This window comes from Zingiber officinale, chromosome 11A (genome assembly GCF_018446385.1).
Source record: "Zingiber officinale cultivar Zhangliang chromosome 11A, Zo_v1.1, whole genome shotgun sequence".
Taxonomy (NCBI): domain Eukaryota; kingdom Viridiplantae; phylum Streptophyta; class Magnoliopsida; order Zingiberales; family Zingiberaceae; genus Zingiber; species Zingiber officinale.
This window is the reverse complement of record NC_056006.1, coordinates 81,728,872-81,800,960: the sequence shown is the minus strand read 5'-3', so window position 1 is coordinate 81,800,960 and position 72,089 is coordinate 81,728,872. Positions and strand designations below refer to the sequence as shown.

The 72,089-nt window shown below is 39.3% G+C and overlaps 3 protein-coding genes across 3 annotated transcripts in view; 2 read left to right on the top strand and 1 right to left on the bottom strand.

Moving 5' to 3' along the window:
- Positions 1-287, top strand: part of LOC122031805 (DELLA protein DWARF8-like) — a 2,165-nt gene extending 1,878 nt beyond the window's left edge. Inside the window, exon 1 of the mRNA XM_042590955.1 lies at positions 1-287. This exon is cut by the window's left edge and continues 1,878 nt beyond it. Within this exon, the coding sequence (XP_042446889.1) occupies positions 1-92 (92 nt within the window). The 3' untranslated portion in view covers positions 93-287.
- Positions 288-24,821: 24,534 nt separating this feature from the next.
- On the bottom strand, positions 24,822-26,933 carry LOC122030827 (transcription factor bHLH30-like). Its single transcript, XM_042589870.1, has 2 exons — positions 26,007-26,933; positions 24,822-25,536 (listed from the first exon to the last, which is right to left on the bottom strand). The coding sequence occupies exons 1-2, from the start codon at positions 26,598-26,600 to the stop codon at positions 25,051-25,053; spliced, it is 1,080 nt and encodes a 359-aa protein (XP_042445804.1). The 5' UTR covers positions 26,601-26,933; the 3' UTR covers positions 24,822-25,050.
- An 11,063-nt stretch (positions 26,934-37,996) lies between these two features.
- Positions 37,997-44,634, top strand: LOC122031510 (WAS/WASL-interacting protein family member 3-like). Its single transcript, XM_042590619.1, has 2 exons — positions 37,997-38,305; positions 44,128-44,634. The coding sequence occupies exons 1-2, from the start codon at positions 37,997-37,999 to the stop codon at positions 44,632-44,634; spliced, it is 816 nt and encodes a 271-aa protein (XP_042446553.1).
- The last annotated feature ends 27,455 nt before the right edge of the window (positions 44,635-72,089 follow it).

Sequence of the window (72,089 nt, the reverse complement as noted above, 5' to 3'; positions counted from 1 at the left end):
CGGAAGGCTGCCTCACCCTCGGCTGGCACACCCGACCGCTAATCGCGACCTCCGCCTGGCGCGTCGGCCCCGCCGCCGACTTCGCTCTTTGACCAAGGTCACTGTCGCTGTCTCTGTCGCGCAAGCATCTCCGGTCCTATTCGTGCGGCGCCACCGCGTCGGGTGGGTCCACACTGTCCTTGTAGTTATTGGCGGAGTATGGCAATGGTTGGTGGCGTGTCTGTTCCGCCTTCCGTGCCTTTTTTTTTTTTTTCTCAAAACAATAAAAAAAATCAAAATTGCTTTGCCGTTCGGAGTGCTGGTAAACCTCAACCTGGAATTGTAATCGTGTACATTACGGCAAGACGAGAAAAAAAAAAGTGTGTTTTTTTTAAATATACTCTCGGGATTATTTAGATTTGGAAAATTTTTAAATCACGCATCATTTGAAATTTTTTGGATGGGCTTTCACTTCTATTCTTTTCATCGATGTTAATTTTTTGCAGGTTGATTTTCAATTCATCCCAATTGCATTTGAAATTTTAAAATAATTTTGATGATACTAATGCATGCAATTTATCTTTTTAATCGTGGAAAGTAAATTTGTTTCTCCGTTTTTTACAACCGCCGATTTATATAATTTAACTTTTTTTAATTTAACTACTAAAGTCAAAATCCAGATTTGAACTCCATTCTTTTACATTATTATAAATTCTTTGACAATTTACCAAAAGAACGCATTTATATTTTTTAAATTTATTTAAAGAGGTATTTTCTTTTACTATATTTACTAAAGGGTGTATTTTTTTCATGTACCATTTATATTTTATCTTCCTGATAATCTAATTTTTTTTTCTATCATTTTACTATATCTTCTATTTTTTATAGGCATGTAGAACATATGAATAATATTACATAAGATTTAGTCAATTTTTTAATAACATTTTAATACATTTAAAGAAGTCAAAATAAACAATGGATAGTGATACGGTGCATAATGGTAGGGTCTGGTCAAGGGGATGTGGAGGTCAGAAGTTAAGGGTACGTGGCAGTTAGAAGTCAAGGGGGCATGACAATCAAAGATTAAGGAGACGTGGTATTCAAAAGTCAAGGGGATGTGGAGGTTAGAAGTCAAAGGTACGTGACAGTCAGAAGTCAAGGGGATGTGGCAGTCAAAGGTTAAGGAGATGTGGCAGTCAAAAGTCAAGGTCATGTGACGGTCAGAAGTTAAGGGTAGTAGTAGTCAGAAGTCCAGGGGACGTGGCAGGTAGAGGTCGAAGGGGCATATCACTCAACAGAAGGGTTGTACCTGTTAGAAGCTGATAACCAGTTAATGTTCGGTCGGGAGGATCAGATTGGGAATTCAGATCAATTGCTCGGTCGGGAGGACCATATTGGGAATTTAGATCGATGGCTTGGTCGAGATGATTAGATTGGGAACTCAGACTGATGGCATAAGCAACAGGGAAGGAAGAGCGGGAACTATCTCTACCGGTCTAGTTTTCTCAAGAAGACCCACATATAAGAACCTATCACACCCGGCCAGGATACGGCGGACTACTCAGATATATCCAGGTCAAGCTCATCGACTGTTGGTTGTTAAGAGATCTTTTGCCTATGCCCGATCAGCAAAAATGACAACTGAGTCAGAGAATCGTAATCACCTGTCAGAGAATAACTGCTGTGTGTCAGGGAATATTCTAGCGGTCTGTAACTCGCTGCTAATAGAACATTCCTTCAACCTATAAGAGGGGGCCACGCATCACCCACCGCTAGACAAAGTCTGACATCCGACATTCCCTGACACTTGTCAGACGTCAGAAATACACACTGCCATATAAAAAGAGGGGGTCCTTTTCCTTATGCAGGTACGCTCACTCACTTTTTCACATCTGTCTTCTACTTTCTGCGTTTTACTATTTTTCTGGGGAAAAAAAGACCTGACTTGAGCGTCGGAGGGCCTGCTCTGGGGTCTTTTTCCCTGGTTCTTGGCTCCTAACATGCGAGGTGGTTGTCTGAGTGTGCTCATGACTCGTGTACCACCCTCTTCGTCATAATCCTTCGTCAGCCATCCTCAGCAGTACTCTCGGAGAAGCTCGGTCACCCCTCGTCAACATCACTGACAGATCGTCCGACCTCCGTTTGACTCAGATTCTGGATGGGATCAAATAGCATATTTAAACTCTTTGCAATCTCAGAAATCCACTATAACTGAAATGAGTATAATCGGAGCTCTCTACATTTATGTGGATTTCAGTCAAAATTCATTGATGGACCTAGAGAACTCCGATTGCTCCCATTTCAGTTCCTATGGATTTCTAAGGTTTCAAGAAATTTAAATATGACATCCATTAGTTATTTCGATTTTTCAGAGTTGTCAACATGTAAAAAGGATGAATTATCAAAAAGGCCCACGTTAGGCCTGATATGAAATCATATCAGACCCAACGTGGGCCTGATATCATTCCATATCAATCAGACCCACGTTGGCCCTGATATGATTCCATATCAGGCCTAACATGAGTCTTTTTGATGATTCTTCCTTGTTACATGTTAACAACTCTGAAAAGATGAAATAACTAATGGATACCATATTTAAACTCCTTGAAACCTCAGAAATCCATGGGAACTGAAATGGGTGCAATAGGAGTTCTCTAGGTTCATTAATGGATTTTAATCGAAACCCACTGATGGACATAGAGATCTCCGATTATACTCATTTCAGTTCCACTGGATCTTTGAGATTGCAAGGAATTCAAATATGTCATCTATTGTTTATTTTGACATCTTCAAATGTATTGAAATATTATTAAAAAATTGACTAAATCTTATGTAATGTTATTCATATATTATGCATATCTATAAAAAAGATAAGAGAGAGAAGAGAGAGAAAAATGGTAAAGAAAAGAAAAACGGTAAAAAAAGTCAGATTGTAAGGAGTGTAAAATGAGAATTGCACTTGAAAAGGTACACCTTTTGGTAAATAGTAAAGTAACATACGCCTTTTAATAAATTTAAAAATTAAAATGTGTTGTTTGATAAATTGTTGTAATTTTGTAGACATTGAAGTAATTTAGATAAATCAGTAGATTTTGATTAAATCTCAATGGACTTTAAGAACTTTGATTATTTGGATTTTAAGTTTTATAAGTTTAATATTTTTAATATACAATCAATGTCACATTAAAAATAAAAAAATTATTATTCTTTCCACGATAAAAAAAATTCTATAAATTTTTTTTATAAATCTTACATTATAAATTACATATTTTTATTTATTATTTTTTCATTTAATATCTCTATATAATTTTTACTTAATATTTTAAATAATTTTGATCTTTTATTCAATTTAATTTATTTATAATTACTAAATTAATTAATTTATAATTTATAATTTATAATTTAATTTAATTTATAATTTTTATTTAATATTTAATTAATTTATGAATTTAAATTTAATTATAGTCATTTGAATTTTTTTAACTTATCAAATATATTTATTTTTAAAAGGAAAAAAATATAATTTTAACCCATCATGAAATGAAATATTATAATTAAAATGCTTCATTAAAAAAATAATTTATAATTTTCATTTAATATTTAATTAATTTATGAATTTAAATTTAATTATAGTCATTTGAATTTTTTTAACTTATCAAATATATTTATTTTTAAAAGGAAAAAATATAATTTTAACCCATCATGAAATGAAATATTATAATTAAATGCTTCATAAAATTATTTTTTTAATTATTTAAAAAAGTTAAATATGTAATATTATTTTTTTAATGATTAATGGCTCCATTTCCAAGAGAGAAAAAAGTAGGTTTGAAAAATCAAATATACTATTAAACTAAAAACCCTAAACCTCACCTCCACACTCATTGAAACTTTTTTGTTGAGCTTTTTTAATTTTATAAATCTTTTAAAAATCTTGCATTAGAGATGCTCTTAAATGTGTCATCTTTATTATTTTCGGACTTCCCTACTAGTGTTAAAGAGGAAAAAGTTTTCAGCTAGAACGTTTGGGTCTGATCTCCTAGATATTAGGACCATGTTTAACTTGATCTGAGAGCAAACGAGTATTAAGTTGGGCCTGATATGGGGAGGCTAGACCCAACTTGATCTTGGTATGTGATGTGCGTAGATTATATACACTTTTATACATATTTTGGCGCACATCGACTTGTATTTTATGAGCATAATTTATGTTTATTGCACTTTATTTTATTATAATGTATATTTCCACTTCTTTGGTTTGTTGATCTACTTTTTACTTGTTTTCATTAATAGGACGTAATTTGGAGCGAAAATGGAGCAAAAGACGCACATTAAAGTAACTTGTGAAAATCAAGCTTAGGTCGTGTGAAACCACATGATTGTGTGTTCTTGCCCATTGTAAAGCAAGCTCAGGCCATGTGAAACTACACGACCGTGCCCCCCACAAGAGGCAAATCAAGCTCAGGTGAAACCACACAGTCGTATTCCTTCTCCTTTGGCTAGGCAGCACACGGTCGCGCCAAAAGGCACAACCGTGCCATTCTTCCAGAGCTGAGAAAGACCTTGGCCGTGTGATTTCACACGGTTGTGTATTTTATCCAGAGAAGAAGCAGAGTCAGGCTATGTGAATCCACACGGCCGTGTGAGATTTCTAGAAACCAAACAGTCTTGGCAGTGTGGATCCACACGGTTGTGGCACGGGTCGTGCCCAACCCGTGCCAAGTGCTATAAAAGGGGGTTTTCTCCCCTTTTTGAGAAATCTTGGAATCTTGGATCCATCTTGGATCTTGGGGAAGGGTTCTCCCTCTTGGGGGAGCTCTAGGCTTCATCCTCGCCGATCTTCACCGATCCATCCACCTCTGGAGCAAGGGAATGCCTCTAAGGACGCAAGGCTTCAAGGATACACATTCTCTTCTCTCTCAGTCTATGTTTTGAGTTGTAGATACTATATTTATTGTCTCTTAGTTGTGTCTCCCTTGTAATGGAGTAGATTTCTAGATCTAGGATGTAAGAAATAGTTATGATGTGATGTGATTTATGAACTATGTTTGTGGATATTTTTCTATGCAATGATGTGTTTACTACTTGATCTACGTGTTATGCCTTTTATGTGTTTGACAAAATGTGCAAATGGTGTAAATATATAGATGTGAGAGGTTTGTCTCTATGTTAAGGTTGCTATTAGACTAGATAACCGGGGGATCCTTTGTGACTGATGATATCCATTCAACTGGACATATTATGCCCTTAGTGACAGAGGGCATCGATACTTACTTACTTTCTAGAGTCAAAAGATCTTAACATAGGTACTAATTCTTGTTAAGATATTCTAATTGGAGTAGATACTCTATTGCTACTATTAGAAAGTGATTGTGTAATTTAGAAACATATGATCGGGGGTCCTAGTGACAGGAATTTCCTCTTAACTAGACTTCCTAGGTTACCTCTCTACTTAATGGTGTTAGAACTTGGGTAAACTCTCCGGTGCAACCTATGCGGGGGTTGCGTTGGGCTTTAGTTAGAATCCCTAAACGAGTGTAAGCATGGAGTTAGGTAGATGAACAATGCATAGGGACATTAAGTAGCATTATAACGAAACTGAAATACTAGCATCTATCATCCATCCACTTCCAAGATCATCTCTTATTTCTTCTCTCTCTCTCATTTTCTTTAATATTTTTCTTACTCTCTCTTTTCCAACCAACTTTTTGTTTGTCTAGGAAATTCGCTATACGAAGTTAACTAGTACTTAATCAATAGTCCCTATGAGATTGATATTTTTATTGCTGACGGCGTAGCCATGCACTTGTGATTCGTTATAAGTTTTTAGTATCATTACTAGGGACTGTTTACATTAACATTAGTTGATTAGCATATGAGTTACTCTAGATATTTTTCTTTTTCTTTTACTTTTTACATTTTCTTTCTTTTTTTAATTATGCATTTTATTTCTTATCTTTAAATTATGTATTTATTTATTTATTTATTTTAAAAAATTAAAATAAAAATTATTTGAGTGACTTGATTATTTTATATCTCCTATATCCATATGTTATGTGATGATTACTCACTATGTCTTGTGAGTTCAGTGTTATTGTTTCAGGTGAGACTAAATTTTTTTTTTAACCATGGATAAGTACCTTTCTTGGCAACCTAGAGGCTTAAATGCAAAGTATAATTTTGATGATGAGCAAATGTCGAACATCTGTAGTGTATGTGATAGTCAAACCCATTCGAGTTCCATATACCACCTTTTCCCAAATGAAGCTGGCCCTTCCATAGAACCAATTGATGATATCTGCATACTTTGTGATAACTCATCCCATCCAGCTGCTATATATCACTTCTTCCAAACCTTTTCCAAAATAAAGCTAGCCCTTCCATGAAACCAATTGATGATATTTGGACGGTTTGTGGCAACTCATCCCATCCAGCTACTATATGTCACTTCTTCCAAAAGGCTACTATATGTCACATCTTTCTCAGAATTTCAGAATCTATTCCGACCTTTACATCATGACATGTATGATTTAGTTTCTAGTATTTCTAGTTATAATTGGAGAGATCATCAAACTTAGAACTTTCAATCCTAGCACACTTATGAGGAGAATGAGCAGTTATAATCACAGCAGCATATCCCTGACTCACCTTAACACTTCAATCAACATTAGATGGATTATCAAAATTTTGATTATAATTGTATTCCAAATTTTGAGCAGTCTTCTCAAGCAAATCAGAGTTCATCAGAATTTCAAGATGATTCACTATTAGATGGATCAAAGTAGTTGCAACATTATGAGTTGACTGACTAGGAGAACTCCCAAGACTCAGATATTCCTGCTCCTAGTCAGATGAACACCAAAATACAAGAATTAGAAGAACTCATGATGCAAGAGGGGATCTTATTTCTTCGATCCCTACAGAAAGTTGATGAGTCAAGTATCTGGAGCTTTAGTTGAATGATGTTTTAGAGGGGATGGATTGTGAAGCTGATAGCATCCCTGCTTATGATTCATAGTTGTACAGGACTCCTCTACTACTTTGCATGAATATAGTATTTCTGATGATACTCTGGAAGTTGGTAGGACTTTTGATGCTTGTTCAACCAATCTTGCTGTTGTTCTTGCTGCAACTTCTGATAGAACATGCTTTAGTGATGATGGGATTATAGAGGAAGTAGATGTTAATATTTGTATGCAGCCCTCTGGGTGGGAAGTGGTGGAAAGTCGGAGACTCCAAGGTTGGCACTCTCACCTTTGCCTATACTTCACTTTCATCAGAACAAGACCTCAACATCAACTTTGATCACTGTGCTCTTGGTATGGGTACGCTAAGTGAACCTTTTCCAACCATCAAGAAGAATCTTTAAGGAGAATAAGAAGGAGAGAGCAATTCCTCTAGATGTGATTCCCACAATGAAAGCTTTATCCACATTTTAGGCTATAAGTCAGAAAGTCTAAAGGTATCTAACTCTGACAAGATCATGATTTAGATGAGCCTAATAAGGGGTCGAGCTAAGGACGTTCAACAAACACTTCTTGAGAGGCAATCCAAGTTCAATCTTGTTTACATTTTAGTTTTAGTTTCCTTTTAGTTTCTTTTATTTCTTCACAATAACCCTAATCCCTCTACTTGATTTTTCATATCTATTTCTTTTTGTAGGATTCTAAGTTGTGCAGGAGTGTAAATCACATATAAGGAAGAATCTTTAGAACATGAATGTCTCAACCATTTGAAGCTCATCACTTGATAACTTCTCTAACTTCAAAAATCTCCTTCATATTTCATTTCTAGTTTTTATTAGGATAATGAAAAGTTTATGTTTAGGAGGATGTGTTAGGTTGTAGTTTAGATTTTGCACATTTCTTTTTACATAATAAAATTTTACTAGTTGCATTATTCATCACATTATGATTGTTTGTTCCTTAATATAAAATACTAGTACACTTGTTCTAGATTTCATGTGACTTATTGGTTACTCATGATGCTAGTATGTTTAGTGATCTATTTTTTCCTATCTATGTTACCATGAAGTGATAAATGGTTTTACTGTAGAAGTTTGAGTATTGACCTTATTTTATGATCTCTATACACTTTGCCTAGTCTTAATGGTAGATAACTCTTGAAATAGTCATAATTCATAGAACTTGATTATTACTAGTGTTTCTATGGTGATTTCTCAAACTATATTTTAGTTACTAGATGAGGCTCGAATCATGTCAGCTCATTTGGAAAAATCAAAATATCCCAATCATTTGAAAAAAAAAATGAATGAATAAGAGATATAAAAAATAGTTATCGTGAGTGGAGATTAGCAAATTACCCCTTTGACATCGAGTTAGGTTACTGGGGAAATAACTGCTATGTTTCTCTTGATATCGAACATGCCTTTGAGACCATGGGTAGATTGAGGAGGATGAACCAAGCGTGTGGCAGGTAAGTGCATATCGTTAGAAGCATAAGGAATACAATTTTATGACAACTTGACTAGAATTTGGAATTTAAACTTGAAAAACTTAAGTCACTATTATACTGAGTATATAGAACTATTTCTTAGGCTATACTCAAACAACTTTTGTGTCTTACTCATCAATGAAATTATTTGATAGGATTAGATTGACTTGGTAGAGATTATGATGCACTATTTAATCACATAAGTTTAGATATAATTTTTACTTGAGTACAAGCAAAGGTTTAAGTGTAGGGATGTATTCTGCATATATTATATATACTTTTATATATGTTTTGACGCATATCTACTTGTATTTCATTAGCATAATTTATAATTATTGCACTCTATTTCATTATAATATTCTATTTCCACGCCTTTGGTTTGAAGATATACTTTTTGCTTATTTTCATTGATAATACACAATTTAGAGTGAAAACGGAGCAAAAAACACACATTGGAGTAACTTGTGAAAATCAAGTACAGACTGTTGGTGCGGTTAGCACTAACGGTTTAACCCAGGTTTTGATGAATGACAAAATAGGTTAAGTTAGTTTTGTTGTTGACCGAGTGTGCAGGCGAAGTCCAGACACGTCGACGGGCTGACTGGATGTCTGGCACGAAGCCCAGCTAGGTCGATGGGTCGACCGGATAGCTGGCACGAAGTCCAAGCGGGTCGACGGGCTGACCGGACGCTTGGCACAAAGTCCAGCTAGGTCGACGGACTGACCGAATAGTTGGCACGAAGTCCAGCTAGGTCGACGGGCTGACCGGATAGCTGACACGAAGTCCAGACGAGTCGAAGGGTTGACCGGACGTCTGGTAGGTAAGTAAAGGTAAGTCACTTGGGGGGAGTGACTGTGAGGACGCATTCCCGGGAAGGGAACTTAGGCGTCGATCCGACTTAGAACTATTTCAGAACTCTAAGTCGAGATCTTGACTAGATTCTGGTATCGGAGAGACGGAATCTAATTCATACTCCTTATGATTCAAACTATAAACTGTGCTAACAATTTGTTTTATAGGATATACATTGCCTCGGACTAACTTTGTATTGCAGGAGAAGGAGTCTCTGGAGAAAGGTGGTCAGGGCGCCCGAAAGGGATTCGGGTGCCCGGAGGCAAGTTTTATCTAGTTCACGGCGTTGACACGTGGAGCTCGCTGGTTGGGCCTGCTATGTCACACCAGGGCGCCCCGAGCCTCCTATATAAGGAGGGTCAAAGGCGGAGCTCAATATATAACTCAGAACTGACAATCTGCTTCATTGTGCTCCTGCGACGCTGTGATCTCCGATAAGCTTTCCTTTTTTGTTCTAATTCTTTTTATTGTCGGTAATCTTTTTATTAGCAATCTTGTACTTAATTTATAATCTATATTTGAATTGCTAGTGAATTGCCCAACGAAAGCACTCGACGAGTGCGGACCTTAGAGTAGGAGTCGACACAGGCTCCGAATCAAGTAAAAAGAACCTGTATTAGCCATGTTTTTTTTGCTTATATTTTCCACTGCGCTTAACTCTTTTCGACGTTTTTTTTGTTATCGATATTCACCCCCCTCTATCGATTCTTCACGGTCCAACACAAACCGTGTGAAACCATACGACTGTAAGTTCTTGCCCATGGTAAAGCAAGCTCAGGCCGTGTGAAACCACACAATCGTGCCCCCCACCAGAGGTAAATCAAGCTCAAGTCATGTGAAACCACATAGCTATGTCCCTTCTCCCGTGGCCAGGCAGCACATGATCATACCAAAAGGCACGGCGATGCCACTCTTCTAGAGCCGAGAAGACCCTGACCGTGTGATTTCACATGGCTGTGTCTTTTATCTAGAGAAGAAACAAAGTCAGGCCATGTGAATTCACACGGCCATGTGAGATTTCCAGAAACCAAACAGACCTTGGCCATGCGGATCCACACGGCCGTGGCACGGGCCATGCCTAGCCCATGTCAAGTGCTACAAAAGGGGGGTTTTCTCCCCTTTTTGAGAAATCTTGGAATCTTGATCTATCTTTGATCTTGGGGAAGAGTTCTCCCCCTCGGGGGAGCCCTATGCTTCATCCTCACCGATCTTCACTGATTCGTCCACCTTTGGAGCAAGGGAAAGCCTCTAAGACCGTCACGCTTCAAGGATAAACATTCTTTTTTCTCTCGATCCATGTTTTGAATTGTAGATGCTATATTTATCATCTCTTGATTGTATCTTCCTTGTAATGGAGTAGATCTCTAGATCTAAGATGTAGGAAGTAGTTATGATATGATGTGATGTATGAACTATATTTGTAGACATTTTCCTATGCAATGATGTGTTTTCTACTTTATCTGTGTGTTATGCCTTTTATGTGCTTGACAAAATGTGTGAATGATGTAAACATATAGACGTGAGAGGTTTATCTCTATGTTAAGATTGCTACTAGACTAGATAACTAGAGGATACTATTCAACCGGACATATTATGCCCTTAGTGATAGAGGATTATTTACCCACTTTCTAGAGTCATATGATCTTAAAACGAACTAATTCTTATTAGGGCATTCTAATTAGAGTGGATGCTCCAATGCTGCTATTCGAAAGTGACCGTGTAATTTAGAAACGTATGACTGGGGGTCCTAGTGATAGGGATTCCCTCTTAACATGACTTCCAAGGTTACCTCTCTACTTAATGATGTTAGAACTTGGGCAAACTCTCAGGTGCAACCTATGCGGGGGTTGCGTTGGGCTTTAGTTAGAATCCTTAAACGAGTGTAAGCATGAAGTTAGGTAGATGAATAATGCATAGGGACATTAACTAGCATTATAACGAAATCGAAATCCTAGCATTTATCATTCATCCCCTTTCAAGATCATCTCTTATTCTTTCTCTCTCTCATTTTCTTTAATATTTCTCTTACTCTCTCTTTTTCAACCAACCTTTCGTTTGTCTAGGAAATTCGCTGTGTGAAGTCAACTAGTGCTTAATCAACGGTCCCTTTGTGATCGATATTTTTATTACTGACGACGTAACCGTGCACTTGCGGTTCATAACAGTATGTTCTCATATCAGGGCCAATGTGGTATTGACAAGGTTTTGAGCTAAAAGTTCACATAATACTGGAGCACCTATGGAAAATCTAAAATAAATAATGGAGGACACTTTTGAACTACTTATAATTTTAGAAACTCACATGACATAAAGGACTATAATTTGAGTTCTTTAGACTTATCAGTAGATTTTAACTGAAACCTATTAATAGACATAAGTTATTTGAATTTCTATAAATTTGTACCTATCTAATAGCATTGAGTAAGAGGAATATAAATATAATATCTAAAGAAATAATGTGTATCTAATATCGAGAGATCACTCATCTTGGTCCGATCTACACCTAGACATCAGGATCATGTTAAACCTCATATGAGAGCAAATCAGATCAACTTCAGCTTAGCGGACCTAGTGTGGGAAGACAAGTCAACTGTTCCTTATCCGAATCACACCAGATTTATATTCGTCACTCAATCCACTGGCAGGAGGGGTACAGAATTGAAAGTGACTCGAATATTTTAAAAATAGGAATTGAAATTTACGATTGGTAGGAGGGATACGACGGAAAAATCACCTACATTAATATGCTTTGGTATTCTCAAAGTACAGTTCTCAAATCTGCTGCAGTCCTTTGTTAGATTCCCGTTCCTTATATCACTACAGCTTTCAAAGTCAAAAGAAAAAAATGTCAACGAATCAGTGACCCACCGGCGACGAAATGAAAGGATAAACATCAGGAGCAAACTCAGGCGCAGGACATGCAAAGAGGTACAACGACCGGATGATAAACTTGTTACTTCCACAGACACATCACCGAAGAAAGCTCGACGTGCCAGATCGTCCCTGCCACGGTATCGATTATACTGGTCTTCCATGTGTGAACGGAGCATGCGATCTACCTAACGATCCGCCCCCGCCTGGTGTGGACTTTCAGCTAAACAACGTGCCGTTTTCTTCCTAGCTGAAAGTGACGGAGAGATGAGGCGCAGCGAGCGATCCACTCGTGCAGGAAATGCATGCATATCCACACACTTCCAATTTCCGCCGAAAACGACAGCTTGCCATTGCCAGTCCTGGCCTCAGAAGCTAAAGTCGACCAATAAGGATCGATGTTGTTCTTCGACCATCTTCGACGCTGAATTTTTAATAATGCTCCATCGGTTATTATCCCTGTGTCGTTATCATCGACAGCGTCCCGGCGCCGGATCAGGATAGGCCCAAGAGGGCGGCCTCCTCCTCGGGTCTTCCTATATAGAAGAACTAAAAAAAAAAAATATATCCAATTATATGGGGAATGAAAAAAAAACTCTTAAATTATAAATTGTAAATGATGTGGAGGTTTCTTTCAGCATTTACTTATCCCATAGGTCAATATTTGGTCTTAATTTTTTAGCTCGCACAATGATAGCATTTTAATTGACGTGGAGATGATATAAGCATCCACTGAGGTAACGACACGGACTTCTTCCAACTTCTAGCTAGCTCCACTAGGTACTATCCTCCTCATTTGTTTTACTTAGATACCGTTCGAATAAATCTTAACTTGACTATCAGAGTGACCTCGGGATCCATCCTACGACCGATCTAATTCTCAGTTCAAGTGTATTTTAGGTCTCCTCACTTCCTTGGCGATCCTCGATGAGTGAGTGCATCAGTATGTTTGTTGACTGATGGTTTGATTGTTCATGGTATTTGACCAGAACAAATTAACGTAACGCTGTTTGTGAAAAATCTAAACAAAGATACTACAATGGTTAACACCAAAAGAATTGCTAATAACTGTGACTCAGACGAGGGAAGAAGTCATGATGGAGCGATGGTTATAATACAACAGAACATCAATGAAATGATATCCAAGGCCTTGCAAGGTATCCTACAACAAAACCAATTCCTGCAACCGTGATTGGTTGGACTCCCTCCTCTAGGTAGCTCCTCCATATACTGGGCATAAGAAGCACCAAGAGAAGAAGGCTCAAGAATGGTATGCCCTAGGTCCTTGAACCATTTTAAATCTTTAGCTAATTTTTCAGACCTTTCCAAGCTAGTACTCTTGAACTCAAACATGGTTATGTATATACTGAACTATGTTCCAAATATATAACACTAGTACATTGTCACAATTTGCCTGCTCCTATAAATAAAATCAAACGTTCTTTAAAATATCACAAATAGTAGTTTGTCATATTGTTTGGTCATTAGATCCAAAAAGCAACGACATGCAAGCATAAGCGTGTCACTTCAGCTACTGATAATAGAAACTAATAAAACCAGGCTAACAGATAGAAAACAACAAATACCAAATTTTATTCCAATTTCTTATCCTTAATTTGCAACCTCTTGTAGAACATCAACTACTAAATTTTAACATAGTATAATTTACAGGTGATGCAACAATAAGCAACCAAATGTTTGAAGAATCGAAAAGCACTGGGGATGAATAATGCTCGTGACTATTTCATTCGTTTCGTAAAACTTTAAGTAAATACATAGCGGAAAAGTAAAAAGACATAACACAAACACCAAGATTTTACTTAATTCGGAGCTTGTGGTGACTCATACTCTAAGGCCCGCACGTAAGAGTGCTTTCGGTGGACAATCATTATAAATTCGTATATTTACAAATACAATGATTAAGTGCAGTAATGAAAATTATACCGACAATTAAGAACAGAGAATTTAAAACTTCTGGTCATCGGAGTCGAATTACGGCTTTGTCGGATTGTCTTTTGAGCAACTTGAAGAAGCGAAAGTCGTTCGTTGTGTTGTTCTGAAGCATCTAGTCGAAGCTGCTTTTATAGGTTGTTCCGGGCGCCCGAAACCCCTCTGAGCGCCTGGACCACGTGGTTCGGCCACTCCGCGCGTGCCATATCAGCTTGATGATAACTTTTGAGTTCCAGGCGCCTAGATCGACTCTGGGCGTCCGGACCAACTCGGGGCGTCCGGACTCCGGGCACCTGGACCCCTTCCTGGCACCCGGATCAGCTTTTTCCAGTCCTTTATTTTCTGCAAAATAAAGTTAGTCCATGCATAAAACAATATATATAAACTGAAGTTTGACAACCTCTGACTGTCCGATTCTAATTTTGAGTTTTGTCGAAATTCTAGATCGAATCGACGCCTACTGTTCACTCTTCGGGGAACGTGTCCTCACCTACTCCTCTCAGGAGAGTTTACCTGTTGCCAGATTGATCCTCCAGACCAACTGGACTTTTACTCAGTGTCCGAAGCTTCTGGTCTTCATGCAGGACGTCTGCTCCATGACCCATCCAGACTTCCACCCGGTTCGCGACATCATGATTTCAACCTAGAGTCCCCGACTAGGATTTTTGTCTGAAGTCTTCGACCCGCCAAGACTTTCCACCTAGGATTACCACCTCATAGCACCTAGGGTTACCACCCCCTAGGGGTTTTCACCTGCCTAACCCAGCTAGGGCTTTTGCCTAAGAACCCTTAGGACTTTCCTGCAATTTCATTCAAACTTGTTAGATAACAAGTAACCTTAACTTTGAACCCTTTGCCATTATCAAAGCACAGGTTCGATCGTGTGATGCTTCCCGCACCAACAATCTCTCCCTTTTTGATTATGAAAACACAATTCAAATTTAAGTAAAAACATAAGGCAATAAAGCGATAATAAGGAAGAGAAATGCAATCAAGAAATGTAGCTGAAATGTAAATTACAACTTGTTCAGAAATGTAAATTGCATTTAGTACAACTTGTTATAGCTCCCCCTTAACCACTTAACTTTTTCTTTTTCTTAACTAACTTTCTCTTTTTCTTAATTTTAATCTTCTCTCCCCCTTTGGCATAAATAAAAAATAATATAAAACAGAGAGAAGGATGTAAATATAGGAAATTTATCCTTTTTTTATTTTTTAGCTCCCCCTGAAAGATAGCTCATACTTGAAAAAATATTGGCTAAGTTCGTAGTTTTGAAAGTAGACTTTAATTAAGAAGAAGGAAAAACTTAGCAAATTTTTAAGCTTTGAAAGTGACTTAGGGTTTACAAAAAAACTTAGCTAGATTTAAGCTTTGAAAATGACTTAGCTTAGCTAAACTTAGTTTTTGAAAAAGGCTTAGTTAAAAGTACTCAACTTAAAAAAGATTTTGATTAAAGCTTACTTTAAAAAATTTGATAAAAACTAAGCATTTAAAAATATTTTGATAAACACTTAGATTTAAAATTTTTGATAAAAACTTAGCTTTTAAAAATATTTTGATAAGCACTTAGATTTAAAATTTTTGACAAACACTTAGCTTTTAAAAATATTTTGATAAACACTTAGATTTAAAATTTTTGATAAAAACTTAGCATTTAAAAATATTTTGATCAACACTTAGATTTAAAAATAGTTCAAGTTTTTCAAAGAAAAATAGTTTAACTTTGGAATTTTAAAAAAGAATTAATGCCAAAAAATTTAATTAAGTTGTAAGATATCGAAAAATTTTAAATAATAAGGTTATTCGAGAAATAGCCTTATGGGATTTTTCAGGAATTTTTAGAAATTTTCTGGAAAATTTTCAAAGCTCGTACAATGAGTTTTGAGGGGACGAATTGATGGGTTTGGATAAAGCCTATTTGGGATACCCATTTAAGTGAGGAGATTGTTTAATTATAAATTCCTTTTCTTTTGATTTTTCTTCCCCCAAATTGTCGTTGACTCCTCTCCACCCGACCTGACCTTCTTCTTCTCGATCGCCTCTTCTTGTCACCGAAGCTTCACCATCTCGCGTCGCCGTCGATCACAACCGCCTGTGCCGGTTGTCCGATAGTCGGCTGAGACCCCTTCCGATCCAGCCGAAGCATTTCTCCCTTTCGCTCCGATCTCTCTGTTCTCTCACGGACAAATCGAAGTCGACGGACCTTTGGCGATCGTCGATGACACTTACTTGCCAAAGATCGAACAAGGAGCCTCGGATCATCCCGATCGACACCTCATAGTGTCTCCTTGCGCTGACTGTCGATGCCACTGGATTGAGCCAGATCCACCGATCGTCGGGGTGAAAAGGCAATTAGGGCTCCGAGGGTAAGCGACCGAACTTCCTCTTCCTATTTCTCTGACTTGTGCCTTAGCTTCGAGCCTTCTTGTTAGATTCTTGCTCGCTTCCCCTCAGATTGTCGGCGATCCCAGATCAGGTCTTGGACCTCTTCTTCATTATGGTTGATTGAGGTCTCGGTTGAGGTAAGGTTAGGTTGTTAATTAGGTCGTTGTTTGAATTTGGGATCTCGACTTCTTGATGTTATCTTAATCTGATCAGTGGGGAAGAATTCCAGCAGGTTGTTGTTCTGTGAACTTTCTTGGGCTCCAGTGGCAGCTACCTTTCCTAGCAGCACCATTTCTTTGTGTGGATCAACAGAAGGGGCTGACCTTGAGGTATGTATAGGGATTTTGATACATGATGTCGATGAAATAGGTTTATTTGTGAATTAGGTATGTTTTGAATTACATGATTAGTTGTTCATGTGTGGATTGATTTAGGTTTGGATTTCTAGTCTAATGGATGATTAGGGATTAGGTAACTAACCCTAATTAACCGTTGGATGTAGTTTAATAGGCTAATGGGTAAGGATGTTATTTAGCTATTCGTTTAAGTTTTAGTTAAATAAAAACATATATATTGTTTGACGCAGACTCTGATTTGAGACGAGTGTCTCGACGTCGAATTTGACTTGATACTACCTTCTATTTGAGGCGGGTACCCTTTGACTTATTTTTTTGATATTGTCTTATGATATGTGTAGTATATATATATATATATATAACTAGTGGTAATTGGTAGATTTATCACTTCCCTGATTTTAGTTTATTCGATACCTGTTATTTGCTTCTATTATTATCTGTTATACATTAGACTTGTATGCTCTTATCTTCTGTCATGTGTATCTATGTTCATAGAGATAGATTTATTTAGTGCTTCTGTATACTAGATTAATTGCTAGACATATTTGATATGTGATCTTGGATTCATGTTGCTTATATCATTGTTATATATGCGTTTATCTTTCTGGCACATATATATGGATGAGTATATGTTCAAGTATGATATACTGTAGCATCATGCACCATCCCGCATGATTGCATGCTCGGCGATTGACGACTCCATTATTGTTGAGCTCGTCGGCCGGCTACATGGGCCTGCACACAATGTGACCACTACATGGGTAGTGTCACAGCACCCAGGGTGTGTATGGCAGTTGCTCTGTTAGGCTCCGCTGGTCCGCTCATGAGTAGTGTGACTGCAGCGTGGTAGCAGGCAGGGATCCCTCCCCGTTATCGCATACTGGGAGATGAGAGCATTGCGCTCCCTCACTATGTTTGAGGTAGGAGGATAAGTGTACTCCGACAGCATCCGGTCCACTCGGTCACTCTTCAGGAGTAGTGATGGCAGAGTGCACAGTTGTCATAGCCCTACCCACTCGGTCTCACCATCGCGTGTGAGATGGCTGACTGGCGTCAGGGGTGACCATGTCATATTGCATCATATGCACAGATTACATTTATTGTAATTATTGCATATTGGATGATGCATTTTGGTTACTGCATATGATTGACATGCATACATGATACATACTTATTTGCTCTGACTATCTTTATCTGTGTATGTTTACAGTCATTTGCTCAAGACTCGTATGTGAGTACAGTTTATTTCAGTTATACATTTCTTATTATTCTTGCAGTAGACTGTATTACATGCCTATTGTTGGTTACTACAGTTTATTCAGTTATGCATACTTGCTATATTGTTTAGAAGATTGTACTATAGGTTATTGCTGGTAGTTATATTGTTCCCTCTATGTGGAACATGTCCTCACCTACTCCTCTTAGGTGAGTTTATCTTTTGTTAAATCGGTCCTCTAGACCGTTTGAACTTTTGCTCAGCATTCAAAACTTCAGGACTTTCACCTAGTGTCCTCCATCCTAGGATTTCCCACTTACTGTTCGCAACCCCCAGGACTTTAACCTAGTGTCCTCGACCCTAGGATTTCACTTGACGTCCTTGACCTGCTAAAACTTTGCCCAATCCCATGGAGCAGGATTTCATTGCCTAATCGTAACTAGGACTTTCCACTTGCCTAGTGTCCACTAAGACTTCTTTGCCTAGCCTCAACTAGGACTTTCATCTTGCATAAATTCACTTAGGACTTTTTTGCACACTCAGTTAAACTTGATAGAACAACAATAAATCTTAACTTTAAATCCTTTATCATTATCAAAACCAGGTTTGATAATTTGTTGCTCCATGCACCAACAACTCAGCTCCGTAGACTCACTTGAAAGGCTCTGCCCGAACTAACTCGCTAACCTTATTCAAAAAGCCAAGGGTTGACCTACTACTGTTGGAACCTCAAGGTAGTTTTGATATGATCAACCAAGTTAGGTTAGGTCTTGTTATATTTTGATCCCTGTGTCTAAGTGTGCAGGAGCTTAGGAGCACAGGAAGTCTAGTGGAAGACATGGCTAGCGAGAAGGATGGCACGGGAGAGAGCCGACAGGCTCGGTGTGTTTGAGGGACGAGATGCTGTAGAAGAGTACATTGGTGGACGAGAAGGATGTGCACGATGTTCGAGGGATGAGAAGCCGGAGCAAAAGCCTGCTTGAGGATAAGGTCAGAAATTGGGTTCGGGTGAGTCATATTTTGGTTGACCAAAATCACCCAAGCGATCAGTGCAGTGGAAGAGCTAAAGTGGAGCTATGGAGCTGCTAGAGGTGCCTTCAACTCCTGTTGAAGGCGCCTCCGCTACCTTCAAGAAGAATGCACCTTCAATGGCTGAAGGCGCCTTCAACCAGCCATGGAAGGTGCCTTCGACCAGACAATTTTAGTCATTACGGAAAGGATAAAGTTTTATCCTTTGGCCTTTCTGGAGGCGCCTTCTAGTCCTATGGAAGGCGCCTTCAGCCTACGGATAAGTTTTTCCAGGGTCTATAAAAAGATCCCTGGACCTAGGAAAGATGTAACAACTTCTGTATTCAGTTTCCTAGTCATTTATGAGCTTTCACTGTATGTAAAAGGCTTCTCCATCTTCAGAGAAGGAGATTCTTAGTGAGCTTTCATCTGTCTTGGATTAATAACCATCTAGATTATAACCAAGTAAATAGTGACCTTTTACTCATTTCTTTTAAGTTGTTAATTCTGTTTTAATTGCTTTATTAATTTGACTTGAAAGTTAAGAAAGATGTTTTGTTTTAGTGTTTTAGGCAACTCAACCCTCTCTAACCAGCTACCTGAACCAACAAGTGGTATCAGAGCCTAACAACTTCAGGAGGACTAACCGTCAAACGAAGCACACGAGATGGTCGGGTCAAACATTCACCCACCAAAGTTCGAGGGAGATTTCACCAACTGAAAAAAGAAGATGGAGGTATTTTTCAAAACTGATTTCAGTTTATTTTTAATAATGGATTTTGGTTTTGTAGCACCCGAAGGTAAATAAAAATACCACTGGACCAAAAAGGAGCAGGCTGATTTCGTGGCAAACGACAAAGCAGAGTTCTATCTACTAAACGTGCTACCACCACAAGAAGTCAATCAGATCGGAGCCTACGAGTCTGTGAAGGAGCTCTGGGAAAAGTTCCTGGAACTACATGAAGGAACCTCGGAGGCGAAACTCGCAAGACGGGATTTGCTCAGAAACCAGATCAGCAACATCAAACTAGAACAAGGCGAAACCGTTGCACACCTTTATTCAAGGGTCAAGGAGCTTATCACTGGACTCACGAATCTCAAAGAAAAGGTAAGTAACCAAGATTCACTAAGGTACGCGCTTAACACATTCCCTAGAAATACTGAATGAGCATCATTAGTAGATGCTTATTACATATCTAAGGATTTAGATTCAACTATTTTAGAAGAATTATTTTCTACTTTTGAAGTCCATGAAACGAGATGTGCAGATTCGAAGAAGGAGTCAAAGCACAACATTGCCTTTAAGGCAACGATGGACGTACAAGATTCAGAATCCTCTCTTGATGACAACGAAATGATAATGATGGTAAGACAATTTAAAAAATTATTTAAATCTAGAAAATCTAACCATCTGCAGGGTAGAAAGAAAAGAACAATTAGATGCTACCACTGCAATGAAGAAGGACATATAAAAGACAACTACCCTAAATTGAAGAACAAGAACAAAGGTAAAGACAAGAAGCCCGTCCAAACGAACAAATACAAGACCCTTAAGACGACATGGGATGAAACATCATTCAAATTAGAGGTCGAAGCCATTTCAGGACTTGTGTTAATGGTAAGTCATCAAGAAGATGAATACGAAGCAAGCTCATCCAAAATGAGCATCGAGAGCATTTATGAAGGGAGAGCTACATCAGAAGAAAGCAGCAGTTCAGGGAGAGCTATGGATGATGAGATCGACAACGTAAGTCAAGTACGATCTCTTCCACCTAATAAGTTATTCAAATTTGTTAAATTCTTATCAAAAAACTGTTGCAAGTTAGAAAAAGAAAATATAGATTTGAAAATATAGTTATCCAAAGCATGCCCACTAGAATTATGTGATAATTTGAAAATAGAGAATGACAAATTAAAAATAGAGATAGAATATCTGAAAAATCGTGCATGCTCATATAATAAAAATATTAGGAAATATAACAATATGAATTGGTATTTTAATTACCACAAGGGGCAAATTAAGAAAATTTCTCAAAAAGATATTCCTAAAAGATTTGTAATTAACGTAGTTGGAAGGAACCTATATTGGGTTCCAAAATTTTTTATAAGTTAAACTTTAATTAGACTCAGGGCTTTCAGTGAGAAAATTAAATATTTAATTTCCTTAAAAAATTTTGTCTAGAAAGTGGTTATTGCTCTAATAACCAAGAAGACGTAATGTCTCGCCATAGCATAGAAGCCAATTAATGAAATAAAGTATTTAATTGACTAACTGTTAAGTATTTAGAAATGCATTAAAATTATTTTTCAGTTAGATTTTTTTTTTAATAGTTAAAAGAACCCCAATTTTAATGTGATCAAAAGGGGAAGTAGGGAAGAACAAATTTGACTTGACTTACAAATTTTACTTAGAAATTTCTTTTTACTTGCAAGTCTCACTTAGAAAATTAAGTTTTTTTTTATTGTTAAAACTTATTTTTTTACCCTTAGATTTTTTTTGGCACCATATTTTTTATGTGATCAAAAGGGGAGAAGAGAATGTTAAGTCTATGAGGAGGTAGTAGTTCAATTCAAATTTTAAATTTGAAAATCTTTTCAAACTTTATTCCATAATTTTATCTTTACTTTATGATTTGTTTACCCTAAGTTAACTTGGGTTGCTCACATGAAAAAGGGGGAGATTGTTGGATCCCAAGGTAGTTTTGGTGTGTTCAACCAAGTTAGGTTTTCGATCCCTGTGTCTAAGTGTGCAGGAGCTTAGGAGCATAAGAAGTCGAGTGGAAGACGTGGCTAGCGAGAAGGACGGTACGGGAGAGAACCGACTGGCTCAGTGAGTCCGAGGGACGAGATGCTGCGGAAGAGTACACCGGTGGACGAGAAGGACGTGTGCGATGTTAGAGGGATGAGAAGTCGGAGTGGAAGCCTGCTCGAGGAGAAGGTAGGAAATTGAGTTCGGGTGAGCCCTATTTCGGTTGACCGAAATCACCCAGGCGATCGGCATAACGAAAGAACTAAAGTGGAGTTATGGAGCTGCCAGAGGCACCTTCAACAGGAGTTGAAGGCGCCTCCGCGACCTTCAGGCAGAAGGTGCCTTCAATCAACCATGGAAGGCGCCTTCGACCAGGCAATTTTGGTCGTTGCGGAAAGGATAAAGTTTTATCCTTTGGCCTTGCTAAGGCGCCTTCCAGTCCTATGGAAGGTGCCTTCAACTTGCGGATAATTTTTTTCAGGTTCTATAAAAAGACCTTTGGACTTAGAAAAGATGTAACAACTTCTGTATTCAGTTTCCTAGTCATTTCTGAGCTTTCACTGTATATAAAAAGCTTCTCCGCCTTCAATGAAGGAGACTCTTAGTGAGATTTCATCTGCCTTGGATTAACAACCATCTAGGTTGTAACCAAATAAATAGTGACCTTTTACTCATTTATTTTAAGTTGTTAATTCTGTTTTAATTGCTTTATTAATCTGAATTGAAAGTCGAGAAAGGTGTTTTGTTTTAGTGTTTCAGGCAACTCAACCTTCTCCAGCCGACTACCCGGATCAACACTAACATCCTCAGCTCGGCCACGTACGACCTCCACATCTTGGCCACACTAGATCTCTCTAGCTCGATCATGTCCGACCTCTACAGCTTAGCCACATCTAACCTCTACATCTTGGCCAGGCCAGACCTCTTTAGTTCAGTTACACTAGATTTCTGCAACTCGGCCACGTCCGACCTCTACATCTTAGCCAAGCCAGACCTCTTTAGTTTAGCTATTCTAGATCTCTCCAGCTTAACCACGTCTGATCTCTACATCTCAGTTAGGCTAGACCTCTTCAGTTTAGCTACACCAGACCTCTCCAGCTCAACCACATCCAACCTCTCCAATTTGATCGCATTCAACCTCTACATACACCTTGGCCACACCAGACCTCTCTAATTCGACCACGTCTGACTCTACACCTTGGCACACTTGACTTCTCCATCTCGATTGTGTCTGACCCTTTAGCTCGATCCATTCTGGATAACTTCGGAGGTCGTCACCAACTCTCTCCCTTTAATCATGTTGAACGTGGGAAATGTGCGTACCGTGATAAGCAGAGAACATGAGAAGACTGAAGGATAGGGATAAAGCACGTGGATCTATGTGACAACCCCTTGATCTAAACGTGGGATTCATGCCTCTCTCATGAGGGATGTTATAAAAGGGAGTCTGCTTTCACGAGCACGGGTATGCACACATACACCCAAGATAACTTCTTCTAGTTTCTAACTTCTTGAGCATCGAACTAACTTGAACATCGGAATAACTACACCATGGGCCTCTTTGGCGTCATTCTAACTTCTCTTGCGGAGTTCTTGAAGTTTGTCAGTTAACCCTCTCCTCGATTGTAGCACATCCTTCAATGACTCAGTCATCCATGATTTCTGGCCGCAACAAATAGTAAATGGTTGTTGATTCTTCTCTGCCTGTAGTTGATGTATGGGTTGAACTAATTACACTTGGCTTTAACTTCTTTTGATATTTGTGTTGAATTATTGGGCTGTGATGCGACAAGTGCTGTATTACTAATCTTCATCATCTCCTCTTTTGAGTAGATTTTGACATCTATACTTGCCTGAACTATAAAGTGCTTATATAGTTAGGATTCACCTGCTTCCTTTTCAAGTACTAATAAATTTAGGATTGCCATTCTCTCATGTATTTGTTTCAGATTGTAATTAGCTCAGTGCTTCAATTAAATTATTTTTTGGCCCATTTCTCCCTTCTTTGAAAGCAGCATAGTTACAGTTATTTGTAAGCAATCGTTCTTTGAATATGAATTACTCCTACACCTTCTTTGGTGTCTCTGTTTTTCTTAGTCGAAACAATTGTTCAACCAGAAAAAGGTTGCCAACAAAGGAAATGTCCATCACAATGGAATGTGGCGATGAGTTGAGCTCAAATATTCTCAAACTTAATTATAAGAAAAATAAAAGAACAGCCGTTAGTGGCAGAGCTAAAGTGAGTGAATATATATCAAGTGGGATCTGTCATATCTAACATCACCCACTCATGACTCATCACATATCAAATCTCACATAGAGTTTAGCGTTGACCTGTAATGACATGAAAGATAAATATATAAAAGCAAAAAATCATTCTCACATAATAAAATCATACCACAGTTTGTAAATCATAGTAGTAGGCACGATCATCATAGAAATAGTATATATTGTATATCAATGACAGAAATGGAGAAGTGCAATAAACACAGAGAAAATTAAGCTAAAGAATATTCACTTGACTGTGCAGATTAATTATCAGAAGCATAGGTAGGTCACCACTATGTACCTTCTCTAGCGGTTCATGGTCGTTTTCGTCTGCGGAACAGAATATAGTACATACTTTTCCTATCACCATTAGTCTGAGAAGTCAGCAAGCCTTCTGTGGCCTTATATTATTGTCATCGAACTAACCCATGAAGAAGCTTGTGGACCTACTACAAGCTCCCCCTTTCTATATAAATCTCCATAGATGCCGAGAATAATTATAACTACAGTAGCCTGTACTTGCTAAGTTCCCTTCAGCTTCAGCATTTGTCTTTCTCTAGCTCCACTTCCACTGTCATTTTCTCCCTTTGTCACCTCCCTAATTAAATTTGATATATTTGTTATTAACATATTCATCACGTAGAATTAGTTCACTACTGCATGGATTATTGTTTTCTCCATTCTCATCCAAGGTCATATTTGAACTCGAACAAAAATTAACAGAGGGAGGAAAAAAATAATTCAACCCGTAGTATTATAATAATCAAAAATATAACAGCCACTATTCCTTAGTTTCAAAATCAAGAACCTTAATTGCATAATATCAGCAATAGTTGTCTAATCGAGATAACCGATATGTATAATGAAATAGCAGTCTCGAGATAGAACACACTAGCTAGCCGCTGTGCTGTGTATGATTACAGTTGCATGTTATTGATTTATATGGTCTCGACGGAGTTATTAAATCGACCTGTGATCGAGTATGGCGGACATGTTGGTAGGCGCCGTCCTCTGCCGCTTGATCCCGGCCGCCGCGGCCGATGGCGGCTCGTCGACGGGCGTTCTTTCCATGACAGCTTTCAGCGCTTCTTGGATCGCCCCGATGGAATAATGCGGCAGCTGGGCGGCGTCGTCATCGCCGTCGTCCTCGCCGGTTACGACGAGCACGTGCTTGATGCGGCCGCCGAGGGTGGTGATCTCCGCCTTGAGCGCCCGCAGCCGCAGCGCCTTGAGCGCCTTGATGAGGTCCGGGAGGAGGTCGGAGCGGTCGTCGCAGCATAAGGACGCCCGCGCCATGAACCGCCCCTCGGCGTCGTCCGCCGCGTCCACCGTCAGCTCATCGGTCTCTGTCGGAAGCGGGCTCGTCTCCTCCGCGATCTCCGACGTCTGCCGCTTCAATTCTTTGACGTGCTGTATCACCTCCGCCAGCAACGACGCTTTATCCGTCTGCGCCGGAGCGAAAACTCACGACTCAATTAATTTTAATGGTAATAAAATACATATGAAATTGTGTAGTAGTGCTCGAATGCACGCTTCCACAAGGGAGAATGGAGTTAGGGTTGGTGAATGGTGAATGGTGATGGCGAGAAGAATTAATTAATTAAATTATTTAATAATATGTTCTTTAATTTATCTGACAGGAGTGCGCATGATGGTCTCCTCCAGGCTTCGCCGTTCTTCGGCAGTAGCAATCTCCAGAAAAGCCTTATAATTTTGGTACTCTGAAGAAACTGCTGGTTAATTTCTCTTTATCATGCCATGCCAATAAATATTCGACAACAATTTACCAGGATTCCCCGAGCATGATCCCAATTTCAATGTGGAACTTTGCCGGCGAGTTTTTCATTGATATGTATAAAGTGATTGATTCTGTTAATAGAGTACGTGCGATGCGAAGGTTTGATGCTAGTAATTACCTTTGTGGTGCTGGGGAGCAAGCTCCGCAAGCGGGCGAGATGGGCGTTGATGCGCTCGCGGCGGCGGCGCTCGGCCTCACTGTGGCTTTTGGAGGCTGCGAGCGCCTTGGCGTCCATGATTTCCTGAGGCGTCATCCTGGCAGTGCCGGTGGCCACGGCCAGCTCGGCGTGGAGGCCGCTGCCGAAGGGGAACGTCGACGAAGACGGCGAGCACGCGCTCATCATCATCATCCCGAGCCCGCGAACCAACCCGTCGGCGTAATTGATTCCCGCCCCCGAAGCCATGAGCCCCACCAGGGGATCCGGCGGCGCCGGCGGTCCCATATACGGGTCGTGGTAGAACGCCGGCGGCGGAGGAAGCGGCGGAAGCGAATTAGGAAACAAGAAGCCGCGCTCTTGCACGTGATTGCGAATCGAGAAGGGCGGCTCCGGCACGTTCAGAAGCGGCGGCCAGGGGAGATTAGTAGTAGTAGAAGACGCAACAGAGGAATTAGCTGCGCCGCCGCCATCCGTGGTCATGGCCACTGCTACGATTTGGTTTTCTTGCGGATAGTTCGGGAGTTCATGGGCGTGATGGAGGCCGGTGTCGTCCATTTCTGGAATGATATGGAAACCCAGATGGTCCGGCGACCCGAGCGCTACATATAATTAGCTCTTGTGGCATGCTACAATGATGGATTTGGAAGGGATGATGAGCTTTTTGTCTTCTAGGCTTTTGCTTGCTCCTTGAGAAAGCAGAGATTTTTTTACTTTGCTCTTACTCTAGCTACTGTTGTCATGTTCTCAGCGGTTCCGCCCCCTGCTCGACGTATCATTGCCCTTCTATCACGAGAGAGAGAGAGAGAGAGAGAGAGAGAGAGAGAAGGGAAAGGAGAGGGAGGAAAAGAGGAGGAGGAGGAAGAAGAGATGGAAAAGTGGAGAGAAGGGAATGGGAAAAAAGGTAAGAGAAAGGCAGGAGAAAAAAAAACTATTAAAAGGAGGAGGAAGGACCCACACGGTCAAGGCCCACGTTCTGGTCCTTTGCTTTCTTATTCCACGCCTGGGCTCGCGGCCCCCTCCAAACGATGTAATCATTGTGTCTTGGAATGCATTCCAACTCCAAGATCTTGATATCAACAGGTTTGAATACAACTCTAAATGAACATAAATTTGGTGTTCATTTGTTAAAAATTTATTTATATTTATTTAATATACATGAGATTAATTAAATAAATAAGTATAAATAACTCGTTAAATTAAATAAATAAATTTAAACACATATATATGTTCAGCTCGTTAATGTTTATGAACAATGTTCATGAATAATATTCACGAATTATATTCATTAATAAATTTCTTTTCAATATACTAAATAAATAATAAAATAAAATAAATAAATTTAAATTATCAAGTTCAATAATTAATCAAACAACTAAAAATTTCAAACAATCAAACAAGTTTGACTTGAGAGTTTGATAATATCTAAACGAACCAAGCTTGAACCAAACTCAAACCAAGCTCGAACCAAGGTCAAGCTCAAGTCAAGCTTGAATTGAGAGCTTAATAACATCTAAATGAACTAAACTCAAGCCAAGATTCAAACAAGCTCAAGCTCATAAAAAATAAACTAAGCTAAGTTTGAACACTCATTTTAAAAGTTTGATTCATTAAAAGTTCGGATCAGCTCGGCTTGATTATCTTATCAAACAAGCTTGAACACTCCAAAGCTTATCAAACATCCTTTTTATGTTTTACCAAGCATCGATGCACCGTTATTTAATTTACATTAACACATTGTTTCAAAGGCATGATCCTCGACAAACAAATTGTTTACTCCGTTACCATAACCGTGTTTGTTTATACAGCAGCGTTCAGCAAACAGTAGTTCTCGAGTTTAGCAACGGCTGATCCTTTGCTCTCGAAACGGAGACAACACGAGTTTCCATAAACGTTTATACGTTAGTTTCATTATCAGTGCTTTCCCTAGCTAGCTCATCTCTCTATCTATATCTGTTTTTGTTCAACTTTATAATTTAAAGACTTAATGAATGGAAGGTCGAAATTTATTCCTCTCTTTTTTCAGTTAATTTTCAGTATATGCTGTATGTTCTTTGTTTCAGAAACCGTGATCTCTGCTGCAAATTGTCTTAATTTGCTCCTGCACCTACACCTATACACCTACACCTTCCTTTGCCACCCTACTGCATGGTTTTCTAAATTCTAACAACTCCCTTAGCTTTCCTTGTTATACATGTCTTTTCTTTTTCACCTGGCACTGGCACTGGCACTGGCACTACCACTGCCACTGCTACTGCCAGAATTTGGATTGGGTTTTTGGACTTGTTTTTATTTGTAAAAAGTTGTGGGACTGATCAGAGCGGTGTTTGCGTGCAGTGAGAGCTGCCACTACAACATGCGCTTGAGTTGGTCCCCCTGAGCCGGCCCTTTCCATCGCCTTTTCCTCGCCCCATTCAAGGATCCAAATGATGCCTCCACCACAATCCACAGCACAATTCTGCACAAGGAGTCAAGGGGGAGAGAGAGAGTGAGAGATGATGATGATGATGTCAGTAACACCATGGCCTTACGTAGGTAATTAAATGGCTGCATGAATTCACCTATATATATATATATATATCCAGACTATTCGATTGAAAGACAAGATATTGTCAATTTCATATGCAACATTTACTGATATATATGCTCAAGGTAGTGCATTCTAAGGAGTAGTTAGTCCAGACAGTTTCTGCACTGACGCAGTTGATTTGCCTGTGTGCTCCAACACATGTATATCAAGATCCTCTAAAAAGGAGCTAGAGATCTCAAGAGTTACTAGAACGCAGCATTAATTCATTCCTCTTTATTGACCTGTGCAAGTTGAGAAAAAAAAAGTTGCAATTCTTTGCGTCCAGACGATCGAGGAAGAGAAGACATGATGTATCCTTTTGGGCAGGCACAGCAAAAGAAGGTAAAGCCGATGAAGTACGAGCAGTCAAAGACATCCATTGCGAGTTAAAGCTAAAAAAATCCATTAGTGCAGACCAAAAGCTAGAAAGATATAGTGCTCCTAATGAATTTGCTACCTGGAGAAGAGCAGCTGATAATAATATGTAATTATTATTCTAACTTTGAGACTTGTAGAAAATATATACAAATGAAATTAATAGATAGAAGAAAATAATAATAATAAAAGAAAAAACACGTATGCATGAGTGACTGTTTGAAGCCGATATATATAAACAGCTCTGCTGAGATAGATTTCATAAATCTTGCTGGCTGGAAGATGGCAGCTGATAAAATTTATGTGACCATGTGAAGGATGCATGGAACTATCATTTGCATATGAATTAGAAAATTAAACTAAAGCGAGATTGCTACAATAGATCCTTCCTCGCAGCATGCATGGATCTTGGTATAACTAAATACGAATACTTTATTATTAAAGTACTTGCATTATTTTGCATTCTACTTAATTTTTTTTATCAAAATAAATACAGCTGGTATAAGTAAATAAAAGAAGTACATAATTAAATAAAACAAGTAACGATCAATTTTTTTTGTTGGTCAAATATCTATTACGACTAAATGAAAATATCTGTTAGAATCAAATAAAGATAGTTATTATAACTACATACAGACATCTATAATTTGTTTTTTTTTTCATTAAAACGAATTATAACTAAACAAAGGCATTTGCCCTAACTAAACGAATGCAGGTGACTTTCTAATTTCTTATCAAATAAACAAAAATCAAAGTTTTATTTCAATTTACAATTCTATAAAAAGAAGTTGAGGATGAGATAGGGGTTTAAAGGTAGTGTTTAATGCCCTTATACTATCTTGAATTTTGCCAGTTATTGTTCATTAAGATATATAAGCACAAGTAATCATAATATTTAGTAAATCTAACTTTAACAATATTTGGTTCTAGAATATCTCTTAAAGATTTAGTTATCAAATCTACTAGTTGATAATTGAAGTTGATAAATGAGTTGAAGTTCACATGTTGTTAGAATCATATAGTTTGGCTTTGCATTTGTTGTTGATCTAATTACTATAATAATCTGCTTCTTACTCTTCTAAAAAATATATTACCTCTTAATACATCCATAGAAGTATGGATCAGTTCAGTTAATAGCATACTAACTTTTATATCAAAAATATAAAAAAATGTTTTATTGATTAAATTCCATAAAAAAAAAGCTCATTAGTGACGGATTTATCTGTCGCTAATTGAACATAGCGACCGATTAATTTCTGATTATTATCATTGTTGTGATATTGATTGCTGACATCATTTAGCAATGAAATTAAATATTTAGTCACTATTAAAGATAGAATTTAATATTCGTCTCTAAATTTAGTTACGGAATTAATTAAATAGGTCATCACTAATCTAGCGACAAAGATAAATAGTCGGTTGCTAAAATAGAGACGGAAGTTTATTAATCCATCATTAATCTTAAAGATGGATATTAAATTCTGTCTCCGGTAGTGATAGGATATTTAATTTCGCCACTAAATTCGTTAACGGTGTCATCATAATTTAGCTAAACTTAGCGATGAAATAATAAAATGTCGTTGCTAATTAAAGATAGAATAATTAAATATCATCATCAATTAGAGATGGATAATTAAATATCTATCGCTAATTATCATAACATTTTTAAATTGCATATATAAACGCGCGACCGAATAATAAATTTCATCTCTGATTAGCAATGAATTTTAAAATTTCATCGTTAATTAAAGACGGAATATTAAATATCCGTCGCTAATTATCATAACATTTTAAATTTTAAATTTAAACAAAGCGATGGAAAAAAATCATCTCTAATTAGTGTCAGAATTTTTAAATTTCATCTCCAAATAGCGATTAGATCTTAAAATTATATCAATAAAGATCTCATTGAAGCTTAAGTATCTGTTTCCTTCGACTTGAGGTATTCAAGTCACCTTAGTCATAGAGACTTATACTTTGACATCTTATTCCGGTAAAGAGCGATCTCGCTCTAATACTACTTGTTAGGGTCGTTTGGTGCTAGAGGAGGGGGAGGAAGGGGTGAATAGCTTGTCGCGCGCTCGTTGTCTTGCTTTATGATGATGGTATGCAGCGGAATGAACTCAAAGCAAGCTTACAATGCAAACACAAAAGATTTACTTGGTATCTACTTCAAGAAGAGGTGACTAATCCAAGGATCTACACGCGACACACACTCCACTAATGAAAGCACTCCTTTACGGTAACTACCGAAGGCAGAGAAGCCTTACACAAACTCTCAATACAACAAGAAAAGAAAAACAAGCTTATACAATGCAAATCTTACAAGATTTACAAAACCCTACCTTGCTTCTTCTCCTTGTAGAATGCCTCTTGACCTTGGAAGTGCAACAATACTTTGCTCTAAGAAAACTTCAAGAATTGGCGTGGACAACTGAGAGTAATCGTGAGAAGTGGAGAGGAAGATATGCGGAGAAAGACGCTCACCAATGATATTATCCTGTGCAACGATTGCCTCCCAATCGATCGGCTGATCGATTGGGGAGGCTGAATTGATTGGATGATTGATTCAACCTTCTTCTGTGCTCTATAGAAAACGTCTGAATTGATCGACCGATCGATTCAGTCTTTCTCATGATCGCGCGAGAAAAATCAGCTCCCAATCGATCGGTCGATCGATTGGAGGTGCCCAATCAATTGGTCGATCGATTGGAGGTGCCCAATCGGTCAGCTGATCGATTGGGAAGCGTTCTGTGCCTATGACAAAGGCTCCCAATCGATCGACCGATCGATTGGGCCACTGCTTGCCACAGCACAGTACCAATCGATCGGCTGATCGATTGAACCACTGTTCAATCGATCGGTTGAGCGATTGGTCTCCCCTTGACTTGCTTAAACCAAGTCTAGGGTCCTTAAGTCCAACATCCAATCAAACGTGACCTGATGGAATCTTATGCCTAGCATCCGGTCAACCTTGACTTGCTAGGACTCCTTCACCAAGTGTCCGATCAATTCCTTTGACCCACTTGAACTTTTCTCCTCGTGCCATGTAAATACCAAAAATGGGCGAATAACCATAAGGAAATTTTTTGAGAATTTTTCGGAGCTCGTACGACGAGTTTAAAGGGATCAAATATTGGGCCCCTGGAAAGCATGTTTAGGCTACCCCATTTAAGCGAGGCAAAGTTTAATTTTTTATTTTTATTTTGCCTTTTTCTTCATTTTCGCCGTTTCCTTCCCCGTGTGCCGAGCCCTCACCCGACGATTTCCTTCTCCCCAAAACTGTCCTCCTCCTACTACTTCTCTCCCGATCTCTTTATCCTCTCCCAAACTCGACCCTCTCCTCATCTCCCTCGCGCGCATGCCCTCCCCCCCTCTGCCGCCAGCGACGAGAGCCACCTCTCCTTTCCTCTTGCCGATGCAGACGCCGACTCCTCTCTTCTCCCGAGCGTCGGTCGCCGGTTAATCTTCTTTTCCCTAACCGTCGCAGTGAGGGGGGAGTCGACCGATTTCCACCTCTTCCCTTCCTACTCGTGCCTCTGATCTAGAGCGATTGCTGCCTTGCTTTCACCCTGTGCGCCGGCCGCCTCCACGCTATGCCCTAGTTTCCAGATGCTGAGTTCTTCTCTTTGATTTCCGGCGATCTAGAAGGTAAGGGTTACTTAGTTGGAATTTGGGATCTAATTCTATACTTCGGTTGGATTCCTGATCTCCTTCCATTCTAGTCAATGTAGGATTTCAGTGAGTGAGGAGGGATGTTCGGTGAATCTAGATTTGGGGTATTTACTTGGATGACAACAGATCGACACACCTATATTGGTTAGGTTTTGGATGGTTTGATCACGGAGAAGGTGTCAAGGTCAGTGCTACCAGTATGTTTCTCAAATTAGGTTTTCTTTATGTTGCCTTGATGAATCTGGACCTTCTGTTCTTAATTGGAGCAGTAAGGGTGGATTCCAGCCAAGTGAGGTGTGCTGTGGGGAAGTTTGCGGCAAGAAGGTCATGCTGTGGTATACCTTGTTTCCAGCCAGCAATCAACTCATTTTATTCTGTGTTCAACAATGCCAGAGCTTGAGGTATGGTGTAGGAATTTGGATACGTATTGTAGTTAGATGATCATGTGTAGATTAATTCTTATATATAGGATGACGGTAATATGATTAGAACTTTATCCTAAATTAGTCGTGAGAATTTTATTTAGCTATTCATTGAATATTAGCTAAATAAAAATGTATATATTGGTGATATAGGATTTTGATTCGAGACGGTGTCTCGACGAGGGATCTATTTCGGATACAATCCTCTTATTGGAGGCGGGTACATTGACTTATCTTTTTAGATATGTCATTTGATATGCATAGTAGTTTTTTAACAAGTAGTAATAATTATGTTTCATATCTGCATCGGTTTGTCACTACCAGATACATGTTACATGCTTGTTTACCTGTTATGCATTTCATGTTATTACCACCTGATTATATATGCTTATAGAGGTAGTGACATAACCATGTTCTATTATGTTCAGGACCTAGGTTTTGATACCTTATCTGACCTGTGTACCTAGACCATTGATTTGGTCAATTTGTTCTATGGTACTCATTTTGCAGAGATGGATAGGCTCAAGATATTTCCATGCTTAGTGTCATGCACCATCTCGCATGATTGCATGCTATGCAATAGTCGGCTCCATTATTATTGAGCACATCGCTAGTTACATGGATCTGTACACACAACCACTCATGGGTTAGTGGTTTTTATTAGGTAGGGTGTGTTGCAGCAGGTTGCTCTGCCAAGGGCTCCGTTGATCCACTCATGGGTAGTGTGACGCAGCGTTGTAGCAGGACAGGGATCTCTCTTTGGACTTGCTCGGACAGATGAGAGCATTGAGCTCCCCCACTTATGATTTGAGGTAAGGAGGGTATGTGTACTCCGACAGCATCCTGTCCACTCGGTCACTCATCAGGAGCAGTGATGGCAGAGTGCACGGTTGTCACAGCCCTACCCACTCAGTCTCATCATAGTGTGTGAGATGGCTGCCTAGCAGTAGGGGTGACCAGGACATGTCATTGGCATCATACGCATTGATGCATTTATTGCTTGTGTTTGCTGCACTTGTATGCTGCATATTGGGTGGATGCATATGTTTGACATGCATACAAGATTCCTATTGTTAGAGTGTATACTAAAAGCCTAGCTTTTTGTAAACATTTATATTTGAAATAAAGAATCACATTGGTCAAATGTCTACATTTATATGCTAAGTGTAATTGTTCAATTAATTTATATTGTAAATAACATGGTGTGTGGTGTCACACACAGAAGATCATGTTATCAATTCCTTATAAATTATAAACAGTATCTCACGACTAAAATGGAAAGGAACAAACCATTGGAATAGTCAGAGTATAATTTGGTATTAGTTTATCTTAACTATAAAATTACACTAGTACACTCTGAGTGTATTGAGTAGGACCATTTAAGGAAAGTTCTTTTATACTGACTTAATAAAAGAACTAGACCTTTTGTTATTATGGAAGTGTGTGCTCTTAATCCCGATATAGTAACAAAAATATGTACTTAATATTTATTTCTTTGACTTATCAAAGGGTGAGATTTAGCTCGATAAATCAAGAGGCTCGATAAGTTGGGAAATGATATTATTTATAGTGTGTGTTGTTGATATAGAAGGAAATTGTGTCCTAGTAATCTAGTTTGCTAATGTCCCCAAGAGGAGCTCATAAGGATTGTCATGTAAACCCTGCAGGTGGACTTAGTCCGACATGATGATAAGGTTGAGTGGTACTACTCTTGGAGGTAGATATTAATTAAGTGAGTTGTCAGTAACTCATTTAATTAGTAGACATTCGATATCTTAAACACAGGGAGACTAACACACTCATGATAAGAAGGAGCCCAAAATATAATTTGGGATCGGTGCGTTAGTTCAATAATAATTCTTTAGTGGTATGAATTATTATTGATGAAATTAAGTTAGGTGTTCGGGGCGAACACGACAAGATTAATTTCATCGGGAGACCAAAACCAATTCCTCCTCTCGATCCCTATCGTAGCCTCTTATTTATAAAGTGTTATACCTATTTATACCCACCTTCCTACCCAACCTTAGGTGGCCAGCCAAGCAAGCTCATAGTCCAAGCTTGGGCCGGCCAAGACAAAGGTTGAGCCAAGTAAAGATGTCCGACCCTAGCTTGGAGCCCAAGCTTGGTGTGGCCGACCCTAGCTTGGAGCCCAAGCTTGGTGTGGCCGACCATATAAAAATAAAAGGGATTTTATTTAAAATCTTTCCATATGTGGAAGCCATGATTTTAAAAGAAAGTTTAAAATTTAAATATTTCCTTTTATAGCTGTCTACAAAAGATTACGAGAAAGATTAGATATCTTTCCTTATTTGTAGTTAAAAGGAAGATTTTAATTTCCCTTTTTGGAAATTATCCACATGTTTTAATAGAGAGATTTTAATTTATAAAATTTCCTTTTATAACCAACCATGAAGGGAAAAATTATTAGAGAAATTTTTACTTTAAAAATTTCCGGAAACAAATAAGGAAGTTTTAATTTTGTGTTTAAAACTTACATTATTTGGAGCACATGAGGTGGCCGGCCATGTAAAGGGTTATAAGGAATTTTTAATTAAAATTTTCTTATTAACCAATGGCAAGGAGAATAAGAGAATTTTAATTATAATTAAATTTCCTTATATGTCAAGACCAAGGAATATAAAAGAGAGGGTAGAGGTGCCTCACCTCACAACATATCTTCTAGTATTCCCCTCCTCTCTTCCTTGGTGTGGTCGGCCCTATTCTTCTCCTCTTCTCTTCTTCTTTAGTGGCCGCTGCATCCCTCTCTTAGAGTTCTTGTTGGTGGTTGGTTCTTGCTAGGAGAAGAAGGAGAGAAAGGAGGCTTTGCTCTTGCATCCCTTGGAGCTTGAAGGTTGGTGGCCGAAACTTACAAGAAGGAAGGAGTCTTGGTGGTTCTCATCTCGGTATATCGTTGCCCACACAATGTCCGAGATAAGAAGAGGAATATGATAGAAGATCAAGAGGTTATTACTTACAAAGAAAGGTATAACTAGTAATTATATTCCGCATTATACTAGTTTTTCCTTTGTAAGAATTTTGAAATACCAAACACAAGAGGCATATAATTCTAGGTTTTGAATTTGTGATTCGAGTTTTGTGTTCTTTTCTTTTCTTTTTTGATCTTGTGATTCGATTGTTCTTTTTGATTAAACCTAGGGTTACTATAAGGAGATTGAATATTGAATTTATTTAAAAGGCTTTGTCAAGGAAGTGGTGGATGATCCCATAACCAAGAAGACCTAGTGCCTCGTCATGTTTAACCTGGAAGCCAATTTTAGAAATAAATATTTAATCAACTTTGTAACATGGGTGAACTTGGATTAATAATGTTAAGCATCATTTGTGATCCAAGTCTAAACCTCTAAGAACAGATAAGTTAAATTTGGAATTAATAATGTTAAGTTCCGCTTGCGATTCCTAATTTAATTTCTAATGAACACAATAGGTTGTTAGAAATGGTTCAGGACTTGTACAAAATTTTTGTATAGGGGAACCGATACGATATTCCGAGTATAAACCAACACCTATACCTCTCGGTTTATTATCCATACTCCAGGTCTTGGTTAGTACAGTTGTTCTCCTATTTATTTCAGTTTGTATTTATCCTTCTTATACCAGGAGACTATACTAATAATTAGTGTTATTTGTTATATTTTTTACTATGCATGTCAGTATTTACCCGCTGAGGAGTTGACTCACCCCGTGGTTATTACTATTTAGGTTGAGGCTGTCTGGAGAGTTCCAGTCGCTAGTCCCCCTGCAGTTCGCGAGGATATTTGTTTGGTTTCTTTTTTTTATTGTACTATCTAGACTTGTAATAGTTTTGTTTCTATGGATATAGTATGGTTTTGTTTTAATTGTCGATGGATTTTATTGGATTTGTTCCATTACATGCCTGCCTAGACGATAGAAGAGGTGAGTTTATTTTTATTGTGTCATGATTTGAGTTTTATGGGTGTAGTTGAGTAGGATATAAGTTTTGAGCTTTATGGGTGTAGTTGAGTAGGGTATTTGAAAGGATTTTTTGTCTTATCGTTGCATTAGTTTAGTTTTACTATTAAACTGCGTGGATATTTGACTTATTTTTATTGTTATTATTCCGGCCGTGTTGGCCGAGGTATTTGGATTGATGTAGTAAGTTTCAAATTGTCACCTGTACAGGGGAGATGCTGTCGAAATTTCTTCTGGCAGGGACTTCCCCGGGGCGTGACAATTTATTTGGTATCAAAGCTAAGTTTTCTGATGCTTGGTTTTCGTATTGTTGGTTCTGCGAGTCAGGTTGTTACAGGTATAGAATGCCTGGTTTTAGTATTTTGGGATTTTCGAGATTTATCTGATACCAGTTTATTTGGTATCAGAGAGGATTACGATACCTATTTTTGGTGTTCTGAATTTTAGGGTTAGCCCAGGTTGCTAGTAAACTTGGGTATTTATTCATATTTGTATGGATTTTTGTTGATTTTCTCATACGGAATTCTGAGATTATAAAATGGGGATTAGATAGCGATGGAACATCTCCAGACGGTAAATAGGTATAAATGTAATTTTATAATTTTTTATACTTATAGTGATATTTGTGTTATAACTTAACAGATATGAGAAGATCTACACGAGTAGCTACGATACGTGGTGTTGGATGGCTACGTAAGAGGACTTTGGAATCTCTGGCAACAGATTCGTCAGAGATCCCTACTGGGTTTGAGCCTGTCGATCAGGGACAGACTCAGGATATTGCGGGCGCGTCGGGCTCTCAGACCCCGATGACTCCTTTAGAGGTACCTACCTCGGCTGCACCCACTATACCCACCCCTACCGTAATTACGGTACCACCAGGGGTACTACCAACATACCCCGCACTTGCTCCGGTCGAGCCTACGGCGTACCAGACACCACCGCCAACTGGACCTACCATGTACCCGACACCAGCAGCACTTGTGCCCCCAGTACCTACAATGTACTCAGCACCCGCACCAGCGGTACCGATTGCTCCATTTCCGGTACCATCACCTCCCGTACCTCCAGCCACGACCACTCATATCGACCCTGCAGTACCTCTAGCGGTATATCCTCCAGCTTATGCAGCAACACCGGGAGTACCTTCCCCGGTCTATCCAGCAGTACTACCTGTAGCACCAGCTCCAGTGGTTCTGCCAGTTCTTGTAGTCGTCCCTTCACACCTCACTGATATTGTCGCGGCACGAGCCCGGATCCCAGCATTGGTAGAGTCGATGAAGAGTCGATTCACACTCTTCTGATGAGAGCTTGATCCGAGCGTGGCCCAATCCTGGATAGAGACCATGGAGAGGACCTTCTTCTACATGGCTTGCTCCGAGTGGGAGAAAGCAGAGCTGGCTGCTTTCATTTACGGGATGAGGCCAACACCTAGTGGGTTACGCAATGTTCCATCATAGGTGAGCAGAACATCACCTGGGCTAGATTCAGAGAGGCTTTTGAGAGCCGCTACTTCCCACAAGCATATCAGATGACTCGCCGGCAGGATTTTCTGAGTCTGCGGCAGAACAACCGCTTGGTGACCGAGTATAATGCAAAGTTTAACCGATTGGCTAGATTTTGTCCAGAACTAGTTGCTGAGGAAAGTTCCTGTATGCATCAGTTTATTTGGGACTGGATGGACATCTGCAAGTAAAGGTTGCCGGTTTTGGGAACGCATCTTACATAGAGACACTGGACCGAGCCCTAATGATAGAGTCAGCTCACCAGAGAGCGTACCCGGACAAGAAAAGAAAGCAGACGGGTTAGACATCTGGATAGATCCAGCAGCCACAGGCTACACAGCAGCAGAGTGGTTGCAGTCGGATATGTCAGGGTACTTTTGGGGATTCTAGTCAGCCTCAGAAGTTGAGGCAGTCTTCATCAAGACATTTCCGACCTCCTCAGCAGACTCGAAAACAACCCGCCAGTGACATCCACTGCGCCCGGTGTGGATCCAGAGAGCACACCACATCAGCCTGCACCCTGGGACAGTCAGTTATTATTGCAAACTGCCTGGGCACATGAGCCGAGATTGTTCGCTGAAGGCTCAGCATATTGCTTCCGGAGTTTCTGGTCATGGAGTTCAGCTTATTCAGTTAGGGACTCAGCGAGGAGGGCACATAGCCCAATCTTCACATCATCAGCAGAGGACAGCTCCCCCTGTAGATGCTGCTTATGGCATGTATGGACAGGAGCACCCCAGTGCCCTTATGGTACCACAGAGTTCTGTCGTGGGACCCCCGTATTAGCTGCAGCCTCAGCCCCTAGTCAGCAGAGGACAGCTCCCCCTGTAGCTGCTGCTTATGACATGTATGGACAGGAGCACCCCAGTGCCCTTATGATACCACAGAGTTCTGTCGTGGGACCCCCGTATCAGCTACAGCCTCAGCCCCTAGTCCAGTATCTGTAACCCCAGCCACTGGTTCAGTACTAGACGCAGTCCCAGCTACCAGTACAATATCAGTCGCAGCCCTTACATCCACCTCTGGCACAGTCTCCAGCACCACCTCAGTGGCAGGCTCCTGCCCAGATGTAGCAGCCGTTGGCAGCGTTACCACCTCTACCTCCGCCAGAGACTGGACGTATTCATGCGGTCACATTCCGCGATACGATTTCCATTTATGCTTTATCTGCCGATATGTTGATAAATACTGGTAGCTCTCATTCTTTTATATCCCATACCTTTATGAGGGAGATTGGTAGATTACCCACCTTCAGACCGCAGCGACTAACCGTGTCTCTACCGTCCAGTGATGCTTTGGACGTCACCTAGGAGGTCAAAGGTTGCCCGTTAGACTTTGGCAACAAGATACTTACGGTAGATCTTTTAGTACTGGAAATGGTCGACTTTGATATTATTCTTGGCATGAATTGTTTGTCAGCATATCATACCACTGTTGATTGCCAGATGAGAGTGGTCACATTCCGGCCTCCGAACCAACACTCGTGGGATTTCACTGGCATCAGAGACGATGACATATCGACTATTTCGACGATTCAGGCTCAAAGGTTGCTGTCACATGCCTGTCAGGGTTTTCTATTATCTTTGATTCATACTGAAGACGATAGTAGTTCTCAACTCTCCGACGTCCAGTAGTCCGAGAGTATCCAGATGTATTTCCAGAGGAGCTATCAGGTTTGCCTCCCAGAAGGCAAGTGGAGTTTGCTATTGAGTTGATTCCGGAAACTGCACCAACATCGAAAGCTCCTTATCGTATGTCACTTAAAGAGTTGAACGAACTGAAAGTTCAACTCCGGGTACTTTTAGACACGGGATTTATATGCCCTAGTGCTTCTCCGTGGAGTTCTCCGGTATTATTTGTTAAGAAAAAGGACGGTACTTTGAGGTTATGCATTGATTACAGACAGTTGAATGTAGTGACCGTCAGGAATAAGTACCCCTTACCACGGATTGAGGATTTGTTTGATCAGCTCAGAGGTACCTCAGTGTATTCTAAGATTGATCTGCGATCCGGATATCATCAGCTGAGAGTCAAAGAATCTGATATTCAGAAGATAACTTTCCGTACCAGATACGACTATTATGAGTTTTTGGTAATGCCATTTAGGCTTACCAATGCTCCAGCGGTATTTATGGATTTGATGAACCGCGTCTTCCTGGAGTATCTTGATCAGTTTGTTATCATTTTCATCGATGACATATTGGTCTATTCGCGTTCCAAGGAACATGAACAACATCTTCGCACAGTCTTGAAGACTCTTTGACGACATCAGCTATACGCGAAGTTCAGCAAGTGTGCTTTCTGGCTATCTTCAATCAATTTTCTGGGACACGTGGTCTTTAGCCGAGGTATTTCAGTAGACCCTCAGAAGATCGAGGCTGTCACCAGTTAGGAGCAGTCGAAATCAATACAGGAGATCCGTAGTTCTCTGGGACTAGTAGGATATTACAGACGGTTCACCGAGGGTTTCTCCCAGATTGCTATGCCGCTGACATGCTTGACCAAGAAAGACGTGAAGTTCATGTGGTCTGAGGCCTGCGAGACCAGCTTCCAGGAGCTGAAGCGGAGATTAGTGTCGGCTCCGATTTTGGTTTTACCCTCCGGAGAGGACGGATTCGTGTTCTACACCGATGCATCTCTTCAGGGTGTGGGCGCTGTTCTGATGCAGCATGATAGGGTAGTCTCCTATGCTTCTCGTCAATTGAAAGAGCATGAGAAGAACTACCCAGTACATGATTTGGAGCTAACCGCCATCATCTTTGCTTTGAAAATTTGGCGGCATCATCTGTACGACATTACCTTTGAGATTCTTATGGATCATAAGAGTCTCAAATATATTTTCACCCAGAAAGAACTCAATCTCCGACAGAGGAGATGGATGGAGTTCCTGAAGGATTACGATTGTACCATTAGCTACTGTTAGGATGTATACTAAAAGCCTAGCTTTTGGTATAAACATTTATCTAGAAATAAGAATCACATTGGTCAAATGTCTACATTTATGATAAATGTAGTTGTTCAATTAATTTATATTGTAGATAACATGATGTGTGGAGTCATACACAGAGGATCATGTTATCAGTACCTTATAAATTATAAACAGTAGCTCACGACCAAGATGGAAAGGAACAAACCATTGGAAGGTCGTAGTGTAATTAGGTGTTAGTTTATCTTAACTATATAATTACACTAGTACACTTAGAGTGTATTGAGTAGGACCATTAGAGGTCATTTCTTTTTATACTGACTTTATAAAGGAAGAAAGACCTCAGTTATTATGGAAGTGTGTGCTCTTAATCATAATATAATAACAAGCATATATATTTGATATTCATTTCTTTAATTTATCAATGGGTGAGATTTAGTTCGATAAATCAATAAGCCCGATAAGTTGGAAAATGATATTACTTATAGTGTGTGTTGTTGATTATAGAAGGAAACTGTGTCCTAGTAATCTAGGTTGAGAATGACCCCAAGAGGAGCTCATAAGGATTGTCATGTTAAACCCTGCAGGTGGGCTTAGTCCGACATGATGATAAGGTTGAGTGGTACTACTCTTGGAACTAAGATATTAATTAAGTGAGTTGTCAGTAACTCATTTAATTAGTGGACATTCGACATCTTAAACACAGGGAGATTAACACACTCATAATAAGAAGGAGCCCAAAATGTAATTTGGGATTGGTGCGGTAGTTCAATAATAATTCTTTAGTGGTATGAATTATTATTGATGAAGTTAAGTTGTGTGTTCGGGCGAACACGGGAAGCTTAATTTCATCAGGAGACCAAAACCAATTCCTCCTCTCAGTCCCTATCGTAGCCTCTTGTATATAGAGATTTATACCCACCTATACCCACCTTTCTACCCACCTTAAGGTGGCCGACCAAACTAGCTTGGAGCCCAAGCTAGGGTCGACCAAAGCTAATGGTGAAGCTAAATTTAGGTGGCCGGCCAAAGCTTGGGTCCCAAGCTTAGGTGGTCGGCCACTAGAAAATAAAAAGAGATTTTTATTAAAATTATTTCTTATGTGGATATCATGGTTTTAAAAAAGAGTTTGAAATTTAAATATTTCCTTTTATAGCTTTCTACAAAAGATTAAGAAAAGATTTGAAATCTTTCCTTATTTGTAGATTGAAAGGTGGATTTTAATTTTACGAAAACTTTCCTTTTTTAACCAAGTTCATGATTTAAAAGAGAGTTTAAAAATTAAATATCTCTTTTATAAGTTTCTACAAGAGATTAAGAAAAGATTTGATATCTTTCCTTATTTGTAGATTGAAAGGAGATTTTAATTTTTTAAAGATAACTTTCCTTTTTGGAAATTATCCACATGTTTAAAAGGATGATTTTAATTTATAAAATTTTCTTTTTATAATCCACCATGAAGGGAAAAATTATTGAAGAAATTTTTTATAAAATTTTCGGAAGCAAATAGGGAAGTTTTAATTTTTGTTTAAAATTTTATTTGCTTGGAGATTTGGTTGTGGCCGGCCATTATAATAATGAGAAGAAAATTGTTTTTTAATTAAAATAAATTTTCCTTTTCATGGAAAAAGAATTAAGGAAGTTTTTATTTAAATTTCCTTATTTGCCAAGGCCAAGAATTATAAAAGAGAGGGTAGAGGTGCCTTCATAGGTGCTAACTCTATTCTTTTCTTCCTCTCTTTTCTCCTTAGTGTGGCCGGCCCTAGAGGTTCTCCTTCTCCTCTTCTCTTCTTCTTTAGTGGCTGGTTTTATCCTCTCTTGGAGCTCTTGATGGTGGCCGGTTCTAGCTAGGAGAAGAAGGAGAGAAAGGAGGTTTTGTTTCTTACATCCCTTGAAGCTTGGTGGTGGTGGCCGGACCTCTACTTCTCTTGGAAAATTGTGGTGGCCGAATCTTGCTTGGAGAAGAAGGTGGCTTAGGTGGATTCTCATCTCAGTAGATCGTTGCCCACACAACGTCGGGGATAAGAAGAGGAATACGGTAGAAGATCAAGAGGTTATTTGCTTACAAAGAAAGGTATAACTAGTTGATCATGTCTGGAAGCTGAGAAGACGAACCTGCCGGAATGACGTGTCTGGAAGGTTGACCGCATCCCCATGACCCGGTTGATGATCTGTCCGCTGCGTTGACCAAGTCGTCTGAAGTCCTCCTCCGGTCAACTGTACCTGTATCCAGCGACCGGGTTCCCCCGGTCTCTAGTACCTCGGTGCTCGAGGCGAATCCCACAAATGTATGAGTAACCAGATAATAACAGAATAGTAGTAAAATAAACAGATACCGAGTACGAGAACGTACCCTGGCCCAGGGGGGCGCCCTCGGATGGATGGGTGAGCTGATCGCGGGGCTGATCTAATCGTCGTGACCACAAGAGATATGTAAACGTCCATCGTATGAGTAGCTGGCTCCTGATCATGTAAATGACCCAATAGTAGTAACGAGAGTCATAATGTCCGGCACTATGCGTATATCATATTCCATCACGAAGCTACAGTAGACTCTGTAGCAACCAAGAATAAGGCTGTTAGATCATGCGACTTCACTGAAAGTCCGGCGTAGGTCCTCTCTTCGATGAGCTTATAAAATAAAGACAGAGATCCTTAGAGCGTGAATGGCCTCGCCGGCGACAAACAGGTTGTCGTGGTCGTGGATGATGAAGCGAAGGAAGATGAGAGCGCCGTGCCCGCCACTACAGAGAGGAACACCTTCACCTTCGGCGACTGCCACTTCATCCATGTTACCACCACATGGATCGGCCACCTCACCCCTCTGTGTACACCTCCACAGTGGTGTTCGGGCAAGGGGAAGCCAACTTTGGCGGAGGCTCCGGCTAGAGGAGAGGCAGCGCCTCTGTTCCGGCGGGCGGCGACTGGTGAAGGAGGAGAGGAGTGGCCGGTCTATCCGTCGGCGTCATCGCGAGGAGGAGAAGTCCCACAGCAGAGTCGCAAGGAGGAGAAGGGAAATGGCGGCCGGCGGCGGCCGGTGTCGGCGCTGGTGAGGGGGGGGAAGAAGAAGTGCGGTGGCGGCGGGCTCAAAAACACGAACCCCCTCCCTCTCTTCTGTGGTGAACCGTGCCCAGCTTTAAAACACAACCCTATTCTTGTTAAGTGACCAAACTTCCCTTTTTTCCCCTTCCTAATTACGTCCGAGCCATCCCCATATATCAGCATCACTAGTAATTGTTTTCCGCATCATACTAGTTTTCTTTATATAGTTATTTTTGGGAATACCAAACACAAGAGGCATATGATTCTAGAGTTTTCGGATTTATTTTGAAGTTGTGTTTCTTTTCTTTTATTTTTTGAATTTGTGATTCGATTGTTCTTTTTTGTTAAACCTAGAGTTATTTAAGGAAATTAAATATTAGCTTTCCTTAAAAAGCTTTGTCTAGGCGATGGTGGTTGCTCCCATATCCAAAAAGGTCATATGCCTCACCAGGCAGTCCTGGAAGCCAATTTTAGAAATTAATATTTAATGGAATTAATAACATAGGTGGATTTGGATCAATAGTGTTAAGTTCCGCTTGCGATCCAAATCTAAACCATCAAGAACAGATAAGTTAAATTTGGAATCAATGATGTTAAGTTCCGTCTGCGATTCCTAATTTAACTTCTAAAGAACACAATAGGTTATTTAAGGAAAGGTTCGACACTTGTACAAAAATTTTTTGTTCAGTGGAACCAGTACGTTTTCCTAGGACTAACCAACAGCTACCACCCGGGGAAAGCTAATGTGGTTGCCGATGCACTCAGCAGGAAGTCCAGAGGGACTTTGGCTTGCCACCGGGCTTCAGTCACAGACTTGATTTAGGGTTTCTCCGAGTTAGGCCTTGAGGAGTAGGGATAGACAGAGTAGGGTATTCTTGTTACCATGGTTGCTTAGTCGTCGATCAGGACGAGGATCCGAGAGGCCCAGGCCGGTGATCAACATTTTCAGTTCATTGGTAGCCAGATAACTTCCGGGTAGCAAATCGAGTACGCTCAAGATGAGGAGGGTATTATATATTTCCGAGGTAGATTATGCGTACCTCAGTCTCATCCGGTCTTACAGGAGCTATTTCAGGAGGCTCATCTCTCTCGAATCCACCCAGGAGGGACCCGCATGTATCGAGATTTGAGGCGTTCCTACTGGTGGAATGATATGAAGAAAGACATCACGGAATTCGTAGCTAGATGTCTTGTCTGTCAGCAGGTGAAAGCTGAGCACCAGAGACCTGCCGGATTACTTCAGCGGATTCCTATTCCTGAGTGGAAATTGGAACACATTACCATGGATTTTTGTTAGATTGTATACTAAAAGTCTAGCTTTTTGTAAATATTTATTTTGAAATAAAAAATCACATTGGTCAAATGTTTACATTTATATGCTAAGTGTAATTGTTCAATTAATTTATATTGTAGATAACATGGTGTGTGGTGTCACACACAGAAGATCATGTTATCGGTTCCTAATAAATTATAAATAGTAGCTCACGGCTAAGATAGATAGGAACAAACAATTGGAATAGTTGTAGTGTAATTTGGTATTAGTTTATCTTAACTATAAAATTACACTAGTACACTCTGAGTGTATTGAGCATGACCATTTAAGGTAGTTTCTTTTTATACTGACTGCATAAAAGAACAAGACCTTTATTATTATAGAAGTGTGTGCTCTTAATCCTGATATAATAACAAGCGCATATATTTAGTATTTATTTCTTTAATTTATCAAAAGGTGTGATTTAGTTTGATAAATCAATAGGCCTGATAAGTTGGGAAATAATATTATTTATACTGTGTGTTGTTGATTATAGAAGAAAACTGTGCCTTAGGAATCTAGGTTGATGATGTCCCCAAGAGGAGCTTATAAGAACTGTCATATAAACCCTACAAGTGGACTTAGTCCGACATGACGACAAGGTTGAGTGGTACTACTCTTGGAGCTAGATATTAATTAAGTGAGTTGTCAGTAACTCATTTAAATGGTGGCCATTCGATATCTTAAACATAGGAAGATTAACACACTCATGATAAGAAGAAGCCCATATAGTAATATGAGATTGGTGTGATAGTTCAATAATAACTCTTTAGTGGTATGAGTTATTATTGATGAACTTGAGTTGGGGGTTCGGGGCGAACACGGGAAGCTCAAGTTCATCAGGAGACCAAAACTAATTCCTCCTCTCGGTCCTTGTCGTAGCCTCTTATTTATAAAGTCTTATACCCACCTATACCCAACTTCTTACCCACCTTAAGGTGGTCGGCCAAGCCTAGCTTAGAGCCCAAGCTAGGGTCGGCCAAACCAAGGTTAGACGGAATCAAGTACGTGGCCGGCCACAATAAAAATAAAAGGGATTTTAATTTTAAAATCATTGCTTATGTGGAAGTCATGATTTAAAAGAGTTTTAAAATTAAATTTTTCCTTTTATAGTTTTTACAAAGAATTAAGAGAAAGGTTTGATATCTTTCCTTATTTGTAGTTAAAAGGAAGATTTTATTTTTGGAGAAAACTTTCCTTTTTGTAATCATCCACATGTTTTAATAGAGAGATTTTAATTTATAAAAGTTTCCTTTTATAACCAACCATGAAGGGAATTTTTAAAAGAGAAATTTTTATTTTAAAAATTTCCAGAAACAAATTAGGAAGTTTTAATTTTGTGTTTAAAACTTTCCTTATTTGGAGGACTTGTAGGGGTCGACCACAAGATGGATTAAGAGGAAATTTTAATTAAATTTTCCTTATTAGTCATTGGCAAGGAAAATAAGGAAGTTTTAATTATGTTTAAAACTTCCCTTATTTGCCAAGACCAAGGAATATAAAAGAGAGGGTAGAGGTGCCTCACCACACAACAACACATCTATTATTCCTCTTCTCTATTCCTTAGTGGTGGACGACCCTCATCCTTCCTCTTCTCTTCTTCTTTGGTGGCCGGCGGCATCTAGTCTTGGAGCGATTTTAGTGGCCGAATTTTGCTTGAAGAAGAAGGAGAGAAAGGAGGCTTTGTTTCTTAGCGTCCCTTGGAGCTTGGTTGGTGGCCAAAGTTCTTCATCTCGAGGTTGTTGGTGGCCAAAACTTGCAAGGAGAAGAAGGAGGCTTGGGTGGATTCTCGTCTCGATAGATCATTGCCCACACGACGTCCGAGATAAGAAGAGAAATATGATAGAAGATCGTGAGGTCTATAAGCTACAAAAGGTATAACTAGTTATTAGTTTCCGCATCATAACTAGTTTACCCTTTTGTTTAGATCTTGAAATACCAAACACAAGAGGCTAACGATTCTAGGTTTCGGATTTATGATTCGACTTTGTGTTTCTTTTGTTTTTTGATCTTGTGATTCAATTGTTCTTAATGGTTAAACCTAGGGCTAATGTAATGAGATTAAATATTGAATTTCATTGAAAGGCTTTATCTAGGAAGTGGTGGATGATCTCATACCCAAGAAGGCCTAGTGCCTCGCCATGTTTAACCTGGGAGCCAATCACTGAAATAAATATTTATTCAAATTTGTAATATAGGTCGATTTGGATTAATAATGATAAGCATCGTTTGTGATCCAAGTCTAAACCTCTAAGAACAGATAAGTTGAATTTAGAATCAATAATGTTAAGTTCTGTTTGCGATTCCAAATTTAATTTCTAAAGAACACAATAGGTTGTTAGGAAAGGTTCAGGACTTGTACAAATTTTTTGTACACAGGAACCGGTATGATATTCTGAGTAGCAACCAACAATTTATATCAGAGCTAGGGTTTGCCTCTGTGTGTTTGGTTTTCAGTTTAATTATGCACATGTCATACATAATTTAGGCAGGATAATAGTAGGATATGCTAACTCTGTGGTTGCAGGCTCCAACTATTATGGCCTATTGTGATTGTGTGTGATTGGACTCTCAGACATGTCGAGGGCATTTTATGTGTGTCCATGATTGTATGTATTAAATATAGCAGGAGCTGTATTAATTTTAGTATTTTACATTTTTTATCGATCTATATTACATGTACATTCTCTTGTGGAATATAGGATCGATAAATGTAAAATTCTATTTTTATCATGGATCGTATCCTTGCGAGGCGTGGTACTATTTACGGACCAGAGACGCAGCGGATAAGAAGCAAGATAGATGCGACGACTAGACCTGATTGCGGTGGCTAAAGATGGCAGCAGCTAGGGTTGGTAGCACACGGAGGACAGTGATGGAAAAAGTCATAATAGTTGGAAAATTAATTTCCATATTTATTGCTTTTATTTACTGTGATGTGTGCTTGTATGCTTAAAATTCCTCACCTTAAATAACTAAGTGGGAGAGGGATTAGTAAATAAATTTCACGGTCTCCATCACTAGTTTGTAAGTGATGCAACAAACTTGCGTGTTGGCTCTGAGTGCCTCCCTCCACACGGATGAGTTGTTTGCGGATCACTAGATCAAACTTCTTTTATGAATGATTATAGGAAATTATTTAGGAGCATGTGATCTTCTCCAACTGAAGGGGCACAATCCTATTTAATGGACTAAGTATCAAGTAATGGTATACACTTAGGCGCATTTAATAGTATCCTCCCCAACAGAGTCACTGCTATTATTTGTGAGACCAAAGGAAAATCAACTATTAATTTTATTTGTCATAAAGTTAGGATGACAAGATAATAAAATTAATGGGTAAAACTTCCTCTTACAAATGATGAATTTGTATACGTCCACACTAACGTGGCATACAAAATTCACGGTGTTTTGAGGTGTTAGTAAATTTAAATAATATTGTTTGAGGAATCAATATTATTCTAAATTTAAAGTCTTGACCAAAAGTTTATTTTGTGATTCTTAGGATGACTTTCAACCCACTGGCTATTATACTGAAAGAGAACAAACTTACTTGTCCCAATTATATAGATTGGAAAAGAAACTTGGACATTGTCCTAATTGCTGAAGGCTATAAGTTTATACTGTTAGAGGTATGCCCTAATGTGCCTAATAGTGATTCTAGTGAAGAGGAGATTGAGTATCATAAGAAATGGGTAAAGGCAGATGATGAGATGACGCGGTGTTATATTTTGGCTTCTATGTCAAATGTGCTGCAACATCAGCATCAAGACTTACCAACTACTTATGATATGATGAACAATCTCAAGGAACTCTTCGGACACCAAAATCGGGCTGCTAGGCAAGAGGCAATGAGAAACTTAATGATGGCCACCATGTCAGAGGGGACACCCGTAAGGGATCATATCCTAAAAATGATGGCTTATTTGAACGAAATACAAATCCTTGGAGCTGAAATCGATGGGGAAACTCAGATCGATATTATTCTCCAAACGCTATCCAGAAGTTTTGAGCAGTTCCGCCTGAACTATAACATGAACAAAAGGGCTTATGCGTTGGCGAAACTTTTGACAGAGCTTCAGGCAACAGAAGGTATATTTCGTCATAGTTCTCATATTCACTTTGCAGAAAATGTTTCTACTTCTAAGTCGAAAGACAAGAAGAAGAAGAAAAAGGCTAGCTCAGCAAAGAAGGTGAATAGATCTCTAAGTATTGGACTTAAAGCAGGAGTAAAGAAGTCGAAAGGCAAGTGCTTTATTTATAAGCAGACTGGACATTGGAAGGCGGACTGTCCTCGTCGGAATCAAAACAATAGAGGTATATCTTATTCTCTTATAGTTGAAACATGTTTAGCGGTGTTTCTACCAGTACCTGGTGTGTAGATACAGGAGCCACTGATCATGTCTGCAATACATTGCAGGGGTTCCAGGAAACCCAACGACTATATGAGGGAGAGATAACAGTCTACATGGGCAATGCTACAAAAGTGGTGACTGTTGTAGTGGGAGACGTCTACTTATCATTCGATAGGAATAGGATTTTGATTTTGAGAAATTATCTTTATGTACCAAGTTTTAGAAAGAATTTAATTTCAATTTCTAAACTATTTTTGGATGGATATACTGTTCTTTTAATGACAAAGTGGTTGTCAAGAAAAATAGTGTTATTATCTATTCTGGTACATTAGTAGGCAATTTATATACTCTAAATCCAATTACACCCACAAAGCAACAAATGGAAATTAATAACACATCTTCTAATTTTAATAAGAGAAAGGAATATTCGGAAATGAACCAAACATATCTTTAACATCTAAGGCTTGGCCATATTAACTTGAGTAGGCTTCAAAGGCTAATAGTCGATGGACTCTTGGGTTCACTAGTGTTGGAAAACTTTCCAACTTGCGAATCTTGCTTGGAAGGTAAGATGACCAAGAGACCTTTTAAGGCCAAGGGGTATAGAACCAAAGATGCGTTAGAACTGGTTCGTTATGATTTGTGTGGTCCTATGTCTATCCAGGCAAGAGGTGGTTTTGAATATTTTGTCTCTTTCATAGATGACTATTCGAGATATGGGTACATTTACTTGATGCGCCGCAAGTCTGAATGTTTTGATAAGTTCAAAGAGTACAAGGCTGATGTGGAGAAACGTCATGGTAAAAGTATCAAGACACTACGGTTTTATCGTAGTGGCGAATACCTCTTTGGAGAGTTTAGAAATTACTTATCAGAGGTCGGGATTCAATCCCAATTGTCTGCATTTGGTACACCCCAACAGAATGGTGTGACAGAAAGAAGGAATAGAACTCTTATGGAAATAGTTAGATCGATGATGAGTTATTCAGAATTATCATATTCGTTTTGGGGATATGCTCTGGAAATAGCAATGTACATTCTGAATATGGTACCTTCTAAATCAGTACCCTCTACTCCCATGGAATTGTGGAATGGGTGTAAGCCTAGTCTAAGTCATATTCGGATATGGGGTAGTCCAGCACATGTGCTGAAGGGAGATACTGACAAGTTGGAATCGCGTACAGAAGTTTGTCTGTTTGTAGGATATCCTTAGGGAACGAAAGGTGGTTTGTTTTATAATCTTAAAAATCAGAAGATCATTGTTAGCACCAATGCTCAATTTTTAGAGGAAAATTATGTAATGAACCATAAGCCCATGAGTGAAATTGTTCTAGAAGAAATTAGAGAGAACATGTCTAGTCTAGTACCAACAGTACAAGATGAAATATCATAAGAAACTACATCACGTGTCACGAATGATGCACAGTTACAGACAGTGTCTCGTCGTAGTGGGAGGGTTGTGAGGCAACCTGAGAGATTCATGTTTTTGGGAGAGTCTTTGGGCTTGATCCCTGGTGAACATGAACCTGATCCCCGGACTTATGACGAAGCACTCCAAGATAAAGATGTAGTATCTTGGCAAAGAGCGATGAATTCTGAAATAGAATCTATGTATTCTAATAAGATCTAGGAGCTTGTAGAACCACCAAATGGTGTGAAAGCCATGGGATGCAAGTGGATCTACAAAAGGAAAAGAGGGATAGATGGGAAGGTAGAAACCTTCAAAGCAAGGCTTGTTGCGAAGGGGTATATTCAGAAAGAGGGAATCGATTATGAGGTAACTTTTCGCCGGTGGTCATGCTTAAGTCTATCCAGATACTCTTATCTATTGCCGCTCATATGGATTATAAGGTTTTACAAATGGATGTCAAGACAGCTTTCCTTAATGGAAGTCTTGAAGAGAACATCCATATGAAGCAACCAGAGGGGTTCATAGCAAAGGGCAAAGAGCATCTAGTTTGTAAGCTAAATCGGTCTATTTATGGACTGAAGCAAGCTTCAAGGTCTTGGAACATCAGGTTTAATGAAGTAATTTAGTCATATGAATTTATTCAGTGTCTGGATGAGTCTTGTGTATACAAGAAGCGTAATGGTAATGTGGTGGTATTTCTTTTACTATACGTAGATGACATTTTGTTAGTCAGAGCTAATATCAAAGTGTTGTCGGAAGTAAGAGTATGGTTGTCCAAACAATTCGATATGAAGGACTTGAGAGAATGCGCACATATTCTTGGGATCAAAGTAATAAGGGATCGCAAGAAAAGAATGTTGTGTTTATCCCAAGCTTCATATATCGATACAATCCTAGCTCGTTTTAGCATGCAAGACTCCAAGAAAGGTTTTCTATCCTTTAGGCATGGAGTATCTTTATCTAAAGAGATGTCTCTGAAGACATCAAAAGAGATAGAAGAGATGAAGGCATTTCCTTATGCTTCAGCAGTAGGAAGCCTAATGTATACTATGTTGTGCATGAGGTCGGATATCTGTTTTGCCATGGGCATGGTTAGCAGATATCAAAGTAACCCTGGACAAGGACATTGGACTGCTGTAAAGCATATATTGAAGTACCTAAGAAGGACTAAAGATTATATGCTAGTTTTACCAAGCAGATGATTTGCTCCCTGTAGGTTACACGGATTCTGACTTCCAATCAGATAGGGATAATAGTAAGTCTACATCAGGCTATCTGTTTACTTTAAGAGGTGGAGCCATTGCATGGAGGAATGTTAAGTATAAATGTGTTTCAGACTCAACCATGGAAGCCGAGTATGTGGTAGCCTCTGAGGCAGCCAAAGAAGCTGTATGGCTTAGGAACTTCGTAATGGACTTAGATGTGATTCCTGATTTTCCCAAAATCATCACAATTTATTGTGATAATAACGGTGCAATAGCAAACTAGAAGGAACCACGAGCCCATAAAGTGAGAAAACAAATAGAGCGCAAGTACCACCTGATACGAGACATTGTAAAGCGAGGAGAAGTTGTTGTCACCAAGATTGCATCAGTAGATAACCTGGCAGATCCTTTCACTAAGGCCCTTTCGGCGAAAGCTTTCGATCAGCATGTTGAAGGAATGGGAATCAGATGTATGACAGCGTTTATGACAGCATAGTCTTTTAGTATAAGTGGGAGATTGTTAGAGTGTATACTAAAAGCCTAGCTTTTTGTAAACATTTATTTCGAAATAAAGAATCACATTAGTCAAATGTCTACATTTATATGCTAAGTGAAGTTGTTCAATTAATTTATATTATAGATAATATGGTGTGTGTTACACACAGAAGATCATGTTATCGGTTCTTTAAAAATTATAAATAGTAGCTCATGACTAAGATGGATAAGAACAAACAATTGGAATAGTCATAGTGTAATTTCGTATTAGTTTATCTTAACTATAAAATTACACTAGTACACTCTAAGTGTATTGAGCAGGACCATTTAAGGTAGTTTCTTTTTATACTGACTGCATAAAAGAATAAGACCTTTGTTATTATGGAAGTGTGTGCTCTTAATCCTGATATAATAACAAGAACATATATTTAGTATTTATTTCTTTAATTTAGGTTGATGATATCCCCTTGAGGAGCTCATAAGGATTGTCATGTAAACCTTGTAGGTGGACTTAGTCCGACATGACGACAAGGTTGAGTGGTACTACTCTTGGAGCTAGATATTAATTAAGTGAGTTGTCAGTAACTCATTTAATTAGTGGACATTTGATATCTTAAACATAGGGAGATTAACACACTCATGATAAGAAGGAGCCCATATAGTAATATGGGATTGGTGAGGTAGTTCAATAATAACTCTTTAGTGGTATGAGTTATTATTGATGAACTTGAGTTGGGTGTTCGGGGCGAACACGGGAAGCTCAAGTTCATCAGGAGACCAAAACCAATTCCTCCTCTCGGTCCCTGTCGTAATCTCTTATTATAAAGTCTTATACCCACCTATGCCCAACTTTTTACCCACCTTAAGGTGGCCGACCAAGCCTAGCTTGGAGCCCAAGCTAGGGCCGGCCAAACCAAGGTTAGAAGGGATCAAGTAGGTGGTCGGCCCTAGCTTGGAGCCCAAGTATGTGTCTGACCACAATAAAAATAAAAGGGATTTTAATTTTAAAATCTTTCCTTATGTGGAAGCCATGATTTAAAAGAGTTTTAAAATTAAATTTTTTCCTTTTATAGTTTCTACAAAGGATTAATAGAAAGGTTTGATATCTTTCCTTATTTGTAGTTAAAAGGAAGATTTTAATTTTTTAGAAAACTTTCCTTTTTATAATCATCCATATGTTTTAATAGAGAGATTTTAATTTATAAAAGTCTTCTTTTATAACCAACCATGAAGGGAATTTTTAAAAGAGAAATTTTTATTTTTAAAATTTCCGGAAACAAATTAGGAAGTTTTAATTTTGTGTTTAAAACTTTCCTTATTTGGAGGACTTGTAGGGGCCGGACACAAGATGGATTAAGAGGAAATTTTAATTAAATTTTCCTTATTAGTCATTGGCAAGGAAAATAAGGAAGTTTTTATTATGTTTAAAACTTTCCTTATTTGCCTAGAGCAAGGAATATAAAAGAGAGGGTAGAGATGTCTCACCACACAACAACACATCTATTATTCCTCTTCTCTATTCCTTGGTGGTGGCCGACCCTCATCCTTCCTCTCTTCCTCTTCTCTTCTTCTTTGGTGGGTGGCGACATCTAGTCTTGGAGAGATTCTGGTGGCCAGATTTTGCTTGAAGAAGAAGGAGAGAAAGGAGGCTTTGTTTCTTAGCATACCTTGGAGTTTGGGTGGTGGCCAAAGTTCTTCATCTCAAGGAGGTTGTTGGTGGCTGAAACTTGCAAGAAGAAGGAGGCTTGGATGGATTCTCGTCTCGGTAGATCGTTGCCCACACGACGTCCGAGATAAGAAGAGGAATATGATAGAAGATCGTGAGGTCTATAAGCTACAAAAAGTATAACTAGTTATTAGTTTCCGCATCATAACTAGTTTATTCTTTTGTTTAGATCTTGAAATACCAAACACAAGAGGCTAACGATTCTACGATTCAGATTTATGATTCGACTTTGTGTTTCTTTTGTTTTTCGATCTTGTGATTCAATTGTTCTTAATGGTTAAACCTAGGGTTACTGTAATGAGATTAAATATTGAATTTCGTTGAAAGGCTTTGTCTAAGAAGTGGTGGATGATCCCATACCCAAGAAGGCCTAGTGCCTCGCCATGTTTAACCTAGAAGCCAATCATTGAAATAAATATTTAATCAAATTTGTAACATAGGTGGTTTTGGATTAATAATGTTAAGCATCATTTGTGATCCAAGTCTAAACCTCTAAGAATAAATAATTTGAATTTGGAATCAATAATGTTAAGTTCTGTTTGCGATTCCAAATTTAATTTCTAAAGAACACAATAGGTTGTTAGGAAATGTTCATGACTTGTACAAAATATTTGTACACGGGAACCGGTATGATATTCCGAGTAGCAACCAACAATTCGTATCAAAGCTAGGATTTGCCTCTGTATGTTTGATTTTTAGTTTAATTATGCACATGTCATACATAAATTAGGCAGGATAATAGTAGGATATGCTAACTCTGTGGTTGCAGGCTCCAACTATTATGGCTTATTGTGATTGTGTGTGATTGGACCCTCGAACATGTCGAGGGCATTTTATGTGTGTGCATGATTGTATGTATTAAATATAACAGGAGCTGTATTAGTTTTAGGATTTTACATTTTTTATCGATCGGGAAAAGGCTTGGTTGTTGTTGTTGTTATCGATCTAGATTACATGTATATTCCCTTGTGGAATATAGGATCGATAAATGTAAAATTATATTTTTGTCACAGATTGTATCCTTGCGAGGCGTGGTACTATTTGAGGACTAGAGACTTAGCGAAATAAGAAGCAAGATAGATGCGACAACTAGACCCGATTACGGTGGCTAAAGATGGCAGTAGCTAGGGTTAGCAGCACACGGAGGACAGTGATGGAAGAAGTCATAATAGTTGAAAAATTAATTTTCATATTTATTGCTTTTATTTACTGTGATGTGTGTGATGTGTGCTTCCATGCTTAAAATTCCTCTCCTTAAATAACTAAGTGAGAAAGTGATTAGTAAATAAATTTCACAGTCTCCATTACTGGTTTGTAAGTGATGCAACAAACTTGCATGTTGGCTTTGAGTGCCTCCCTCCACAATGGATGAGTTTGTATGCGGATCACTAGATCAAACTTCCTTTATGAATGGTTATAAAAAATTATTTAGGAACGTGTGATCTTCTCCAACTGAAGGGGCACAATCTGTAACGCCCGAAATTTCTCAAAATAATTATTAGAAATATTCTATGATTTTTCTGGAATTTTAGAATATTTTTATGGAATTTTTAGAGTAGTGGAGATAGTAAAAATAAATAGGAAACGAAAATAGATTACACGGGAATTGAACCCGAGACCTATGAGTCCTATGACTTATGGTGAACCTTAGTAACCAAGTGAACCCAGCAGGGCCGTGCTGAAAGAAGAGGGAATCAATTATATTTATAATTAAGTTGGCCGGATTAACCACTTAATATAAATAGGGAAATAATTTAGTGAAGAGTTATTTTGATCGTGACTCTTCTCCTCCTCACCCTAGCCTCACGCCACCCCTTTTCCTCTTCTTCTCTCGGCGCCAACCACAAGCACACCTAGTGATTTCGTCCCTAGGGCCATAGGAGGAAATTCCAGCGACATCTTGGGCACGAGGACGCTTCCCTCCGCGAGAGGAACGCATAGACGCGAGAAGATTGTTGAAAGGATCGTCTCCTCCGGAAATCTAGCGATTAGAATCATAAGAAAATCCGAACAGGAGGTAAGAAACCCCTCACCTGCAGTATAAGTAGCTTCCGTGTGAATTCCATGTTTTAGTTAGTAGTATATAGCTTTTCGGCACAAAGGATGCGAATTAGCGCATACCAAGTGTTCGATTAAATTACTAGCACAGTTAAAATGCAACTTAGGCATTTTAATAGCTTAGTTAAATGCAATAGAAGCATTTCACAGCTCATATAGTCTTGCTACAGCTTTTACAGGACTAGATGTCCAATGGGTGGGCTCCCACAGTCGCCTCTAGGTTTAGATAACCTAGTTCTGGGTTCAGACAACCTAGTAAAAGCAAGACAAGAATTTATTAGCTTATGTTCAGTATTTTACTTTCTCAGTGGCACTGTACTGGATTAGATATCCATTGGGTTGGGCTCCCACAGTCGTCCCTAGGTTCAGATAACCTAGTAACCCTACTAAATTCGGGACTTGTAAACCCGGGTCTAGTTAGGGATGCGCGCACAGCGCGTACAGTTGCCGGGTCCAAACAGTAGCATGATTAGTATTTTCATCTATTATATATGTAGTTTTAAACTCTCACAAAATAGTTAGGTGAAATCAGTATAGCTTTAGCATTTGCTAGAATTAGCTCAGTTCATGCTTCAGTTCAGCTCACTCTTATGATTGTGTAGGATAGCTCTTTGTTCAGCTTTTGTTGCACATGCTTTAGATGATAGTATGCCATGACTAGCTTTTGGTTTCCATGTAATGTATGATAGCATGCCATGTTTTAGTTTAATCAATACACATTTCAAATAGCATGTTTTAAAATCATGAATTGCATCGTATGCATGTTTTAGTGGGGTAGATGGTTTCTTACTAAGCGAAAGCTTACAGATACTTTTTCCTTATACTGCAGATAAAGGTAAAGGAAAGATGGGCTAGCGGAAGCTGGAGGGCAATGTGATGAAGATGTGTGTGGATGGAACTTGGAATAAAGATCTTAGGAAATCTCAGCAAGCTTATTTTAAGCACTAAAACCTTTTAGCATTTTATTATTTTGCACCTTGGTATGTTAATTGCTATGAATTAGTTAATCATGCACCCTATCATGCTTAGAACACTATTTGTGTGATGTTAGAATGTTTTGCATGTAGTTTAGAATTGATATAAGTAATTTTGACACGAACAGTGCTAAAATCAGAGCTTAGCTGCAAAATCAGAAACCCCAATCGATCGGTGGATCGATTGGGGGTCCTCAATCGATCAATGGATCGATTGGAAGCTTGTTCCGTGAACAGACTGCGTCTGGATCGATCAGCTGATCGATCCAGCCTAGTTTCATCGCGAACAGAGAGCTCTGGAATCGATCACTGGATCGATTGGTTAGCCTGGATCGATCAGCCGATCGATCCAGAATACTGCCCGAGCACAGTAGCGTGCTGGATCGATCACCGGATCGATTCGACTATTCCAATCGATCCGTGGATCGATTGGGAGGCCTAATATTAGCTAGAAACCCTTAGTTAAGTTCCTTGACCATAAGGGGAGGTAATAATGACATGAATAGTTTAGATTACACCCCTTAGCCCATGTAGAATAGAGAAAAGATAATAGTTTAGCAAAATTTTAATTAGTACAACTTCCGCACCTAGATTTAGTAATAGTCATGGAATAGTTTAGCACAGCATAATGTGACGGCCCGGCCTTACAGCCTAGCCAGTAGAAGGCGGGTCATTACAAAGTGGTATCAGAGCAAAGTTCCATACTTCCTTCACACACATCAGCATTGAACCTGCAGCTTCCAAGTAAGAATACCTCTCACTTTGTTATGTTTATTGCTTTCCTGTTTGTAGATAACTAAAGTCTGCTTATCTGTGATAGTAACTAACATGATAGTATTAGCTATGTAACCATGATGCTTTAGTTATGTATGTCCTCTCTTCCTTTAGAAATGACAAGAGGGCGCCCAGCTAGAAGGGAGCTACTGAGCCCCAGCACGAGGCAGGCAGTTCAGTGCATCCCCTAGACCTTACAGCATTAGTGGCTCAGTTACAGCAGCAGCTAGCTGAACAGCAATAAAGGCTAATCAGCAGAATACTCCCACAGTTACCCCGGAACCAAACCTAGCAACGCCAGTAGTCTTAGAGATTCCACCAGTCCAGCCTACAGCACCAGTAGCCCCAGCAATAGAGGCAAGAAGAGAAGCCTATCTGATCCAGTGGCAGAGAGTCAAGCCAGAGAATTTCTCAGGCACTAGTGAACCATGGGATGCTCAGGCCTGGTTCAAAACACTAGAGAGTACGATGGAGCTTCTGGACTGGCCAGAACATGAGAAGGTGAAGTGCGCCTCCTTCTGCTTGACAGGAGATGCACGTATGTGGTGGGAGAGAATTAGAGCGAAGCGCCCAGTAAACCAGATGACATGGGCTGACTTCGAGAAAGAATTCTTCGAGGAGTTCTTTCACATGCGGGTCACGAACCGCCACTACGACGAGTTCACAGAGTTTCGCCAGGGCAACCTTTCAGTGGAGGAAGCCGTGAAGAAATTCAACAGATTGGCTCGTCTATGCCCTGAACTAGTCAGCACAGAAAAAGAACGGGTCCTGTTGATACTTAAGATGCTAAGGCCGGAAATAGCAATGAACGTGGTTGGCGGCGTTCATAGGCCGCAAACCACCGAGGAACTAGTCAGCAATGCTCTGACCACCGAGCACTACCAGAATAATATCAAGCAGCAAAAGCAAGTTCTCTCAGAGATCAAAGGTCAAGGAGGCTCAGGTACTCAGAAACAATAGGGCCACAGCTCTAACTGGAAAGGGAACTCCAGCAACAAGCGCAAACCAGGGAGTTACCAAAGGGAGGACCAGCCAGCAAACAACCTAGTTATCCCAAGTGTGCTACTTGTGGGAAATTTCACCCAGGAGTTTGTCGCAAGGGCACACGAGGATGCTTTGAATGTGGACAAGAAGGGCATATGGCTAAGCAATGCCCGAACAAGACAAGTCTTCCTCAACCACAGCCGATACAGTATGGAGGCCAGCCAGCACAGCTACATCAGATACAGGCCGCTTTAGATGGTCCACACATCAGCCAGGGCAGATTAGAAGCTCCTCCAGCTACGACCAATGCGAGGATCTATGCACTCACCAGAGAGGATGTAGCAAATGCCTCGACAGTTGTTACAGGTCAGATCAGTATTTTACAGCAAAGTACAACTGTCTTATTCGATACTGGGGCAACCCATTCTTATATATCCAGGACATTTGCCGAGAAGTTAGCAATACCTCCAGAGGTACTCCGTAGTCAGTTTCTGACGACGTTACCTTCAGGAAAAATTATGGCGTCCACTCACTGGCTCAGAGCAGTGCCAGTCATTATAGCAGACAGAGAACTCTTTTGTGATCTGATAGTGCTAGACATGACTGATTACGATGTCATTTTTGGGATAGACTTCCTAATCAAATACGGTGCCTTTATAGAGTGCCGTAAACAGAAAGTCGTATTCCAACCTGAAGCAGAAGTACAGTTCGAGTACATCGGAGAACCAAAGAGAAAGGCCAAGAAGTTTCTCTCAGCTCTAAGAGCACAGAAATTAATGGATTCAGGATGTACTGGATTTCTAGCACATGTAGTCAATACCAGACAGGACAAGGACCAACAGCTAGCAGAGGTCCGAGTCGTATGTGACTACCCAGCAATCTTCCCTGAGGAGTTACCAGGTCTAGCACCAGTCCGGGTACAAATCCTATCTCCAAGGCACCCTACCGCATGGCTCCAGCAGAACTGAAGGAACTTCATGAACAACTACAGGAGCTACTTGACAAAGGCTTCATACATCCTAGTCACTCACCATGGGGAGCGCCTGTATTGTTCGTGAAGAAGAAGGACGGGAGCATGCGCCTGTGTATAGATTACCGGGTAATGAATCAAGTCACAATCAAGAACAGGTATCCTCTTCCCAGAATTGATGACCTGTTTGATCAGCTAAAGGGAGCAGCAGTGTTTTCGAAAATAGACCTCAGATCAGGTTATCATCAGGTGAATGTTAAAGAAGGGGATATACCCAAGACAACATTCAGGACTAGATACGGACACTACGAGTTCGTAGTCATGCCCTTTGGTGTGACAAATGCTCCAGCTACTTTCATGGACCTCATGAACAGGGTATTCAGAGAATACTTAGATAAGTTTGTTATCGTATTCATCGATGACATCCTTATCTATTCAGGAACTCAGGAAGAACACGCCGAGCACCTAGAAATAGTATTGCAGACCCTTCAGTAGAACCAGCTGTACGCCAAGTTCTTGAAATGTGAATTTTGGTTGGATCAGGTGTCCTTCCTGGGTCACATCATCTCAAGGGATTGTATCATGGTAGACTCCAGTAAGATAGAAGCTGTGAGTAGTTGGAAAAGACCCAAGAACGCTAGTGAGATCAGAAGCTTTCTGGGATTAGCAGGTTATTACAGAAAATTCGTAGAGGACTTCTCCAGGATAGCCTCCCCACTGACAGCTCTTACCAGAAAGAACAAAAAATTCCAGTGGACAGAGGACTGTGAGAACAGTTTCAGCGAGCTAAAGAGGAGATTGACCAGTGCACCTATTCTGACAGTACCAGAAAATACAAACAACTTTGATATATATAGTGATGCCTCTAAGTTGGGACTAGGAGCAGTGCTGATGCAAAATGGCAAGGTGATCGCCTATGCCTCCAGACAACTCAAGGATTATGAGAGGAATTACCCTACTCATGACCTTGAGCTTGCAGCAGTGGTGTTCGCTCTCAAGATTTGGAGACAGTACTTATATGGAGCTCAGTGCAAAGTGTATACAGATCATCAGAGTCTGAAGTACTTCTTCACTCAGAAGGATCTGAATATGCGACAGCGCAGATGGCTAGAGCTGGTCAAAGACTACGACATAGACATCCTCTACCACCCAGGAAAAGCAAATAGGGTAGCAGACGCACTTAGCAGAAAGTCCAGTGCTGCCTTATTATCTCTAGCAGCCATGTCACCACCCCTACAGAAAGAGATCACAGATTTTGGTCTCGAACTCATAGTTGGACAGCTCTCTACTATGACATTAGAGTCTACCTTGCTTGGTGACATCCAGACAGCTCAGGAGCAGGATCCTGAAATTCAGAAAATCAAGCAAGGATTAGCAGAATCAGAAAGTGGAGAATTCAGTGTGTCTGCTAGCGGGGTGTTGTGTTTTGGTGACAGGCTATGTGTTCCAGATCAGGAGGAACTACGAAGAAAGATTTTAGATGAGGCTCACAAGACTCCCTATGCGATGCATCCTGGCTCCACCAAAATGTATCAGGACTTGAAGAAACATTTTTGGTGGCCTGGGATGAAGAGAGACATCGCTCGATATGTCAGCACCTGCCTAACCTATCAGAGGGTTAAGGCAGAACATCAGAGACCAGGAGGAGTTTTACAGCCCATTCAGATTCCAGAATGGAAGTGGGAAGATATTTCTATGGATTTCATAGTGGGACTACCCAGAACCACAAATGGTTTCGATACCATCTGGGTAATAGTCGACAGGTTGACTAAATCAGCCCACTTCTTAGCTATCAGGATATCCTACTCCATGGAACAACTAGCTTAGTTGTATCTCAAGGAGATCGTCAGACTGCATGGAGTCCCACGAACCATCATTTCAGACAGGGACAGTAGGTTCACATCACACTTCTGGGAGTGTGTACAGTCAGCTTTGGGCACGAAGCTAAGGTTCAGCACAGCCTTCCATCCTCAGACAGATGGACAGACGGAGCGAGTAAATCAGGTACTCGAAGATATGCTCCGAGCATGTGCCCTAGACTTCAAGGAAAGTTGGTGCAAATATCTGAGTTTAGCAGAATTTTCATACAACAACAGCTATCAGGCCACCATCGGCATGGCACCTTATGAGGCTCTCTATGGGCGGAGGTGTAGATCTCCAATCTACTGGTATGAGAGTGGTGAACAGAAAGAACTAGAACTCCAGACAGAGCTAGTGGCAGCCACCACAGCAGCTATACAGCAGATCCGCCAGAGGATAGAGACAGCTCAGAGCCGCCAGAAAAGCTATGCTGATACACGACGCAGACCTTTAGAGTTTTCAATTGGGGATACAGTATTCCTCAGAGTGGCTCCCATGAAAGGAGTAATGCGTTTTGGGAAGAAGGGCAAACTAAGTCCCAGATATGTGGGACCATACCTTATCAGCAGAAGGGTTGGCAAGGTAGCATATGAGCTAGAGCTACCACAGGAGATGTCAGCCATCCATAATGTATTTCATGTCTCTATGCTGAAGAAGCATATCCCAGATGCCACCCAGGTGATTGAGCCCCAGTCGGTACCAGTCCGCGAAGACCTCAGCTATGATAGTCGGCCTATTCAGATAATAGACCGAGCAGTTAAGAAATTGCGGAACAAGGAGGTACCATTAGTAAAAGTCATTTGGCAAAATCACTCAGCAGAAGAGGCAACTTGGGAGACAGAAGCTAGTATGAGGCAGAAGTACCCAGAGTTATTCTAAGTTCGAGGATGAACTTTTTTATAAGGTATGGGGGATTGTAACGCCCGAAATTTCTCAAAATAATTATTAGAAATATTCTATGATTTTTCTGGAATTTTAGAATATTTTTATGAAATTTTTAGAGTAGTGGAGGTAGCAAAAATAAATAGGAAACGAAAATAGCTTACACGGGAATTGAACCCGAGACCTATGGGTCCTATGACTTATGGTGAACCTTAGTAACCAAGTGAACCCAGCAGGATCGTGCTGAAAGAAGAGGGAATCAATTATATTTATAATTAAGTTGGCCGGATTAACCACTTAATATAAATAGGGAAATAATTTAGTGAAGAGTTATTTTGATCGTGACTCTTCTCCTCCTCACCCTAGCCTCACGCCGCCCCTTTTCCTCTTCTTCTCTCGGCGCCAACCACAAGCACACCTAGGGATTTCGTCCCTAGGGCCATAGGAGGAATTTCCAGTGACATCTTGGACACGAGGACGCTTCCTTCCGCGAGAGGAACGCATAGACGCGAGAAGATTGTCGAAAGGATTGTCTCCTCCGGAAATCTAGCGATTAGAATCGTAAGAAAATCCGAACAGGAGGTAAGAAACCCCTCACCTGCAGTATAAGTAGCTTCCGTGTGAATTCCATGTTTTAGTTAATAGTATATAGCTTTTCGGAACAAAGGATGCGAATTAGCGCATACCAAGTGTTCAATTAAATTACTAGCACAGTTAAAATGCAACTTAGGCATTTTAATAGCTTAGTTAAATGCAATAGAAGCATTTCACAGCTCATATAGTCTTGCTACAGCTTTTACAGGACTAGATGTCCAATAGGTGGGCTCCCACAGTCGCCTCTAGGTTTAGATAACCTAGTTCTGGGTTCAGACAACCTAGTAAAAGCAAGACAAGAATTTATTAGCTTATGTTCAGTATTTTACTTTCTCAGTGGTACTGTACTGGATTAGATATCCATTGGGTTGGGCTCCCACAGTCGTCCCTAGGTTCAGATAACCTAGTAACCCTACTAAATTCGGGACTTGCAAACCCGGGTCTAGTTAGGGATGCGCGCATAGCATGTACAGTTGTCGGGGCCAAACAGCAGCATGATTAGTATTTTCATCTATTATATATATAGTTTTAAACTCTCACAAAATAGTTAGGTGAAATCAGTATAGCTTTAGCATTTGCTAGAATTAGCTCAGTTCATGCTTCAGTTCAGCTCACTCTTATGATTGTGTAGGATAGCTCTTTGTACAGCTTTTGTTGCACATGCTTTAGATGATAGTATGCCATGACTAGCTTTTGGTTTCCATGTAATGTATAATAGCATGCCATGTTTTAGTTTAATCAGTACACATTTCAAATAGCATGTTTTAAAATCATGAATTGCATCGTATGCATGTTTTAGTGAGGTAGATGGTTTCTTACTAAGCGAAAGCTTACAGATACTTTTTCCTTATACTGCAGATAAAGGAAAAGGAAAGATGGGCTAGCGGAAGCTGGAGGGCAATGTGATGAAGATGTGTGTGGATGGAACTTGGAATAAAGATCTTAGGAAATCTCAGCAAGCTTATTTTAAGCACTAAAACCTTTTAGCATTTTATTATTTTGCACCTTGGTATGTTAATTGCTATGAATTAGTTAATCATGCACCCTATCATGCTTAGAACACTATTTGTGTGATGTTAGAATGTTTTGCATGTAGTTTAGAATTGATATAAGTAATTTTGGCACGAACAAGTGCTGAAATCAGAGCTTAGCTGCAAAATCAGAAACCCCAATCGATCGGTGGATCGATTGGGGGTCCTCAATCGATCAATGGATCGATTAGCAGCTTGTTCCACGAACAGACTGCGTCTGGATCAATCAGCCGATCGATCCAGCCTAGTTTCATCGCGAACAGAGAGCTCTGGAATCGATCACTGGATCGATTGGTTAGCCTGGATCGATCAGCCGATCGATCCAGAATACCGCCCAAGCACAGTAGCGTGCTAGATCGATCACCGGATCGATTCGACTATTCCAATCGATCCGTGGATCGATTGGGAGGCCTGATATTAGCTAGAAACCCTTAGTTAAGTTCCTTGACCATAAGGGGAGGTAATAATGACATGAATAGTTTAGGTTACACCCCTTAGCCCATGTAGAATAGAGAAAAGATAATAGTTTAGCAAAATTTTAATTAGTACAGCTTCCGCACCTAGATTTAGTAATGGTCATGGAATAGTTTAGCACAGCATAATGTGACGGTTCGACCTTACAGCCTAGCCAGTAGAAGGCGGGTCGTTACACAATCCTATTTAATGGACTAAGTATCAAGTAATGGTATGCACTTAGGTGCATTTAATAGTATCCTCCCCAACGGAGTCACTGCTATTATTTGTGAGACCAAAGGAAAACCAACTATTAATTTTATTTGTCATAAAGTTAGGATGTCAAGATAATAAAATTAATGGGTAAAACCTCCTCTTACAAATGATGAATTTGTATACGTCCACACTAACGTGTCATACAAAATTCACGGTGTTTTGAGGTGTTGGTAAATTTAAATAATATTGTTTGAGGAATCAATATTATTCTAAATTTAGAGTCTTGACCAAAAGTTTATTTTGTGATTCTTAGGATGACTTTCAACCCACTGGCTATTATACTGAAAGAGAACAAATTTATTGGTCCCAATTATATATATTGGAAAAGAAACCTGGACATTGTCCTAACTGCTGAAGGCTATAACTCAAGATGTTGATTTAATACATTTTTTTTAGTTTAAATTCATCAAAACACATAGATTATTTGTTATCCAATCATTGGAAAAGCTAGTGTACAAGTCATATGCATTTAGCTCAAGGAACATGGTTGAAAATTGGTATTGAAAATCATTTCAAAATGATTTTGGAAAATCTTGGTGAATGCTACCTTTTGATAGGAATCACTATTGTATAGTTAGACACAAATTTAGAAGAAACATTAAAGTTTTTAAGAGTTTTTAACTTTATGTCAACTTTGAAAATGAGATGTATTTTCTTATAAAATTATTTTTTTAATGATAGTATATGACATAAATAATGTCTACATGAATTTTTATGATTTTTAAAATCTTATAGAATTATTTATACATTTCTGAATTTAGGCCGAAATTGATGTCAGAAATTCAAAAATTGTAATCAATTAGGGCAATCGATTACACAACCTTAATCGATTAGGTCAATCAATTAAGGTGAATTCCCATGAGCACAGTGGCTCATGGAATCGATCATTGTGATCAATTAAGAAGGTTACTCAATTAGAGAAATCGATTAACACTCGGTAATTGATTAAATCCCAACTCTAATTAATTAGTGTTGGGCTTAAGTGATTAAGAGCTTTGTTTAAGCATTTAAGGCCCTGATTTCAGCTTAAAAAGTTTATTTAAGTTGATTAAGTCGTGTTTAGTCATGTTAACTATTCCTAACCCTAAGAAGTGGATAAGCATTTAAGGGTAGTTTTCTTGTTAAAACAAGAAAGGTTTGGTTAAAAGAAGACTAAGATGAAGTTTATGATGAGTAAGTTTAAGTTAAATTTTGAACCTCAAAACTTCAAATTTTGAGATTTCTAAATGTTTAGGAATTTTAAATCATTATTAGTGCAATGGTAGAAAATTAGAACATGTTTTGAGGGGGAGTTATTCCTTAAAAGCATGTTTTACATTTTATTTGTAAGCAATGGAACAATGGAAGGTGGAAACATTCATTGTTATGCATGCTCAAGGTTGAGAATTGGAAAACAATGGAAGATTAGAAATCTTCATTGTAATGAGTGATTGCTCTAGGATGAGCATTCTATAATGGAAGTATGCTCTAGGGTAAGCATTGGGTACAATGAAGGGTATGAGACCTTTATGGTGATATTGTGAATAACAAGTGAGATTGTGAACAACATGAGATAACTCTTAAGAAGAAGTGTTTTTGATGTGTGCCAAAGAGAGAGAATGTAGGGTTTAAGTTAGAAAATTCTCTATATTCATAGGGGGATATTGTGAAACCCTTATGTTAAGGGGGAGAATGAAGAAAATCCTCATTCATGCTTTGGCATGAAGAAGAAGTTGAGGCTCTGGGATTAGTCAAACTTAAACGTATTGTCAGACATCAAAAAGGGAGAATTATTGGTGTAATTTTCCTAGGTCAAGGTTGACCAGTTTAACTAAGCTTGAGTTGGCTTAAGCTTGAGTCTTGATGTTTAAGTTTTCATGTTTGACAATACATAGAGATTGCAAATGCAATTATCTATTTAGGGAGATTGGTTAAGGTTGACCAATTCGATGTGAAGAAGAGTCAAGTAAGTCAAGATTGACTGGATATTTGATTGGAAAGTCTTAATTGGAGGTTAGACAAAGGCAAGACCAACGGGAAGGTTGACAAAAGTAGAAAATCCTAGTGAGTGAAGCCATGTGAAAAGCCCTAGTGAGTGAAGCTAGGCAAATGGAAATCCTAGTGAGTAAAGTAGGTGATGAAAAGTCCTAGTAAGTGAAGTCAGGTGAAAAGCCCTAGTGAGTGAAGTTAGGCAGTGAGAAAGTCCTGGTGAGTGAAACTAGGAAGTTGAAAGTTCAGGTGGGTCAATGGTTGATTGGACACCTAGTGATTGGAAGTCCAAGTGGGTCATGAAGGACCAGACACTTGGCATGAGGTGGAAAGTCCAAGTGGGTCAAGATTAACCGAACACTTGGCACGAGGTAAAAAGCCCAAGTGGGTCAAAAGATTGATCGGGCACTTGGTAAAGAAGTCCTAGTAGGTCAAGGTTGACCGAATGCTAGGTAAAGAGGAGTCCCAATAGGTCACAGTTGACCGGATGTTTGGTGAAGGAACCCTAGACTTAGGTTTGGAAGTTAGGGTTTGGTAATCGATTAGGATAATTGATTACCATAGCTTAAGCGATTGCTCTAATCACATAAGATCGGTAAGCGATCAAATCAATCGCTTAAGCCAGAATTTCGTGAAGCACAGTGAGTTTCAGCTTGGCTTAAGCGATTAGATTAATCGCTTAAGCCAGGAATTCGTGAATGCACAAAAGCTTTGGTAATCGATTAATCAAGGTTGCTTAATCGCTTACAGGACATGCTCGCTCAAACAAAAGCATGCCTAATCGATCAGGCTAGTCGATTAGGCATGCATAATCGATGAAGCTTTAGAAAAATATCCATTATGCAGGTTGCTAATGTGGTAGTCGATTAAGGAGATTCTTAATTGATTAATGCGCCCGAAGAGCCAAAGAAAAAGGTGGACGCAAGCACTATTGCACCAACTTCTCTGTTCCCACTTTCTTCACCAATTCTCTCCAATTCACTAAATTTCTTGAAGAGCTAGAGGGAAGTGTTGTTGCATTTTTAAGTTGATCAAGAGGTGGACAAGCAAGAAGGAGCAAGCTAGGATTTCAATGTTGCAAATCTTGTAAGATTTGTTTAAATTAGCTTCTCCGTTTCTTCTTAGTGTATTGGAGTCTTGTACAAGGTTTCTCCACCTCCGGAGTATTTCTGAGAAGAAGTGTTTTAATAGTGGATGTGTGAAAAATGGCTAGATCATTGGATTAGTCACCTCATTTGAGGTGGATACCAAATAAATCTTGGCGCTAGCTTTTGCTTGAGTGTTTTCCACTGCAACAACTCATCGACCAAGCGAATGGAGCTAATCACCCCCACCCTCTAGCTCTTGAAGTGACCCAACAAAGACTAGGGGTACAAATAAATTGAGCCGGTTCGTTAGCTTTTCGAGCTAACTCGAAAATATTCTATTTGTATTCGAAATTATCAAATTTGAACTGAAATCATGTTGGTTATTATCCTTAATTGGTGAGCTTAATTGTAAGTTGTGATATGAGTACAACCAAACCCATTAATGTGATCTAACTTAGGTTTTTTTTTATTTTGGTTGTTGGATGTAGACCTTATATGTATAGAACCTATAGTCCCGCATCTATTATCATTTATGGGCAAATAATAGATGTCCATTATATATAGGGTTGACCCCCAAGGGTTTAGGGCATCATCTTGACACAACTCATGGTTCCCCATTAGACCTTGAGTTTTTTGGCACTATTAACCTTAAGCCCCTTGGAAGACCTTCCTTTTGCTTCCTTTCCGCTTCTTCTTCTTCCTCAAGGTTTATTTCTGGATGATGCAAAAGACAAGGATGTCTCTTCAATCAAGTTCCTTTATCTCTAGTTATTCTTTTATGTTGTTGTGTCATGATTAATTGTTGAAATTAGATTCATGTTCACATGTTCCTGTATTTCCTATATGTGAATTCTTATATTGTTCTTAAAATCCATGCGGTTTAGATTTTACAAGTTCTATCAATTGGTATCAGAGTCAAGCACTACAAAAATTTAGGAAAATAGCGACGAAGTATTAGCGACAAAATATAATATCGTAGCTAAATAACGATATTTGCGACTAAATATAGTATCGACGCAAACTTTTTTCCATTTTTAAAAAAATATATTTTTGCGACGAAACTAGCGGCGAATTAATTCGCCGCTAAAATGTTTGCAACGAAAGTAAGTATCGTTTGTCGCCAATTGTTTTTTTTTTTTTTTAAAAAAAAAGTTTACGACGATTCTAGCGGCGAATTAAATCGCTGCTAAAAACTTAGCGACGAAAATTGTTTTTTTCGCCGCAAATGATAAATGTTTGCGACGAAATTGTAAATTTCGCCGCTAATATCCGTTTTAAACCCTAAATCTGCCCGCCCCTCTTCTTTCTCCCGACGCACGCGATTTTTCCTCCTCCTCGCTCATTCCTGCGGCCTCCCTCCTCCAGCGAGACTCCACCGACCCTTTCTTCCTCCCGACGCACTCGATTCCGCGATTCTTCCTCCCTCATTCCTGCGCCCTCCCTCCCTCCTCCGGCGAGACTCCCCCAACGCTGCACCGAACGCCTTGTCTCTTCCTTCCTTCCGGCGAGGTGACTCTTCCCTCCTTCCTCTTGAACGTGCTTCATATCAGTTCTTTCCACGAACGTGTTTCATTCAAACCTGCACTGTTCTGCTTCTTGTTCCTTTAGTTTTTGATTTGATTCAAAAGTACAAAATAGACATGAAACATCTCGGTTCATTTGGTTTCGCAGAAGGAGTACATAGTATAGAAGATAATGTTAATTTCGTAGAAGGAGTGAGCATTAATTTCGTAGAAGATAATGTTAATTTTTTTAAAGTGTTGATTCTTGTTCTCATTTTTGGCCCAACATAGAACTTTATACATCCACACTCAACAATGTATTCAAGCTATCTATGCTGCATTGTAACATTTTCAAGCTTAACGTTAATTTACAAGCAGCATATACATTTTTTTAGATCTAATAATTGATCAACACATTCAACTACATTACTCCCACAAAATCGTCATCTAAATTACCTGGATAACTGTCTTTGAGCCAACAAATGCTTCTATTTTTTTTTAGTCACGATTGAAACTGCAAGAACCAGAAAGGCACAGAAAGAAGCCATAGATATTACCTTCACGTTATGATACAAGTAAAAGATCCTACACTAGCAATCACATAGGTTGTATTTCCTGTGAAAGATGAGATCATGACTCCAAGAGTAGGTTGCCCTTTACTCAGCTATAAGCTTTAAATGACTAGATGCAGATTTAGGCATATATTATGTGCTAAAGTTGTAACCAGAATTTTGTGCAGTTAAATCATTTCATATATATTAGTTTTAAAATTTTACAAAATTGATTAAACTTCTCCAGGAAGTTTAAACAGTATTCATGAAAGCCCTCTATATCTTTCTTGTATGCCTATTTTTAAAAATAGATCAACAATACTATTGCAAATTGGGATGTTATTTTGGCAGTGAGTGATTGTTAATATTATTACTCCCTATACATTATTATTATTCCTCAGTTCACACATCCAGGATTCTTAGAATGATGTTTGACAACTCTTATTATTTTCCATCAGCTACACTTCTCAAACAATTAACTTCATCATCACCAATCAGCTCTAAAGATTTCAAGTATCTACATATCCCTTTATGGAGACGATCCTATGAGACACTGCACAGAAGGAAATAGGCATCATTAACAATCTAAAATAGCTCCTAACAGAAGATCATTTGCTAAGGATTATCGTATATATATCTTCAAAAGAACTAGAAATTGTCTGAGTGCTTAAACTGTATTCTTTGCGTCTCAAAAAAAAAACTAGAAATTATCTAGGAGTTGTGATTCAGCATCATTTAAGTTTATTTTATACAATTTATTTAGTATTCAGAGTGACACCGAATGCTTGCTTTCCCTTGTGCACTACTACATCAAAGTAGAGACACCTAAAACACTAACTAAACGAACACATTCACGAAAAGCTTTACGAGAAGATAATGGAAGAATTTTTTCATTTTTATTCATCTTTATGTGCTTATGTCTAGTTTAGTTCTTTAGTTCTTGGTGATCTCTTGCCTACATTTTTGTTATCCCCGTCCACTCCTCATGTTTGTGTCAAATCTTAGCTTGGTAATTAAAATTAATCTTAGCTTTGTGTCAAATCTTGCCTACCTTGTTTATAATTGTAATATTTTAATGCTTAGATGATAATTTTAGGGTTCTTTTGATGC

What these genes read in the sequence shown, in the direction of transcription:
- LOC122030827 (XM_042589870.1), bottom strand. Translation starts at nt 26,600, where the DNA reads ATGGACGACACCGGCCTCCATCACGCCCATGAACTCCCGAACTATCCG. An exon ending in TGCTCCCCAGCACCACAAAG is followed by an intron (nt 25,537 to 26,006) that starts GTAATTACTAGC and finishes GCTCCGGCGCAG; the next exon opens with ACGGATAAAGCGTCGTTGCT.
- LOC122031510 (XM_042590619.1), top strand. Translation starts at nt 37,997, where the DNA reads ATGTACCCGACACCAGCAGCACTTGTGCCCCCAGTACCTACAATGTAC. An exon ending in GAGCCCGGATCCCAGCATTG is followed by an intron (nt 38,306 to 44,127) that starts GTAGAGTCGATG and finishes AGAGATCCTTAG; the next exon opens with AGCGTGAATGGCCTCGCCGG.